Below are 71,394 nucleotides of genomic sequence, written 5' to 3'. Positions count from 1 at the left end.
GCTCCTACAACAGCTCATCCAGCCCCACTCTGAGTTTGATTTTAAGTTGAGTTTAAGTTTGTGGTAGGGGAACTCCCCCAGACCTCCATCTAAACAAACGAGGGTCCTGTCCTATTAGGACATGTTCCTGGATGCCGCTGCTGCTGCTTCATCCTTGACCTTGCCAGGAGGAAGAAGGGATGTTACAAATTAATTGAATTTTATATTTATAACTGTATTTTAGTTGTTTAAATTTTTTTGTTTTTCGCCTTGTGGACCCTGATTGGGTGAAGAGACAGCATGAAAATGTTGTAAATAAATCAAGCCGCTTTAGCCTTTCCTCTTAAGGAAGGTGCTCCAACTCCTTGATCATTCTGGTTACCCTTAGCTGCACATAACTAAGGAGGTCCAGTGCAGTCCTAAGGAGAATGCAATTCCAGAGCCCTGTCTACAGCCCCTGCCCTAGCCTTTGATTCACTAACAGACAGAGTGGATTTGGAAATAATGTAGAAAATGTTATCATATCTCATATTTCTGACTGTCTACTGTAACTGTTAGGTTCAAGTCCAGTAGTGCCTTAGAGACCAACAAGATTTTCAGGGTATAAGCCACAGCTTTGACTCTGGAAAGCTTATACCCCAAAAATTTTGTTGGTCTCTAAGGTGATACTGGACTTGAATCTAGCTGTTCTACTGCAGACCAACATGGCTCTGAAACTATGCTGTAACTGTGGATCTGGTAAGGGACATCTCTGTAGGTAGGGCCGCAGGTATTGGCTCACCTGCCTTATTAAAGGAGCGGTCACAGAGTCATCTCCATATGCTCTGCTTAAGAAAAATCTAGAATTATCAGTTCTGTTATCATTCCAGATTATGAGTCAATGGCCCTAACACCTCCATCTGTCTCACCTAGCAGAGGAAAAAGGAAGGTCTGCAAAATTGAATGTTATGGATTTGGGGTGATGGATGTTTTTAACCCCTTGCTCCATGTAAGACAGAGATGTTCCGCCAGGCATGTGGTTGAGGTGTTCCCTTGATTGACAGACTCACTCCCACCTCCTTGGTGAGTAGCTTGCTATTCTCCCAGTGTGGGACTGCACAGAAGAACGAAGATAAAAACAGAGTTGCACTTACCTGTAACTGTTGTTCATCAAATGTCTTCTATGCAGGCACACATTCCCTCCCTCCTGCCCTGTTGTGAGTCTTTTTGCACATTTGCCTTCTACACTCTGACAGCTCAGGAGAACTGAGGGAAAATGGCACCTCTCTTCTCGGCTTGCAGTGGTTTCAGCAGGAAAATATCACCTTGTTCGCCGGGGGAGGGGGGGTGCCTCTTCAGTTCCTTAAAGCTAGAAAATTCTTCTCAGCCGGCCTGCGCCAGTGCAGTCCCACTGTGTGCCTGCACAGAAGATACTCGATGAATAACAGTTACAGGTAAGTGCAACCCTGTTTTCTCAAGGCAGAGGCAAGACTATAGGGAGTACAGCACATGTGAATGTTCCACTACATAAAAAGCCTTCCTGCATATAGAAAGCTAGCTTGTCATGGGGAAGCTGGTCTAGAATCTTTCTCTCTGATAAACTAGCTTTCCATGGGCAAGGTGTTTGTGATTTTATGAAACATGCTCCCCCCAGTTCTTGTGGTGCAAGCTAGAACACACACCGCCAGATGGCTTTATGAATGGGTAGTTCATTCTCACTAAGCAGAGCCTGTTATGAGAACTAAAGTGTCATTTCAGCGAACAGTTATTGGCTTAAGCTATTTAATATAAATGCAAATTGAGATGCTCATTGACTAGTGCACAACATTTGCATTTTAATATCAGCTTGGTAAATTTTTTATTTTCCCAGCTCATCAATAGTGCCGCTGTCTGTCAATAAAAACAACAGGGTACCTTTCCCCTAATGCAGTAGCTGACACTCTCACCATGGAGATTTCACACTCAGATTCTGGTTCTCTTGCAGTGCTGACAGACTTTACAAGAAAGTGACCTCGATAATACTGTAAAAAACAGCAAAGGTACAAGCTATAAACGAATACATATGCAATTGCATGTGTGAGAAGCTTCTTATGGCAGGAATTTTACAAAATTAATGTTCGTCCACCTGAAATAATCTACATTTTCTTATGGGAGGGTTGATGATTCCAGTATTTTAATAAAGGTATGTTTTCAAGTTGTGGAACGTATACATTTTGCAAGATCCATAGAGGGTTTTTTAAAATTCCAAACTGGTTAATGGTACATATTAAGGCCTAGCTCAATGAGCCCCCAAACATGGTGCCCCCTTCCTTCCTCCTTAAAATGTCTCTTCCCCAAAGCTTGGAGCAGCAGGTGGATCAGAAGAGCCCAGGAGGGAACACCAATTCAGAAACAGCTACCTCCATCATAGGAAGACACTTGGAACCTTCCAACGTTTTATGATTGACCCCATCAACCATGGCAGCCATTTTGGGGGTTGCTGCACTCCGCACCCCCACACCGGCCTTTTTGTGATTATAACCTACCTCTGCCTGCTCTCAAAATTCTAATCACACCCGCAAGCTCAGCAATATTGGAGACTCTAGCCATTTGTTTGGTGGAGGAGATGGCTTTTATCAAGTGAAAAGTCGTTTTACTTCACGAGGGCGCATCCCTAGACAGATACTGTATTCACACAATAATTTCCTGTCAGTGGAAAACCTGCACAGCATGCAAAGGGCTGAGCTGCAATTGTATGTGCTCCGTTTTTATTTGCAGGTTTTTTTTTACGTAGGGGAAGCGCTAAACATCTGACTCTCTGACTCTCCACACCTGCAGTCTGTTCCATCACCTCAGCATTCTACCACCTCATTCTGCTGTACCTGAAGACCACGTCTGCCACTGAACACATGAAGCTGCCTTATACTGAATCAGACCCTTGGTCCATCAAAGTCAGTATTGTCTACTCTGACCGGCAGTGGCTCTCCAGGGTCTTAGACAGAGGTCTTTCACATCACCTACTTGCCTAGTCCTTTTAACTGGAGATGCCAGGGATTGAACCTGGGACCTTCTGTGTGCCAAGCAGACGCTCTACCACTGAGCCACAGCCCCTCCCCAAAGAAGGCAAGGGTGGGCTACCTGTTCTTCTAGTGGAAGGGGGGTGTCACAAGATTGGAGTGACCCTGCTCCTATTCGCTGCCAATATTGTTTCCACAAAAGATGGTACTCCACCCCAGACTAGGGCTTCATTGATAGATATGGCAGGGGTGTAGGGTTGCCATCCTCCAGGTACTAGCTGGAGATCTCTTGCTATTACAACTGATCTCCAGCCAATAGAGATCAGTTCACCTGGAGAAAATGGCTGCTTTGGCAATTGGACACTATGGCATTGAAGTCCCTCCCCTCCCCAAACCCCGCCCTCCTCAGGCTCCGCCCCAAAAACCTCCCGCCGGTGGCAAAGAGGGACCTGGCAACCCTACAGGGGTGTCACATGGGTCAAGCTGCCTTGTGAGACCTAACAGACTCCACAAATGAGCCCTGGCATTAAAGTCTGGTGGCTGTGCCCCAACCTGGCTTGAACTAACACTGAAATTCCTCATGCTTAGTGAAATGCAAGAAAGTTGAAATGCAGTTACAGAAATACCTTATTCATTATTTATTTACATTATTTATGGTCTGCCTTTCTCCCTTGGACTCAAGGCAGATTACACAGAGTGAGTTAATACAATTGAGGGATGGGACATTCAATAAACAATGCAATTGGATTAGGGTTGTAGAAGAAGAGTTGGTTTTTATATGCCGACTTTCTCTACCACTTAAGAAAGAATCAAACCGGCTTACAATCACCTTCCCTTCCCCTCCCTCCAACAGACACCCTGTGAGGTAGGTGGGGCTGAGAGAGTGTGACTAGCCCAAGGTCACCCAGCTGGAGATCGTCTGGAGGCTCAATGGGCTATGGACACTATACTTCTGTTAATGCAGCCCAAGATCACATTTGCCTTTTTAGCTTCTGCATCACGCTGCTGACTCATGTTCAGTGTTTGGTCTACTAAGACCCCGAGATCCTTTTCACACACACTACTGCTAAGACAAGTCTCCCCCATCGTATAATTATGCATTTGATTTTTCCTACCTAAATGCAGAACTTTACATTTATCTTTGTTTACATTCATCTGTTTGGCTTAGGAATCTGGTGTAATAATATGTAATAGCATAGAAAACTATCTTTCTGTTTCCCACACTGTGATAAAGTCACCTCCACAGGCTTCTCCTTTTCACATGGGTGAGGCACCAAAGTAGCAGAGCTCAGTGAGATTCCTCTTCCATTCTATGATTTCTTCACCTAACTGCTTTCCCCACTGGCACCACTATAGGCCAGTAGTGAGCTGCTGGTTACCCTTGTAGAAAGTTATTCTCCCTCAGCGCATTAAATGTGCTTCTTGCGTCATTTTCCTCTAAGGTGCTCCTAGGAGCCAATCCTGTCTCTGAAATTATAGATAGCCCAAAAGGGGTTTCCCAGCCTCCTCTTACTACCCTGGTTAGGAGACCAAATGGGAGGATGAATTTAGAAGTGCAAATCCACACCGATGATTTAAAAAAAACACAATTTTTTTTTACTTAGCACATAAAAGGTAATGATTACAAAAAAAGGTGGAAGAAAATATTTAGCAAGCAGATATCTATTAATAATGCTGAATAAAGAAAAAGAAAAAGCAGGGAATAAACATATTTCTCTTTAATTTGGAATTCAGATACACAAAGATACTTGAAGTGACTGGAATATAGGGCCCAATTTTCCTTGTGGCTTCGAGACAGACAAGTCCCTGTGCCTATGTTCCTTGTTCTAGGCCTGCTCTATTTTCTTTCCCACCCCTCGCCCAGTTGAGAAGACTCTTTGGACCCCACCAGCAATGAATTCTCCTAGTCTATCTGCTGATTCACCTTTCCCTCCTCCACTGCATTGAACCAAAGAGTTTTTTTGGGCATTAAAGGCTGTCCATAGGGTTGCCAACTGCCAGGTAGTAGAAGAAGATCTCCTGCTAATACAACTGATCTCCAGCCAATAGAGGTCAGATCACCTGGAGAAAAATGGCCGTTTTGGCAATTGAACTCGCCAGGTCCCTCTTCACCACCGGTGGGAGGTTTTTGGGGCGGAGCCTGAGGAGGGTGGGGTTTGGAGAGGGGAGGGACTTAAATGCCATAGAGTCCAATCGCCAAAGCGGCCATTTCCTCCAGGTGAACTGATCTCTATCAGCTAGAGATCAGTTGTAATAGCAGGAGATCTCCTGCTACTACCTGGAGGTTGGCGACCCTACCTATGACAGGGTTGGCTCACTAGGGTTGAATTTATTATCGTCTCTGTTCTGGGGAAACTGAGAGATCAGGCTGTTGTATTGTGTGCTTATATAAGCAATAGAATAGATTTGCCTCAGTGCTGGATGCAGAACACGTGGTTTTGAAAGACAGAGGTGACGCAAAGGGCTTCCCCCTGTGCTGAGTCACCCTTGACCCCTGACGTGTATTCTAGCTGAAGATTGCCATCTACAGTCGCTGAAATACGTAAGAGTTTCAACTGCTTCAGTAGGAGTGGGAGGGAAAAAATAACAGGCACACAATGTCCCTGATTTCATGCAACTGTTGGCCCGTTCTATATATAGGCATGGGTCAAAAGGTACTTCTCAGAATCATGAAGGTTCTTGGTCACATTTGTGAAACAGTAGCTATGTGGATATTGGCTGCCACTAGAAAAAAGGAAGCATGTAATCCTCCTTTGTCATTAATTTAATTCAGGCCCCCAGTTCAAATGTCATCTTAGTCACAAGTGCATTGGGCAGAATACTCTGCCTCAGCATTCCCTCAGCAACAGGAGGATAATACTAGCCTACCTTACAGGGTTATACACTCTGCAATGAGATAACATGTGCTAAGCACTCTGATGAAGACTGAAAACTGCACAGCAGTACTCAGCCTGCAGCTCACAGAGTCTGCCACATTTGTAATTATCATCAACCAACAGAGTCACATTTATTTCCATCCTTGGCATGAAGCCTGCGTCTCACTCTCAGAAAGACTCACAGCTTACCCATTCCTTTGGCAGCTGTTTCAAGGTGGGAAGTTGGGAACTGCCTGCCAACCACAAGTTCCACCAAGCAAGTGTCTTGCCCGCTCTAGTCTCCTGAAATATGGGGCCAATGCCACATTGGGGAACAGTGCTCAAAAGAGCCATAGGTGGCATGCCAAAGAGCCACAGATAGCTCCTGAGCAAGAGTGAGTATCAGTAGTATAAATGCAGTTATTTATAAGTGTTGATCAGCAACTTTGCAGTATTAACATGCACCAAGATATTCCTCCTGCAAATCTTAGCAGCTTTCTCTTCTTTATAAACACTTAAATTTATATGGATTTAAATGGGAGGCTGGCAGGCAAGATTTGTGCATGAGTCCTGTGTCTCATTTAAACTGAGCTGTCAGGTGTTTCAAATACAACTTTACCCTGTCAGGGAACCAAAACAAGGGCACTGGCATGCTAACATTGCATATGCAGACACATTGTGCACATAGCAGCACACTTTAAACGAGAAGTTGGGCATGTGCAAGATGACATTGGTAAGTTCTTTTTGCACACCAAGGTCGTGTTTAAATTAGGCCTAAGGCTTGGTCTATGCAGAAAATGTACTGAGGTGGTAGAATGGATTTTGCTTCTGTAGATGGTAGATATGGGTTTGACATTTTTAATGTACCCTATGTAAAACAAATGGGGAAAAACTCAACAACAAAGACTCCCTTGTAAGTAAAACACTCAACCCTTCCATATCTGGGATATTTTACCCCCACCATCTCCCTGCTGTGCTAGTTTTCTGCTTGTAGAGTCATTTACATAGAATTGCCCACCTGACATAGTACAGGTCATTCTGCTTCATGCGTGGACCAACTTGAAGACTAGACCAGTTGTACCATTAGTCACTCTAGTTTAGATCCGTAGCACCGCCCAGATTAATTTTTTTTGCACCACTTCCTGAGAAGCACTTGGTCTTGTTCTGCCCTGGCCATCCTCCTCCTCCCTTTCAAATAAAGGGCCATTCATTTTCACACTGGCTGTCTATAATCACGCCAGTCATTTCTTCTTTGGAATGATTGCATCTTAACCCTCTTGCGACTCGTTCAGCCTCCCATGCCAGAGATGCCTTGATCTGTACATACCGGCATTCAGGGCATATTCATGTCTCTGGTCTTGTGGAATGTAATTAATCAATGTGAAATTTTGCTTGCCTTGAGAGCCTTTAATTAAACTCAGATCCCAATCACCTTTAAGCAGTGACCAAGGGCTCTGCCCAAATTGTTTGTGCCTAGATGAGTAAAGGTGGAATGTTATGCATGCTCAAGACGTTGCTAAGCACTTAAGTCCCATTAATATCAATGGGAGATATTTAAATGTGTGGAAATCAATGGGACTTAAAAGCGCTTACAACTTATTTCTACTGTCAAACATACGTAACATCCACTTTCCTTAATCTGGACACAAGAATATGTCATAAGAACATAAGAAAGATCCTGCTGGATCAGACCAAGGCCCATCAAGTCCAGTAGTCTGTTCACACGGTGGCCAACCAGGTGCCTCTAGGAAGCCACAAATGGGATACAAGCAAGGAAATTGTCAGCAGGCGTACAGAATCACATGAAGTGCAGGCATAGGTTTAGAAACCCTTCAAAAGTATCTCTCTGGATGGGGTGTGTGTGTGTGGGGGGGCTTTTTGGTGATTCCCCACTCATGTTGCTTCTGAACTCCCAAGACCTCCAGGAGCAGTGGGAGGGGCATTTCAGGTTGCAAGGGGTGGGAGAGGTGGGAAAGTCACTGTTCTTTGTATAGAAATCCTTCAGAGAGAAAATTTTAGATGCGATCCAACCCATAGTCTTAGGCGCAATCCTAACAGGGGTATTTACCCTGGGCCCGGTGCAGCCACGCCTCCTCCTGAGTGGCTTACTGCCAAGCGCAGCAAGCCAAAAATGCCTCTTCCAAGAAAACCCAGTGGAACTTTCCATAGAGTTTCACGGGGCTACACCTTTTTGCAGGTATAACTTGGTACCTGCAAAAAGGGGCATTCCTGGCCCAAAAGGGCCCCCAGGAACGATCACCTTTGGTGCTAGCCCGAGTCTTGGCACCAGGAAAACGCTGCCAGCAAGGCTGCGCCAGCGCCCGACGCTCATGCTGCCGAGCGGCTTCTCAGATCCAGTGTAAGTGCCCCAACGCCAGTGTTGGTGCTACTTTAGCCAACGCAAGAGAGCCAGTGTGGTATAGTGATTAAGAGCGATGGACTCTAATCTGGAGAACTGGGTTAGTTTACCCACTCCTGCACATGAAGCTTGCTGGGTGTCCTTGGGCTAGTCACAGTTCTCTCAGCCCTACCTACCTCACAAGGTGGGAGGGAAGGTGATTGTAAGCTGATCTGAGACTCCTTAAAGGTAGAGAAAATCTGTTTAAAACCCAACTCTTCTTCTGTAACACTGGCACTGGGTTCATGCTGGCTCCAAAACCCCCCCCCCCAGTTATGATCTGGCTGCCAGTCTTTATAAAAGAAAAGACAAGGTGCATCTGAAGCAGCAAAATGATAAAATCTGTGTTTCAGGTTTCCTCCAGCATAGTAGCTGCAGAACTCCCTGGGCCAAGCACAATCCATTCCTCTTTTCCCCACTAGGGACAACATCATTGTAAATAACCTTATAGAATCAAACAGTTGCACATGTTATTTAATCACTTGGTAAATAAGACTTGTTGAGCAACCTGCATGCAAATACTTGAAGAGGTATCTCCGGTGCATGTTCACGGCTAGTCAAACATTACAGCTGTCTGTCCACATCTGAGGAGGCCTAGCCAGCTGATAAAAAGTGGAGGCCTGAGTCTCTGCACTAGCATTTTATATTGCTTTTAAACATTTACCACAAAAAATAGTCACACTCCAGCTGATATTTACAACCATTTACAAACCAGTAAAATACCATTAAGTACATGGGCTCATTTGGAAAGCTGATTGTCCGAATCATTGTGTGGAGTGGCAACCAGCATTGTACCACATTTTGGCACCTGACTTGTGATCAGTTAGTGGAGAATTCACCTTACCTACCTCACAGGCAACCAGTTTACCAAATGCCACATACAGGCTGGTACATTACCACTTGGGCTAAAGGTTGTCATAATTCTCCAATATCCCACCAGCACCTTTGTCCATTTTTTCCAGTCATCACGCTCACCTCCCTACATGAAGATTTTGGCACCGTCATTGTGAAACCTTTCACTACCCAATCAGTCTAGGTGCAGTAGCTGATTGTATTTCTGCTCTATATGTATATACAGAGGGTAGCCATGATAGAGTGGGTGGAAATGGTTTAATTTTTCAAAGCATTTTTTATACATCTCAAAGTGCATTAAACCTTAAAAAACAGCTTTGGATGAGAATGAAATAACCCAAACAGCTTTGGATGAGAACAAAATAACCCAAACATAGTAGTAACTGGGTCTAGGGAAAGAAACAGGATAAATTTCTTTTGAACTAGACAAAGGAGATATACCAGGAGATGCCAAATGGATAATAGCTTGTTTCCAAGGATGAACACAAGAGGGAAAAAGTATACAAAGTGTAGAAATAAATCTTTAACATTAGTTTTCTTGCAAAATGGAAAAAACCCAAACATATTTAATTACATACATGTAGACAGAGGCTTTGTCTTTGTTTCTATATGTAATCAAGTAGATAATACCAAGTCAAGGGAATGTTAGTCTCCATCCCCCAGTGGAGTGGATTCCGTACCAAGCTGATCCTTGCTGAATTATTAAGGTAAGCATCAATGTGCAAGCATTGAGGCAATATGTTTTAACAGAAACTGATACCACTGCTGAGAGTATAAGCCCTCCGTCCCACATTTGTCAAAGATGCATGAAGGAACTATTTTCCTATGTAAACATGATACTGTCTTGCTTTTACTGCTGTCACTGTCAAGATTATAATCTTTTTATGATGTCTGACCATCCTGGGATTTATTCTGTACATAAAAGTCATTTAGCACTAACTGCAATACTTACAGGCATGGAGCAGACAAATTAATGTTGCAGGAGAATTGCTGGCTTTTATGGTGATTAAACACTGATGTGAACATGGACTTAAAAAACCCAACAAAATGTATTTTAATAAGATTTTGTACAGTAGGCAAAGATATAAAAGATTCTCTGGATTCATTCACTAAACAATTTATAGCTGTCTGTAACAGAAGCACCTCAGAGCGCTTGAGTCTTTTGCACTTAAACATAGTTAAAATACTACTGAAAAAAAGTACTCTAAAATCATTGAATCGTCTTTCTGTAGCATCTTAATGAGCCAAATGGGAGTCAAAAGACAGTCCACATTCATGATGTGAATTTATAACACGGTAAAAAACAACAACAAAAAGAATCTTGACGTCCACTTAAATTATCACTCATGTTCTCAGGATAACCATAGTGATGAGACCTGAAAGAAAAGAATGAGAGAACATGTCAAACTCTTGTTTTAGCTTAGCTTGACAAATTATCCACATTAAGAGGCTGGGGGTCGGGTAAGAATTGCAAAATCTATTGTTCATAACCAGCATTAGTCTTTGTTTTGTGATGTTTTATATAAACATTCTTTACTTCAAGTTTGTATTGATGTACTTACACTAAACTGCCTGATAGCCAAATTTTTCTATCAAATGTCTAATATTTATGTGAAAATGGGTGCTTACCTAATACATAAGCAGCGACTAATTTTTGATTCACACTTAAATGGAGGTAGAGAGGCACCAGGGAATCCACTTCTCCCAATGTGGGAAGCATGAGAGCTGCAATGCAAACTATTCCCAGGAAGACTGTGAGTAAACTAGGCCCCGAGGAGGCAATTCTGTGCTCTAGAGGGAAAAAGGAGGAAAAACATTCAGCATCATACAAGGGCAAAGCATTTTCCTTTCAATTACACTTTCACCTTTTTAATGTGCTCTGCCCTCATGCCCACTTCTGCTATAAGAGTCTAAGAGAGAAGCATATGACTCTGTAATTACAATATCCTTTTTCACAAGAAAGAAAGAGCTACCAAAAACAAAACAAAAAACCTTTTGTATTATCCTTTTACAGTATTTGCACAGAGAAAAGGCAGGAAGATTCTTTGCTGTTATGAGATTTGACCAATATCTCACAATGCTGTTGTATCCCACTCCACAGCAAGAAATTTTCCAGTTAGGAGTTTAAAAAAAAAAGATTCAATACATTTTCATGTCTCTAATACAAAATATGAACTATGGCAAAGAACATGGCTGAGAAACTTCACTTCCTTAAAAAGCAGTAGCAGATTTCTCACATTCACAGTTCTGCAAACAGTGTCCAAGCAATTCCTCCAGAGCTGATACAAAGCTAACACACCCCACACTTCCCCCAATTCCATCCAATCCATCCAGCTCCATCAAAGTCCTATTTCTGCAAAGTCATGAACAAACCATATCACAGTAATGGGCTTGCAACCTGGCCTGGCTGCCCTAAACACTGACTGAAGCATACCTTTTCCCTCATAACCCTGCTCACATCCATGCTTAGGCCCTGCCTGGGTGGGGGGGAGTTTGAGAAAGTGTACTAGTGTCAGGCCTTTAAAGTATTTCTAGAATCCTTTCACCACCTCTCTATAGCTGTCCTCACTATGGCCAGGCAAGGTGAGGTGGTGGATTTGGGAGGGGAGCAGCCTTAGCTTTGCCAGAAGATGGGGCTCCTGATATTCCTTTGCTCCTTGCTCTCTCGGGGTGCTTTGACCACATTGCAGGAAGATACTCACAACCAACAGGTCTAAACATCTGGGAAAGAGTGTTAGGTTCTCTAGCTTCTGGGTGGCAGAGGTGGGGCAACAAACGGTACCTCTTGTTGAGCCATCACTGGTCACCCACAGTTTCCTTTCCCTGCTCTGTACCTCAGCCTATGCCAATGTGTTCTCAATTTCATTAAGCTGCATGAAGGGAGCAGAGCTGCAGTGTAATGGATATGCTCAGGAGGTGACTTTTAGTAGGGAAAACGTTTTTCCTACATGGATTGTTTTGTTGCCTTAAACAGGTATGTTTGCATGTGTTGTTCTTGTTCCCCACCCCCCTGTTCAACAATCCCACTCCTGCTGTATTATTTCCCCATAGTAGGAATTTTTCTTATTAGTTTCAAATGTGGTTACCCTATTTTGTAACTTTCTTACTGACTGATAGAAAGTTTTTTTTAAATCAGACTTGTACTCCGTCTTGATACCCAGTGGGAAAGGTGGACTATAATTGAAAATAATAATAAATTACTGAGCTAATAAAGCATATTTGCAGAACTTATTCCAAATAGAGAATCAGTATTAGCATGGAAGGGGCATGGCCCAGGTGATGGAGAGCCTTAGCTTAGCTCATTTGTGTCTAGCTCTGGCAGGTTAAAAGATCATCTTTGAAATCCCTAGGCTTTGGGGCTTCTAGGCCAGCGTGGTGTAGTGGTTAAGAGAAGTGGTTTGGAGTGGTGGACTCTGATCTGGAGAACCAGGTTTGATTCCCCACTCCTCCACATGAGCGGCGGAGGCTAATCTGGTGAGCTAGATTTGTTTCCCCACTCCTACACATGAAGCCAGCTGGGTGACCTTGGGCAAGCCTCTCTCAGCCTCACCTACCTCACAGGGTGTCTGTTGTGGGGAGGGGAAGGGAAGGTGATTGTAAGCCGGTTTGAGTTTCCCATAAGTGGTAGAGAAAGTCGGCATATAAAAACCAACTCTTCTTCTTCTGATGTAGTCTAGAAAAGACTTGTTCATAATACCCCTCTTTCTCCCTTTGGAAATAGACTGATTGGGACAAGATTCCCTGAATCTATGAAGAAGCATCAACGAGCTGCTTTTCAAAATGTCTCAAACAAACAAGCACTTGAACAATGGTTTGGCCTTTCTCTGAAGACAACCTACCAGCTTGCTTAGCATTTGTTATTTCTTTAAACCAATGTGTTCAAACTAGCAAAACATTAAACAGTGAATCCACATGACCATTTTTTACCGAATGTTTTGGACCCCATGACCTTGGGAAAAGACAGGATCGAAACCTAGATTTACTGAATAAAATAAATGTTTTTGTTTTTAGACTTTCAAAGCAACAATGTCTAGGGAAAGAGTGTTGCTTTTAGCTCTTCCTTTCATGGAAAGAAAAAACACACACAGTATGAAATCTAGAATTATTTTTGTAAAAATACAGAAAGAAAACCCATGCTAAAGAGTGCCCAGAGTGGGGTCAAGCAGATGAAGGGGCAGAGATATGCTAAAAGCCAGCTTCATTCTCACCAAAGGCAGGGAGGATGGGTTCTGCCCCACCACAATGAGGTGTAAGGGTACTCCTTTCTTACGTAAGTGAATGGCTGACACTTATTTATTGACTTCATTTACATCCTGCCTTTCACCCCAAGAGGGACCCAAAGCATCTTAACATTGTTCTCTTCTCCTCCATTTATCCTCACAACAAAGTGTGTGTGTGACTGGCCCAAGGTAACCCAGCAAGCTTCCATGGCAGAGGAGGGATGCAAACCCAGGTCTCCCAGATCTTAGTCTGACATTCTAACCACTTACATGGAGGAGAAAACCAACTGACTTGGAACATCTCCACTGACAGGAATCTGCTAAGCGGGAATCTTTCTCTTGAGAGCCACTCCACCAATAACAGCGACTGGCAGTTTTACTAATCTACCTGCGTAAAAGTAGATCTCAACATTCTCCTATACTCTTGGCATGATCAGGAGACGTAACTCAGGACAGGGTTATTATTCAAAGAGGGGCAGGTTTCTTAATGGTAGGCAATGCCGCAAGCAGGGAGCAGTTTTACTCCTTGCCTCACTGGTGTCTGAATGCACCTTCTTACTTTCCCCTATAGAAATGAATGGCAATCACTGAGTTTGTGTGTGTGTAAAACACTGCACTTGGAGACAACATTGCAGTGGAGGCAAAGCTTGCTCACTATTCCCATTGTAATGCTCGGCATTTTGTTAGTTGTTAATAAGCACTTCTAGCAGGATATTCATCTTTGATGACAGCTGCTGGGACGCTTCGGAAATCACACAACATGGAATATGTAAATAAAGGGATTGAGAGGTACACTCTGTTTTTCATAAGAGAAACATAATGATTTTTAAAGAGATGGCTATACAGAGATCAAGGGTAAAATAACAAATCCCCTGTAGCTACCTGGCTGACACAAAGTCTGCTCAAAGAAGACACTTTCAGTCAGGTGTTCCTTTATCCTTTTTTCCTCTTCTTCTTTCTGATGCTCCTTCGCAGTGGGAAGCAGCATTGCAATGACTTCTTTCCGCCCTAATGCTTTCCTCTGGCTTTGCTCAGAGACCTGGAGCCGAAATTTGTCTATCACACCATAGTGACATGGTCGAATATCTCGGTGACGAATCACACTATAAGGGAAGCAAACCTCATGGTTGTTATGCATTATCTTGGGAGAGGAAGGAAAGCATTATGTGATTACTGCCAATTAAAATGTATACTGGTGTTGTTACTCTTTATGAAGGAACGAACATGTACTTAGTTATTTTGCTCAGAGAGAATTTTTCACAGCCTGGCTTACACGACCTCTCCCTTGTAAATTTTAGAATCTGACCTACTAATACAACACAGCCAAACTCTGTTATAGTAAGTTCACATGTTAGATCTTAGGAAATTTTATACTGATATTTATCAGACATTTGTCCCACTGTTCCTCCAATGAGCTCAGGCTGCAGTATATGGTTCTCCCCTCTTCCATTTTATATTCACAACCCTGTGACATAGGTTAGACTGAGAGAGAATGATTAGCAAGTTCATCCAGTAATCTTCACAGCAGAGTTGGAATTTGAACCCGAGTCTCCCAAGTTCAAATCACTAATCCAGGGGTCCCCAACCTTTCTGAGCCTGCAGGAACATTTGGAATACTGACACAGAGGTGGCAAGTACAACCACAAAATGGCAGAGCTACACACAGAGGAAGCCTAAGTGTAGGGGAGAAGAGGGATAATTTTTTTAAAATTACACTGGGAAAGAGGAGTGAAAGAGAATAAAACCAATACTGTGGTGGCAGCTGCCATTGAAACAATGTTATTTTAATGTGCCCAGCCAATAGGATCTCCAGTGGTCAGTCATAAGTGATGCTTGACAAGTGCCCCAACTGACCCCACCCAGTTTCCAAAAACATTTGGTGGGCGGCATGGTGCCCACAAGCACCATACTGGGGACCTCTGCAGTAATCATCCCATACTGTCCCAACCTATTTCAAGAACCAATTCTATGTGGTGTAAAATTCTCTTATTAGTTATCCTGGAATAGAGATGAAACCAAAGGACCACACTGGTGTTGAGAAAGATTTGGATGAATTCATAAAGCCATCTTGCAAATCTTTCTGTTAATACTTCAGCTGTGGCATGCTGACAGGGCTCCTTCAGAAGGCGTAGTTCTTCCCCACAGTGATTGCAGGAGTTTTACTTCTCATACTGTTGCACCATCATGAAGCATTTGCCACAAATGAGCTGTAAGGCTGAGAGGCAAGAAGATACTCCCAATGAAGAGTCCCTTCCATTGGATTTTCACGTACTGTTGCACCATCATGAAGCATTTGCCACAAATGAGCTGTAAGGCTGAGAGGCAAGAAGATACTCCCAATAAAGAGTCCCTTCCATTGGATTTTCACGTTTAGCTATCTGAGGCGTAATATTGTAGCGGTCAGCCAAAATGTCCCCCCTCCACTTTTTGTGAAATAGATCTGCCCCTGTAAAAGGGGACTATGAAGGGGACAGAAATTTTAGTCTCCTTGAAAGTGGCAACTGCCAGTATAAGAACGGCCACTTTCAAGGAGGGCACCTCAACTCTACATGAATCACTAGAATTTCCTAATTCTCTGAGAGAACTACCATCTTTTGGTAAGAATCTACACCAGGGAGAACTAATTTTAAAATACAACTCAGTGGGTTAGAAGGAGAGAAGTGAAAGGATAGTAGCCCCTGAAAAATTCCAAAAATTTAAACACATCATATTCCCTGCAACAAATGCTGACTTTGCTATTTTCTCCCACTCACTGCAATTAATGCTATTACTGGACCTCTAGTGTAAAAAAAAGCCATTACAGATTTTCTGTAATTCTTTTAACTTTCCCCAAGAATTCAAAATTTCAGAAATCCTTTTAAAGTACATGTTAGTTTTCACTAATGCTATGAACTACGCAACACTATGAAAACAGGGGTTTTGTTGGGGGATCCATATTCACTTCAAATTTGTTTCAATATAATCCAACCAAAAAAATAGCTATTTTACTTACATATCAACACAACACTGAGGCTTCACTGCACCTGCAGCATCCACCACAACATATTTATTTGGAGTTGTACAAAGAACTGAAATGAAAGAGAAACGAAGTATTAGTTCATAAGTATTCACAAACCTGATGAACATACGTGTCAGTCAACATTGATTCTGCCTACAGTTTCTTTAAATTTAAATAATAAATACAAAACCACACTGAAGCAGACTTTAAAATGAAATTGCATTTGAGACTCACCTTTGAATTTTAAGGCAAATTCATAGGGATTATAGAGAGTCAACACCTGTTTGTGCGTTGACTGGTCATCAGCATAAAATATAAGTTCAGTGGGGAACACGAAGACTGGAAGATTTCCTTCCACTAACTCTGGCTGTCTTTTTTGTTGCTGCATTGGCACAGAATCCTTTGTGCTGCCCCTTCTGCTTTTAGGATTGTTTTGTCCCCACAGGCTTCTGGTCCAGATTACTTTTAGGAAAGTGAAAGCATTTTGGCAAACCTGTGGGAGGAAAGAAAACAGCAATGATAACTGCTCTTGTCTTCATAAATTTGTAGCTATTTGAATAGCAGATTAATAATGTAACATACAGAAAGAAGACATACTGTTCAGAGGTTTTTAAAATTTGAAACCAATACAATTCTACCCTTTGAAGAAGATTTCCACATGTGTGCGCCCCAGTGGCTGCCATTTGTAGGTGTTTTAAGATATAAAGGACCCAATCTGTGGTGTATTCTATAAATTAAGGGCATATAGAATAAAATATTACCCTAACTGCAACCATTTTTTACTTCAAGCGTGGTCTAAAGGATGATACTTAACATTAAGGATGATGAATAAAAGACACTGCTTGCTAATGTGAAAAGGACAACTTTTTTGGTACATTTGTCTGAATTAAATTGAAGATAAAATTTATCTTGATATCAATCAATAGCTGTCCCAAGAGAGGCCTCTTTAAGCTCTTTTCTAGCACAATCCTAAAACCTCTGAAGGACTTGGAATGGTGATTAAGCCCTGTGCAAGTGTACCTAAAAATATTACAGCATATATGGAAGAGCAGTAGTGGAAAGTGACAGTGGCAGAGGATCTATCATAGACAACAGCAGTGACACTTCAGCTAACCCTGGTTAGTACTGTGCAGAAGAAGGCAATGGTAAACCACTTCTGATCATCTCATACCTTGAAAACCCTGTGATGAGTGCTAATACAAACATCAAATAGATTACATAACCAGAAGTAGAAAATGGAGATCTATTCTCTCTGCTAAAACAAGACCAGCAGCTGATTGTGGTACAGACCATGAATTGTTAATATCAAAAATCACTAAAAAGCTGCAGAAAAACACCAAAACATTCATAATGCCAGAATACAATCTAAACAACATTCCTGAAGAGTTTAAAGACTACATAAAGAACAGATTTGTATCACGAAGTTCAAGTGAATGGGAATTGAAAGAACTATGGGATGAAACCAGAGTTGTAATCAAGGAAGAATGTGCAAAGACTATTCCTGTAGCCAAAATAAATGAAAAGCCTAGATGGATGACAGATGAAACGCTTAAAATGACTAAAGACAGACGAGAAGCAAAAGTAAAAAGTGGCAGAAACAAAACCAGAAGTCTAAATGCAGCATTGCAGCAGCTGGCATGTAGGGACAAAGAGAACTATTATAATAACCAGTTCAAAGAAATAGGAGATCACCAAAAAAGACAGAACGAGTTCTATTCCACCAGATCCAAGAAATCAAAGGAAAATCTAAAGCACGATTAGAGATGCTGAAAGATTAACATGGAAATACATTAACTGAACAGGATGAAATGAAGAAAAGATAGGAACAATACACTAAAGAACTATATAAAAAAAGATGAGAGGATGCCAGATGCCTTCCTTGAAGAAGAACCTGCAATTTTAGAAAGAGAAATGAAAGCTGCACTGAGAGACACAAATCACCAGAAAGTAGATGGGATATCAATAAAGCTATTTCAAGCCATGGCAATGGTGTCCATCAAAATCTTACCAAGAATATGCCAACAAAAATGGAAAACAAAACAATGGCCCACTGACTGTAAACATTCAATCTACATTCCAATTCCAAAAAAGGGAGACTTCAAAGACTTCATCAACTATCAGACCATCGCATTAACTTCTCATGTGAGTAAAGTGATGCTCAAAATCTTACAACAAAGACAGTTACCATATGTGGAATGATAAATGCCACATGTTCAAGCTGGATTCAGAAAAGAGGCACTAGAGATTATATTGCTACTAGACCATATGAGAAAATTTCAGAAATAAAACCATCTTGTGATTTATAGATTACAACAAAACTTTTGATTGTGTAGATCATGAAAAGCTATGGTTGGTTCTAAAAGAAATGGGTGTGCCACATCTGATGGTTTTGATGCACAACCTATACTCTGGACAAGACTCTCAGGGGGAGGGCAATCACATCTCCTGGCTCACACAGTGGCCAGCCAGTTCCTCTGGAGGTCCAACAACAGGGCATGGAAGCTGAGGCCTTCCCTTCTCCCCAACGCCAAGCCTGGTGTGGCTCCAGTCACCTTGGAGCTAGAAAAGATCCTTAAGTGTAAGGATGTGTCACTGGCAACCAAGATAATTCATACTATGGTATAATCCATTACTAGATATGGGTGTGAAAGTTGGACAATAAAGAAAGCTGACAAGAAGAAAGTTGATTTGTTTGAAACTCCAGGCTTTCCTGGAAGACACATCGGCTCTGGACCCATTTCAGTCTGGCTTCCACCTTGGCCATGGGATGGAGAAGGCCTTGGTTGCCCTTAAAGACTATTTCTGTCAGCAGCTGGATCAAGGTGGGTTGGTGCTGCTGATTTTATTAGACCTTATGGCTATGTTCAACATGGCCAATTACAATCTATTAGACCACAGCCTCTCTGACACTGGAATTTGGGGGACAGTCCTTCAGTGGCTGCGTTCCTTTCTCCATGGTCAGGGACAGAGGGTAGTGCTAGGGGAGACGGTATCGCCAAGATACCCCTCATGGAGCGATCCTTTCTACTGCAGGTACAAGGAGCAAACAAAAGGGGGGGAAAACACTCGTGTTTGTAACTGTTACATCATGATCTATCACTGGTTTTCAATTTATATTCTACAAGGAATTGTTTCAGGAGCAATTTTGTAATGAGGACAGTTTCTGTATTCAATGTAATAGTTATTTCAGAATCTATATTCTTGGCCAAGAGACAGGCAATAGCAAACCACCTCTGAACATCTCTTGCCTTGAAAACCCTACAGAGTTGCCATAAGTCAGTTGTGACTTGACGGCACACACACACACATATTCTTGGCCAAGTCAGAATTCTGGAGATGGAACATCAGTGGTCACTTTTTCTGTCTTAGAGGAGATGTCTAATTGTTAGGACTCAACTCTTCATATACTACTTGTAATTCATATTCACTGCCTCCTTTAAACACACAAGCAGTCCAAACTGGCATTGTGCCAGCTCATAAGGACAAAAAAGATCAATTTGAAAATAGTTCTAGCTCGGTATAAACAAAAATTCTAGGAAAAGCTAATAACTAGTGTGCAATGCCCAGTTTACAAATTAAAACTGTCTAGAATACCAGTAATTTGTGTGTGTGTGTGTGGGGGGGGGTTTCTCATTAAACATACTTCAGGGGAGTCAGAGTAGCTAATTAATTAAACATCTAACAGGTCAGGTGGCTGAGAAAGTCATAATACCCATTCATATAAATTTCTCCAACAGACCATATTCATACATGATTTGGTGATACTCTAACATTCAGAACCAAATGATTATGGGCCATTCAGTAACAAGTCTATTACAATCCTGTCAGTGATGTGTCCAGTTTTCAGCATTGCCACCACAATGGGTTACATTGTAGTAGTTTCTCTGCTGACATAAGGGGGAAGAAGGACCCTTAGACCTTTGAAAAAGTTGTGCTGGGAGGGACTGTGGAGAAAGGCTGCGCTGGGGACAGGAATCAATTAAGACCATCCCTTGTTGCTCCTATGCCAGAGGCAAACACTGTTAGGATTCAGTCTACCCACTATCTTAGAACATTTTATTTGACATTGACAATCAGACTTAATGGTTTCAAGAAAGCAATTAAACTGAGCTTAAAGTTATAACAGCAATAATAGCAAATTGACCAATATTTATGTTAATTCATTTGTCAGGTCTCTAGTTTCCATTTGCAAAGTATCCTAAAGTATTAATAGCTACATCAATATATAGTAGCTGCTGCGTGCAGATCAGTATAGTTCCTAATACAGAGTAGCTTCCCATTAACACACTTCAACCAGTTAGGTCTGGGAAGGCTGCTAAGAAGATGGATTTATTTCCCCCACTCATTCATTGCTTAGTTAAAGGTGGGGAAGAGTTCCTAATTTGCATTAGTGATTATGAATTCTGAAATGGAGAGAGGTTGGCAGTCAGTCTATCAAAAATACTAGGGTGTGATTTTATATGCAAACTTGAGTATATCTGGAAATCAGAATGGATGGGTAAAACAATTACTGGCTCTGATACCAACTTGGTGTGTGGCAGTTAGCACAGACAGGCTATCATTATTTATGGTCCAATTCAGGAGTACATGCAAGTCTACCTTCCACTCTTCATAGGATCATTCAGCTCTCCAAAAGGGAAACATTCCAAAGCTACTTTTTTACTTCACCCTAAACAATAAAAGATTGACATGGTGCTGGTTTGTCTTCTGGGAATGGTTGGAAGTCTTATTATGTCCATCTCCCTAGCGATTCTATGTCCTTTCTTTTGCAGAGTGCAAGTTTAAAATCTAAAAACTAAATAAAAAGGTCTCAGAACACATGGGGTAATACAAAATCGATGTTTGGAATCACCACTGTGAGAGCACACAGAAGTTACTCACAAGCCTTATTCTCCCCATTCCCAGGGCTCTTATAAAGCACACCCCTTCCTCAATATTTCAAGCACATCTGGCAAGGCACAAGGGATCCAAGGAACGAGTGGGTGATTAAAGTGAATTGCAGGCAAAGAGAGGCAATATTATTCTGGCACTCTCCAGGCCGGCACCCCGACAAATATTCAGCCGGGCCACGTGATGTTTACAGCAGGGGATGTTGTCCAGGCCTGACAAGGCAGCAGCCAATAGGAAAGGGGGGACGGGCAAAGAAGAGAAGCTACAGCACAAGATGTATAGACCAGACTTTATTGGCTTCCTCTGCTGGCCACTAGCCCCTCTCAGTGATGTTGTAGAGCTGTTGCTGCAGCTAGTGCTGGACTTTATTTTTAACAAGGGTGCCAGACATCTTGCACTTGTTAAGGGTCATCCCTTATGCAACTCTTCAAACTCCACAGTACAGAACTCGCCACTCAGGCAATGCTATATGGATCCTTGCCAAGTATCCTTTTCCTACAACCCCCAAATAACCCTAAAATTATACACACACATACATTCCTCCTAAAAGTAAAAAAAAAAAAAAAAGTACCATTGATATATAAGTTGTTGATATTTTGTTGGTCTGCAAGAACTATTAATGATAATGCCCCTCCAGCACTTGTTGGGGGGGGGGGGAGACACAACCCCACAATGACAATGAATTCTTTTCTATTCTGGCTCCAACTTAAGGTGATGGGCTAACTCTGACCTTCCAGGAAACACAAGCTTCCTCCAAATGGCCCGGGGCGGGGGGCGTTCACACCCCAAACACATGCTCCTGTACCCCCCTCCCTGGCCTCCCCCAATGACAACTACCTCCTTCCGCCCAAAGAGATGCCGGAACAGCCTTTTTGTCGAAATTTTCCCTGATTTCGAGGGCAAGAGGTGTAGCGGAGATTTAACGTTCCTTTCACCTCATGAATAACATGGGGGAAGGGAGGCTGGTCACCTCACTGGGAGTCTCCAATATTTATTTTACCCCTCCCCCCCCCGTGACAACACCCACTCATCGCTTCACTCACCCGACCGGCCAGACCCGCCGACTCCGGGCTCTTTTGTCAGCAGCGAGAATAAAAAAGCAGCCGCAGAAGCACCGCCTCTCTGGGGCTCCGCTCGCTCCTATCCCCGCCCCTACCGCAGCCTGTCGGGCCGGCTGCTCTCGTCACTGGTCGCTGTGACTGCCGGGAACGTGGCGGACCCCTTGCTTCACCGGCGAGAGGGAGGGAGCAGGGACGCGTCGCTTATCCTTGACGTCATCATTTTCTTTCGGGGCTCGTAGGAATCTCTGTCTGCGCCTGCGTAGTGTGGAAACACTTCGAAGCGAGCGCGTGCTGACGGACGGTTTACTGGCGCGGCTCGCAGAGATGGTGGCGGCCGTTGTATGAATGGGCGCATGCGCTCTTCCTTCATCGGGTCGAGCTGTCGGAACAACTGCAGTTAAGCTGATTGCTGGTCGCAGGCCTCTGAGACCCTGAAGCAAAAACACACACAAAAAGTCAAACAAACAGAAAAAAGGGGTGGTTCTTGTAGGTTATCCGGGCTGTGTGGCCGTGGTCTTGGTATTTTCTTTCCTGACGTTTCGCCAGCAGCTGTGGCCGGCATCTTCAGAGGAGTAACACTGAAGGACAGCGTCTCTCAGTGTCAAGTGTGTAGGAAGAGTAATATATAGTCAGAAAGGGGTGGGTTTGAGCTGAATCATTGTCCTGCAAAAAGTATCAAAGGTAATGTGCTAATCATTGTCCTGTAAGTATTTGAAAAAGGGGTATTTGTGTACATATATAAACCTATACATTGACAGCTGTGCTCCTTTTATTGCTTCCTGCAGTAGTCGTTGACAAAATTTGCTTCCAAAATCTGCAGCAGCTTGAGGCGATCGCTTTGCACTGCTCTGGAAGCCTTGCTACCAACAGCAGTAACAGAAAACCAGGCGTCTCTCCCTCGGTGCCACTGAGGTAGAGGGATGAATTAAGACAACATTTTGGACAGCATTCGTCACAGGTACCTTTACAGTTCAACTCGACACTCAGCTGCCTGGCAATGGCTAGGGTTGCCAACCTGCAAGTACTAGCTGGAGATCTGCTATTATAACTGATCTCCAAACGATAGAGATCAGTTCACCTGGAGAAAATGGCCGCTTTGGCAATTGGACTCTATGGCATTGAAGTCGCTCCCCAAACCCCGCCCTCCTCAGGCTCCGTCCCCAAAAATCTGCCGGTGGTGAAGAGGGACCTGGCAACCCAAGCAATGGCAGCCTACTTTAAATAAGTGTCTATGAGGGATGCAGCTGCAGGGGTTTTTCTCATATGTCCTGCATCATGTTTATAAATCAGGCTACAGCAGAGTTGCCAGCTTCCCAGTGGGGCTTGGAGTTCCTCTGTGATTTCAATTTATCTCCACACTACAGAGATCAACTACCCTGGAGGAAATTGAGGTTTTGGAGGGCAAACGATGGTATTGCTTTCCTGCTGAGCTCTCTCCCATTCCTAAACTTTACCTTTCAGGAACTGTCCCCAAATCTTCAGGTTTCCTGAAGGGCTGGCTCCTCTTGTCACTGGTTGCTATGACTGCCGGGAACGTAGTGGACCCTTGCTTCACCTGCACATAACAATATCCCCCTATCAGAATCTGTTATCTTAACCAGTGTCATAATCTTCTTTCCCGGGACAGCAAATCTGGACAATGAGATTTGTAGTGTCTGTATAAAAGCTGTTCCTATTGCTGTGTAAAATCTTTGGTCCTTGGCTTACTATAACTATGATTTAGCACCCCATATGTGAGTCTTGTCTCAGCAAGAAAAAAACCCTGCATTTCTATGGCTGCTGTCTGGTCCCTAATACGAATCTCCATTGTCCTATTTTGCAAGCCACTGAGATAAGCTGAAAAATGGGCACGGCCATCTCTAAGGATGCACGCACAACAACCTCAAAAATAAGTTACAGCTATTATGTTAGACCTCTAATGACATCTGTTTCACTTCCCTTCCTAACATGTTCACTTTTATTCTGATGTAGTGTTTATGGTATCTTGCATACATGTTGCTATTTGTGAAATTTATAGTGGATATAAAATGTTATGCTATCTGCATACAGATGAATGCAAGGAGTCATACAGAATTTCTTTCTGTTAGTAACAGATGAAAGAAACTAAAAAAGATCTAACATTTACCTTTGGGAAACACCTGCAGAGACTGAATTACCACCACAGCGCCTCCAGAGTATTATGTTTTCTTTTTCTGAAATGGAGGAAAAGGAAGGGCAAGTGAACAAGTAAAAGCAGCCACATTTAAGGGGCAACATTTTAAAGCTCAAATTAGACACACACGCACCTTGCGTCATTTTGAAGCCTTTGTCCAGCACTGTCCTCAAAGCAGTACACCCATCACTTTGATGGGATAGGAACGGCCTGTAGATTATAAATAGCTGCTAGTCCCTCCTTAAGCAGACTTGTAATATTCCTTGTGGCTTTTTTATACTTTTGCTTTTATGGAGAATTGTTTTATACAATTTTTTAAAAATTTTATCCAGGACTTTCACTTGCTAAGGAAAATAAAATGTTCCTAGTGTTCTTCCCATCATCATGGTGTCTAGATCATTGTCATAATGCAGCCCAAGTTCTTTCCCTTGACAAAATCACCTTATTGCTTCTTCGTGTAGGGTTGCCAACCTCCAGGTGAGCCAAACAAATAACACCTTTGCTGTAAATCGTGTAGGATTGGAGAGCAAATGAACAGCACACAGGCTCAAATATTAACATACAATATCATATATTCATCAAAATGCATGCTATTGTTTGAGTTAATGCTATTGCTGCATTTTGATGAATATATGATATTGTATGTTAATATTTAAGCCTGTGTGCTGTTCATTTGCTCTCCAAACCTCCAGGTGAGGGCTGGACATCCCCTGGAATTACAATGGATCTCCAGACTACCTAGATAGCTTATTTAGTTATTATTAATTTATTTTAAACATTTATTCCACTTCTGGAGAAATGGCTGCTTTGGAAGGTGGACTGTACGGCATTATATCCTAGTAAAGTTCCTCCTCTCCCTAAAGCCCACTTTCCCATGATATACTCTCAAATTTCCAGGTATTTCAGAACCCAGAGTTGGCAAGCCTTTTTTAGTGACAGATACTGGTGTAATTATTGTTTGGAGAACTGCATTCCTAATTTCTGCTTAGTTAATGAGATCTGTAGACCTTCATCCATAATGGATCAGTTCTCTTTGCAATAATTTGTCTTTACTAGTGGTAAGAGAGCACATCCCTTGGATGTGAGATAATTTGGAGCCAGAGTTCATAACTGGGGAGTGCATTCCTAAGGGCTGCCTGTGCTGTGGCATCCAGCTACCAGTGTAGCTGTGGCACTGCTAGTCTGCTCCCTGGAGGGTTTGGTTAGTGAGCAGCTGGCAGGAAAAAGAGTTCGTAGCTGGGTTTTTGAGGCCGCAACAGCGTCAATGTTCCCAGCAACTGTGCTGTAGCATCCCATCCAGGTTTTGTGTTTTGATGGCTGGGCTTTGATGGACAGGGAAGGCAGAACCAATCAGGGCCCAGCAGGCCCGGGCGGGGGGCATAGCCCAGTGCTCTCGTCACAGCCTAGGGGTGGGAAGGTGCATAGCCAGAGATGCTGGCTCCATGTCTACGGTACACACACCATTAAATGGACTGAATCCTGTCACAAATCCCTGGGCAGCTGACATAGTTAGCAAGTGACCCAGCAATCCCCCTCCCGTGGAGACCCCAAGGAGGACTTTGGTTCACGCACTGCAAAGGGTGCCCTCACCTCAAAAGGGGCATAGGGAGATGTTGAGGAGGGTTTGTGCAGTCGCGGGTATCCTTGGCTCATTGGTGGTCATGCCTCCTAGGAGGCCGCCCATGCAGCTGAGGGCCAACCTCTGGGCCACCCCTACTGGTGGTGGAGCAGGAGGGGAGGCCAGGGGTGTCGTGCAGGTGCCCACTGCACCGCTGACAGGTCCCCAGCAGCCTCTCAATTCGCACCTGTCCATCCCTGATGTCCCTCACAACAGCAAGCACCCCTCCAGGTGCCTGGCAGTTGTGATCACAGATGCTGCCATCCCTTCCATGCACTGATGACCTCTGAAGAAAACATCCCGCCACTCACAGTGAGTCTCCAGCTCGATTGCCGCCCATATGGAAGAGAGGGCGGGGGACTGGCTGAGCTGGCCACTGGCCCCATGCCTGTGGCCCAGACAAGGGCCAGAGTCCCCTGCATCACTAGGGGTACCAGCAGCCACACCACCCAGCTCCAGAGGCTGCTGCCTACCTCTTCCACCTCCACTCTGCCACCTTCCGAAGATGTCAAGTGAACCCACTGCCTGGCGTAACCCTCAGCTGTTGGGACTCTGTGATGCTCAGTGTCCACAGGATGACTGACCCAGCTGCTTCTTGTCTCATGGGGGTCAGGGCACGGAGATGGTCCATGATATCAGCTGTGAACGCCAGGGAGAAGGTGGGAGGACAGAGAGTGGAGCCTCAACCCATGTGGGCAGTCGTATAAGCCTGCTCTGGGGCCATCATCCAGGCTCACAGTCACCTCACCTCTCTCTCCCTGTGTGAGGAACTTGGGCCAGCTCTCCAGGGCCAAGCTCCTGCCTCTGCACCAACCCTGTCCTACACAAGGTCATGCACTCAGATTCCTGGCCGCTGGATTCTTCAAGGGGCCATGGTCAGGGGGTCATGTGCAAGGTCCTTGGCGAGCAACTGCCTGCACAGCTTCCTGGATGCCATGTTGGGCCATCTCCAGGAGCATGTGCTCTTTCCCACGGAAGAGATGGAGCTGCCATCCATCCAGGCAGGGTTCATGGCAGTCACATGGCAGTCACAGGATGTAGTGGTTGCTGTGGACTGCTCCCACATTGCCATCATTACCCCCCAGGAGGAACCACAGGTGTACCAAAACTGCCATCGTTTCTTCAGCCTCAACATCCAGGGGACCTGTTATCACCAGGGCGTTTTCACAGACCTTGTGGCCATGTTTCCAGGCAGCATCCATGAGGTGCAGATCTTTGTGGCATCAGGCCTCAACCACCTGTTGACCTGGCCAGAGGACAAACGATGGGTTTGGGGTAAGTAGTCTGCATAGGGGGGTGGGACACCAGCATTCGCACAGTCTCACCTGAATGTGTAAACTGATATAGTTGAAAAGTCTGGGATGATGCAAGGTGATATGAAAGCTCTGTGGTGCAGTATGATTTATAATCATAATTTTACAAATTAGGCAAGGTGGGTTCTCTGGTCAAGCCACCTGAACAACTGGGGTGGCACAGAGAGGAGGGTACTGCTGTACTGCAGGGGCTTAGCTCCCTCCTACGCATCAGTGGTATGTAGGTTGCCAGCAACCTGGAGAAAAAATATTGCACCCAGAGACTTAAAGGGATATTATTTACCATGTTAAGTTATTTACCTCTGTGCCGTGAAAAGCTTCAACTGTCCATTTCCATACACTAAGCCTCTGTTAAGACATTTTTCTTCCAGGTTGTTGGCAACCTTAGTGGTGTGGGTGGTGATGGACGCTGCATGTTGGGCGTTTGCTACCTGGTGAGTTCCAGGCAGGTGCAGAGATTTGGCTTGGACCCAAGAAGCAGTGGCACAAGAGGCAATGGATAGGGTCGCCAACTCTGGGCTGAGAAATTCCTGGAGATTTAGGTGTGGAACCTGGGGAAGGCATGGTTTGGAGAGGGGAGGGGACCTCAGCAGGGTATAATGTCATAGAGCCCACCCTTCAAACCAGCCATTTTTTCCAGGGGAACTGATCTCTGTTGTCTGGAGTTAAGTTGTAATCCTAGGAGATCTCCAGCTCCAACCTGGAGGTTGGCAACCCTAGCAATGGATGTACTTTCCTTGGGATGCCAAATACTTTAAATGACCCTGGCATTAGAATAAGGAGATGCTTGCCATGAAATGTGCACCTTAATAGTCTTCCAGCTTTTAAATCTATTAGGGGTTTAATCTATTAGGGGCTTAATCTGATGCTCAATAACACTCAATAATCCATAGCTTTTGGAGGCAAAAAGCATGTACAGACATGTTCTTAAAGTCACAAAATAAGATTTTTCTGTATACCAGTGTGGAACCCTCTTATCTTTTTTATAGGTGGCCCTGTTTCAGTACCGTACTGATAGACATTGGACTACCAGATCTGCTGTTAAGAGGACTGATTGTTCTCAGGAAGGTGCCCTCCAAAACCGGAGTACTGATTAAAATCTGTTTTCCTTTCCTTTCCATCTAAAGTCCAGGGTAGCAAGCAAAATATCAAAACTAGATTAAAAACAGGTTATCAAGAGACGACAAAACTAATAATAAGTTTATGAGACCACATTTTCATATCTTTGGGAAGGACCTCAACCCCTCACCTCTTGTCTTCCATTGAAGTAATTTTTCTTATAAAGAGCTACTAGACAGCTTGTAGAATTGCCTCTGAGCTTGCTTCCATTCTTCTTGATTTAGGTGTCTCCCTTCCCCTCTCTCTTCATATTGTTTCCATTACCCAGACATGTGGTATGCAATATTATTAGCATTATCTGAATGGAATGATTGGTATCTCAACAAGACTCTTCCCTTATTAAGCCTCTGATTTCTGTATGCATGTCTCCTGATAAGACCTGGGAGGTTCTGATGAAGGAAGCATTAATGCGCCTGATTGTGTGAGATGGGTGTATGCATACTGGGTTGTGTGATGGAATTATGGCTTTCTCTATGTCAGTACGCATTGACTAGAGGTTCCTAACCATACCTAATGTGTTGTTGGCAAGCGCTACTGTTATTAATGTCAGTAGAGTTTCCTTGCTCTCCCCTTTGGGTGTTGGTTACCCAGTGATCTTCCACGGCATGAGTGGACATTCTGGATTAGATATGCAGGCAACTGTGTGGCACTATTACACTGGGTGGGGCAAATTCTCACAATTATTTATCTCACCTTCACAGACCCCCCAATACAGTGGTGATGATACTGGCTTTAATTTATTTTTTAAACATTATTTTATTTATACCTGGCCTTTCTCCCCAATGGGGACCCAAAGTGGCTTATGTTCTCCTCAACAACCCATTTTATCCTCAACAACCCTGTGAGGTAGTTGTGACTGGCCCAAGCTTCCAGGGCAGAGTGGGGATTTGAACCTTTGTCTCCCAGCCCAAGAGGGTTGTAGAAAGATAATGTATAGGAAGCACTTTGAACACTCTAAAAGTGCTATAGAAATGCTAATAATACCTTTTGTTATTACTGACTACCACTACAGAGAAGTGGGAGGGGGGAGTCCCAGCCAAATGACACTCTCATTATGTTGTTCAAACCATCTGTGACCTCACCATAGGATAGGATTGCCAACCTCCATGTGGGGTCTTGAGACTTCTGGAATTACAATCTCCAGACTACAGAGATCAGCTGCCATGGCAAAAATGGCTGCTTTGAAGGGTGGATTCTATAGCATTATACCCTGCTTGAGTCCCTCTCTTTCCCAAACCCTGCCCTCTCCAGTATTTACTCCTCAAGTTTCCAGGAATTACCTAACCTTAAGTTGGCAACCCTACTGCAGGTACATATACAGTGCAGAGCTGGCCACCTCTGTGCCCTTACTTAGCTACTGGATTCTAATTGAAGTTAGTGTAGAGTAGTAGGCTTGGATTAGGGAAACTGACGTTTAAATCCTTGCTCAGCTCCCAGTCTTGGGGACCTGGGCACTTCCAGATAATCCTACCTTTCAGGGTTGTTGTAAAACCACTCAGACCTCCTTTGAAGGAAGAATAGAATGAAAAAATATATAGCTAATACATAATATACATTAATGACTATAGCTGCCGCAGCAGGAACCAGTAGCTCCTTTTGGATAATAAACACAGTACAAGGTTCTGATGCTGCAGGTGTGCATGGTGCAAAAAGGAATGGCGAGTGCTAAACAGCCGGCCAGCTAGGCTGGTACTGGTGTTGCCCCTGCTGCAGACAACACGGGTTAATTTTAGATACATTATTCTGACCAACAACAGGTTGTGCCATGTGAGGTCCCTTTATGCAAGGCCTGTTCCTAAATGGCTCTAGATGCCCTACCTCTCTGTTGCTTCTTCTTTGGCAGATGGGGGGGGGGGGAGGTAAATGGCCTGTACTCTCCAGTTGTTCAGACTTAATGTATAGCTACTGGCAGGTATATCCCAAACCTCTGGCATAATGACCAGGTTATTAAATATGTGATTTGAAAATGTTTTTCGTGTTGGGCGGTTCTGAGTTCCCTGTAGACTCTTCCTCCCCACCCTCTCCATGTTTGTGTCCTAACTAAGCTCTTCCATGTTGCTCTGAATGTGCAATGGTAAAAAGTGTTCCATGACAAGTGATGGAATAGCTCAGCAGTTCCAGGGAATATACTGTCCCTTCCTAAACTGCTAGAAAATTATAGGTGGCAAGTGAGGCTGTGGGAACAAACTGGGGTAACAGTTTAGCATCTGGAACTTGGAAAACTTGCCTGGCCTGTGGTTTCTGGCCACCTTCTGACTCACATCTATGAAAAAGGCACGGTCGGGCAGTCAGCCTCACCTTCACTTAGCAGCCTGAGCCTGTTTGTTTACTTGGAAGTAAGACCTACTTGAATGCAGTAGGAAGTTGTGCATCAGGGTTCAAGCTGTGCGGTAGGCCGGAATAGTAATGGGAGGGGGGGAAGTAAATTTCTCCCAGCTACGCATAGGATCAGGCCACAATGCTCCACCAGTTCAATGGCGGTTACTCCCAGGTAACCAAACGCACTTAAAAGTATGCTCAACTCTGCCTTCATTGTGTGTGTTAAGCGCCGTTGAATCACTTCTGACTCATGGCGACCCTATGAATTGAAGTCCTCCAAAACGTCCTATTTTTGATAGCCTTGCTCAGATCTTGCAAACTGAGGGCTGTGGCTTCGTTAGCAAAGCATATTTACTCGAACGTAGGCTTGAGGCCAATGTGGGCTTACTGCCGAGTAACGCAAGCTTCCAAAGGTGCTGTCATGTAACCCTAACCTATTTGAACAGGCTGCAGGAAGTCCGAGGCTCTTCACTGTAAACGCGCAAAGGACCACGAACGATCTCGTTCTTTCCCCCTCCTCTTCTTTCTCCCACCCCCCCAAAAAACTGTTGCACTACGGATGTGCCCTTAACACCCTGTCCTCCTCCCTGTCAATCATCCCCAGAAAGGAAAAGAAGCCACGGACCGCCTCTTCCCCCCTCCCCACCCCGCTCCCTTTCCTCCCCGCCTCCTCCCAGCTCCGCCCTCCTGCATATGCAAATCGAAGTTATAATCGGCAGCCAATGGCGGGCGCGTTCTGGTCACATGGTGCCTCCGCTGGCGGAGGAGGCTCAGGGAAGAGAAGTTGAGAGTCTCTCAGTGAATACGGGCAGTTCGAGCAAAAGAGTCGCACACGCACGCAGCGGCGGCGGCGGGCGGGCGGCACTGGTGGGAGCTGGGGGAACGGACGAGCCCGCCCCACCCCACCCACCCACCCACCTTGACGGCCGGCCAGGCGGGAGGGGAGAGCGGGGAGGCGGGCGGGGAGAGCGAGCGGGCGGCCGGCCCGGCCGGGGCAGCACGTACCCTGTGGGGGAAAAGCGGGGCGAGAGGAGGAGGAGGAGGAGGGAGGCGAGACCGAGGCGAGGCAGGCTGTGCCGCCGCCGCCGCTCCCTGCCGCAGGGCTCGCCCGGACCATGCCGATCCTCCTTTTCCTCATAGACACGTCCGCTTCCATGAACCAGCGGGCGTATCTGGGCACCAGCTACTTGGATATCGCCAAGGGCGCCGTCGAGCTCTTCATGAAGGTGGGGCCCGCTGCTGAGGGCGCTCCCCCCCACCCCCTTCCCCGAGACTGACGTGTCCCTTTCGCTTAACCCCCCCCACCCCCCAAAAAATAACGTTTTTATTTCAAACTCTGCAGCTGCGGGCCAGGGACCCGGCCAGCCGCGGGGACAGGTACATGCTGGTCACCTTCGACGAGGCACCTTATTGCATTAAGGTAAGGGGTGGGGGTGGGGTGGGGGGAGAACGGCGCCCTCCCGCGCTCCATTTCCGTGGCCCCCCCCTTTTCTCTCCCCCTCCCTTTTCTCTCCCCCCGTTGGTGCCTCCCTCCCTCCCTCCTCCTCGTCCTCCCCCCCTTCTTTATTTCCTTCTACTCCGGCCAGGCTTCGGCCTGGCCAGGCGCAGCCCCGGGGGCGCAGGCTGCGAAGATGGCGGACATTTTGCTTTTGTATGGAGGCGAGCGAGAGGCTGAGGGCGCTGCTGAGATGGAGGAGGGAGGGGGGGAGGGAAGAGGGGAGGGGAGAGGACGGCCGCCCCGCCCGCCCGCCGCGCGCGCGGCGCCTCCCTTCACGCCCGAGCCCGCCCCGTGACGGCGGCGTGGGGAGGGGCGGGGCTGGGGAGCGGGCCGGCCCGGTCTCCCTTGGCGTTCTGCTGAGCTGAGGCTGGCTGGGCTTCTCCCTCCTCCTCCTCCTCCTCCTCCTCGGGGAAGGTGGTGCAGGGAGAGGCAGCGCGGCGTAGTGGTTAAGAGCGGTGGACTCTGATCTGGAGAACCGGGGTTTGGTTCCCCCGCTCCTCCTCCGCATGAGTGTGGAGCCCCGTGGCACAGAGCGGTAAGCTGCAGTCCCAAGCTCTGCTCACGACCCGAGTTCGATCCCGACGGAAGTCGGTTTCAGGCAGCCGGCTCGAGGTTGACTCAGCCTTCCATCCTTCCGAGGTCGGTGAAATGAGGACCCGGCTTGCTGGGGGTAAAGGGGAGATGGCTGGGGAAGGCACTGGCAAACCACCCCGTAAAAACAAAGTCTGCCTAGGAAACATCGGGATGTGACATCACCCCACGGGTCAGGAATGACCCGGTGCTTGCACAGGGGACCTTTACCTTTTTACCACATGAGTGGCGGACGCTAATCTGGTGAGCTGGGTTTGTTTTCCCCCCCACTCCTACACACACACACACACACACACACGAAGCCAGCTGGGTGACCTTGGGCTAGTCACAGCTCTCTCAGCCCCCCACCCACCTCACAGGTTGTCTGCTGTGGGGAGGGGAAGGGAAGGTGGTTGTAAGCCGGTTTGAGTCTCCCTGAAGTGGTAGAGAAAGTCGGCATATAAAAACCAACTCTTCTTCTTCTTCCCCTGGGTTTAAAATAAACACACAAACGTACATGTACTCGCCTGTCACATTTTCGTCCAGATCTTCCCCTGAGGGAGGCAGTAAATCACCCACATTATTAAACAGAACTTCAGCAACGCCTTGAAGATGAATGAAATTTAATTGAGTGTAAGCTTTCGTGAGCAAAAGCTTACTTCGGCAGGTGTAGTGTGTGCTCATGAGAGAGAGAGATGTAGGGCAGGACTGGAGACATACTACAAGCAGAGGCAAGTTTTAGACAGTGACCAGTTAGTGAGAAATCAAGTCCGCTCAGAGTGGATGAGGACTGCCCCTAACTGCTCCCTGTAGTAGCTTCACAGCATCCCTGCAATGTAGGCTAGACCAATCACCTATTTCTTGTCTTAAGGTAACAGATCATTCTAGATGGGCAGCCCATTCCTCAAGGGGGGGTAGTTAGTCAGTGGCTAGGGATGGCACAGCCACGCCACCTCCAGGGAGGCTTCCTGGCCCAAAAATAAAAAATGAATTTTTAGAAAAAAACAAACTCCCCCATTGAGATTCATGGGGCTGTGCAAGCTATTTTGCAGTTGTCATTTGATGCCTGCAAAATGATAGGTTGCTAGGGTGAAAGGGCTTTGGAAGCTGCCTAAAGGCAGCTCTGCCCCTGGGAACGCCCTACTGGACACCAATGCAAACGCTCACACTGGAAAAATGCTGCTAGAGTGGCAGCACTAGCGACTTGCGCTGCTGCGTTGCTCCCTGGAGCCAGCGTAATTTGCCCTGTGCCAGTGTCCGTGCCAATTTGGATGGCACAAGTGACATGGGCACTGGAGCTGGGGTCTCACAGGCTCCTTAGTGGCTGTGCCCCTCTTTCAGGATTGCACGGTTAGTTCAGCACTCTTAATAGCAATTAAGTATAACTTCCACACACAAATTGTGAATATAGGCCAGCACGTGGCTAAATGGAGAGAGGTGATTTTAGTCTTTCCCCCACCCCAGCCCCAAGCACATTGTTTTTCCAGTGTCATATCAGGGTGGGGCTTCCTTGCTACTATGGTAGTCAAAGGAGGCAATTCTTTTGTCCTGTATTTTGCACACATTTTGCTTTGTCTCTTTTTTCCTTTTGAGCAGGATAATCTCTCAACCATCACTTCTGCATCCCATTTTCGTGCCTGCCCCCCCATCCCAGAACCACCATCAAAAGGAATTGTTAGGATCATTCTGTCTTCTTGTGTTTCCACTTCCCTGGTTTCCTTTTCAGTCAGATTCTGGAAGAGTAGTTGCAAAGGGTTAAAACTAAACACGAAGGAACCACCATGTCAGTCTTGTGTTGGGCTATCATTTTTCTTCCAGTAGTACATGCTGATAGAAATATGTGATATCACATAGGGATAAGAAAGGAAGCATTCTGTCAAATGCTGTGATTAGTACATTATGAGGAAGAGGAGGCGGGACCTGACAGGGCTTGTCACTTCTGGCAGCAGCCCTATGTTTATTTGTTTAATCTAGTTCTGCCCCAAGTAGCATAGATTACGGGGGGAATGGTTATCATGTTGCCTTTCCCCATCCTTTATTCCTGTTGGGCTCCAGACATTTCTCTTTATTTCTAAGGGGGTAAGTTTCTCTTCCTTCATCTTTTCTTTTTGATTGGCTTGTTCCCTCTACCTGCAAAAGCAAGACAGATTTCCCTAGATAATTTGCAATCCTGTGCCCACCTGTCAGTGGAGGTTCTTTCTCTAGTGTTCCTTCCCCCCCCCCCCAAGATTTTCAGTGGATTGGCTGTAAAGAAGCTGTGCTTTCCAAAGAATGGCACACTGCCATGGTAGATTTGGGCATGCCACTGCTTCAGACATGTGCTTAAAATTGCCCTGTGTTGAGGTTGAAGTTAAGGTTCACAATTTTTTCCCTTATTTGGGATGTTCTTAAACACAGCTAGATGAAAAAGTGTGTTCCTCTAGCTTTTTCCGTCCCAGGATGTGGTAGTGTAGTATAACTGGATGGTGACAAAAAGGACTGTTTGTCTTTAGCAGCGATAATAGCAATGAGTGAGGCAGCATTCCAGAATCTACTTGTCTTTCCCATTTGATGGCTTTGAATTGAGCAGAAAATAGGCCAGTGATAGCTGGTATCATGCCTCCATTTTGCAACCCTTAACAACACTGTTGCTGTCCTGTTCTGCCCTTCTTTCTCACAGTTGAAAATAACATTTTCTGTGTCCTTGTCAGTCACACTTGCTCAAACTAGTTACAGATTTCTGCTGTCACTGCTTGACTTACAGTGTGCTGTGTACCTTGGCTGTCATTGTTAAGCCAAGCATACCGGAAATGAGTCCATGGAGCCCAGAAATGTTTAAATGGCTTGTTTCACATATAGAGCTGAACTCTTCTTCAGCATTTCAAATACCTTTTTGGTGAATTGGATAGCAGTAGCATGCCTGTATTTCACATTTTTTTTAAAGTTGTTCCTGTAGCTTAGGTTGATAGAGATCCAGAATGGACTTTAGTGTAGTTTGAGGAACTGTATGGGGAAAGCCTGACAAACTACCTGTTGGCTGCTCTGCAAACAGTCCTAAAATTAAAATTGATGGTTGCTGCTGAGTTAGCAATGTTCCCCCCTCCCCCAATTTGTGTGTCATGCTTCAGTTTTCAAAGTGTTTCACAATCCTTTGCTTTGTTGTTTTTACAGCAACCTCTATTTCCAGAAGAACTGGGTATCAAATAGTGGCTCGCTGAAGGCCACCCAGTGAGTCCATGGTTGAATTTGAACGTGGGTCTAAACACAAGACCATAGTTCTCTTCTTGTTCTGATTGAAGCCCAGGAGCGTGATGCTGGATTTCCCAACAACCAGTTACAAAGTTGAAATGTACAATCAGCTCTTTTATAACAGTGAAAACACTTAGAACATTAGTGCCCTTCCATCCGTATCCCCAAGTGGTCATCTTCAAGTTCCTTTTTCATATTGATCCTTCTGATTAAATGAAATTGACTTGAGATTGTTAAGGGCCTTGCAGTTCATCAGTACTTGACAGCGCACTACCAAAGACATTTCAATGCCTTTTTTGCCAGTTCAGTAATGAAATATTCCACTCCTCAAAACTGTCATGGAACTAAGAACAAATTTGCCCATAATCCACTAAAAGCCTTTCCAAAGGCAAGGATACCAGTATCTTGAGAGAAAGAAATCAAAGCTTAGCTGATTTCAGATATAAACACAGAATGCATATAAGTTAGATCGTAGTAAGTAAGGCCATTCATAAAGCCAAATAGCAAAATACTGACTTCAGTCCTCTGTATGCTTACTTTGCTGAGCGACTTGAGCAAATGTGGGGGAGGCCACATCCATTGTTGGAGGAGATGCTTACGGGATGACGGCAAAACACAAGATACAGCTACTCCCTCTCAGGAGATACCTGCAAGTTTTCTGCATGACTTACCTCTGCCATCCGCATTTTATTGTGAGCCTTGCAGTTAACTGATAAAGCGGGCTAATCTTTGCAAAGATAGCTGAAGTTATCTCTTGGACAGCTCTGCAGAAGGAATTCAATACACATCCCTTATCCTATGTGTGGGGTTTGCATATGTTTAACATAACATGGAAGCTTAGTTAATAGATCTTGGTTTCCAAATGAAGAATAGTTAATTGGAATGGACAGTCTTTTGATCTTCTTTGCCATAGTTCTATGTGTTGGTTGTAAACAGAAAAGTCTTGGGAGGAAAAGCTACTTCCTTAATCTCAAGCAGCTTCTTAACAGATTATGGTGCCAAAGCAAAGGTAGCAGTGTTGGAATCACACTGGCAGTGCAAGCCTTTGATTTCTGCTGCTATTCATAATTTATGCAGAAGGAGAGTAGTGGGTGATAGGAGTTGTTTGTAGGATTCCTTTAGAGTCTGAGGTTCAATGTGGGTACTTCAAAGGAGAGATAAATTGACATACAGACAGCTCCGAGTGGTTTGCTACCAGGACTATTTCTTCTGTAAAGAAGGCTTATTGGGCATAAACACAAAAACAGGGTCATATTGTACACGACAAACTGGTCAACTGCATGTCTCTGGGAAAATCACAGTAGAGTGTGACAGACACGGCCATCTCAGGATTTGCCTGATTGTGTCATCTAGTAATCAGGTGTGTGCATGTTAGGTCTTTTTCTCATATCCTACCTCCAAGGAGTGCAGATACATAGCTTCCTCCTGTTCACAGCTTTGAATGTGAGACTGCAGTCCTAGTCTGACACTTATTGCTGTATTATATTGCCTCTTGTCTTGAGGAGGTTTGAAAGACTCATCCTTTATGGGTTTGTCTAATACTTTCTAAAACTGTTCATCTAGTGGTCATCATGGCATTTTGTAAATCTACAAGTTAGTCAGACATTGCGTGAAGGAATGTTTTTCTTGAATCTGCAGCCCTTCAGTTTAATTGAATGTAGGCAATTTCCACTCACAACATGATCAGTTCTATTAAATAATGTATTTTCTCACTTTCACTCTTTTCCCCCTCTCAAAAAATCTGGAAAATATACCACCAACCTCTTACAAAGAGGATGTTTCAATACCCTGAACTTCATGGTTTCTCTGTGCTTATCATCTGTACTGCAGCCTTTTAAAAGCATCATCACTTTCAGTAAATCTAGTTCCTTATAATGAAGAAGATTCTTGGAGTCAAGTATTTTAGAATTCAGCTGGGTATCAACATGTGACATTTGTGAGATCCCTGGTCTGTTCTGGGTTCAACGGACCCATCCTTTTTGTTAATTTTTGCTGTTTGCGTTTGAAAGATACAACAAACTACAGAATCTTCAGTTCAAGTCTGTTTTTCAATTCACTCTACGTTGTCCTTCCTGAAGTGGCCATCTGTGCTCTTGTTTATGTGGAAGTTTCAAATGTCCCACAGGCATTTGGGTAAATTGTGAGTAACCAGGGAGACCAGATTTTGAAACTAAGTAAATACGAGCCTGGTCAGTCCTGGGAGACTAATGAGACCCCCAAGTAAGAGTGAGATAGAAGTTGAATATGCATTTGAGGTGTGTGTGTGTGCACATGCCCTGCCAAGTGACAGCTGACTTCTGGTGACCGTATGGTTTTCAAGGCAAGAGACCTTCAGAGGTGGTTGCTATTGCCTGCCTGCATGTCACAACCCTAATATTCCTTGGAGGGTTCCCATCCAAATTCTAACCATGGCCGACCCTGCTTAGCTTCTGAGAGCTGATGTGATTGGGCTATCCTGGGGCTATCCAGGTCAGCTATATTTGAGGTACTACATCTGAAATGCCTCTTTACTTACTGCCCAAAGAAGATACCCATATGTAATTTCCTTTCCTGCATCTGTAAAGTGTTCCTTTTGCCTATTTTAGGTTCCCATTGGGGAGAAAAGTAGGGTATAAATGAAGTAAGTAAACAATTTACAGTGCCACTTCTTTACAGGATTAATCCCCAATCCATTTGATGATAATTGATGCTCTTGAGGTTCTCACAACAGGCATTTGTAAATGTAAGCATGTCATTTTATAGTTACTCTAGGAGGACATTCTACGGAAGGCCTTCCAAATCCAGATGGACATGATCTGGTTCTTATAGTTGATGCGTAGTAGATGTAGATGCTGCAACACAGAGACTGTCCGTGTCTCTTTCAGACCCTTCTCTCTGAAAACTCAGCTACTTTGAATTTTCCAAGGCTCAGAATACCTCAAGACTCTTGACGTTCTGTTGTGTTCTGTAGTGTACAATAATGCAAAAGTACTTGGTGCAAACTGAGGCAATCTGCATTTCTTGTAGGGAGCATCTGCATTTTGGGCCTCTCCATTAGCTGTTCACTACACATTAAGAATGGAGGGAAGCATGGGAAGAAATTTAAAAACAGAAGGCACTAAGACTGATGTGCTAAAGAATGTAGGGAAAGGACTATGCTGGGCCTGTGAAGCTTGGATTTCAGGCTTCTGTGTTTATAGCAACTACACCCTGGTGTAAACTTGTGTGTCTGCAGCTCCAAGATAGTTTTTGTTTCCACTGTCTTGTCTTTGCTGAATTATTCACTGCTTTAGTCTTTGAAAAGTGGCTGGCTTGCTGGCAAGCAATGCTTGTTCTGACAGTTCCTCTGGAGCTGTCACTGGAAAGTCCCCCCCCCTTAATCTCTGGTCAGAATGACTTCCTGTTTTCAAAACTGCATTTTCTTCCTGGAAGTGAAGTAGACACTCCTTATGTAAGTGCCTGATGAATGTGGAAATTGATTCTTTAACTCTTTTGGGGTTAACCGACCTTCTACAGCCACCTAGTTATGGCATAGGTGGCTGGCCAAGGACGCATCTCCCGACCTATGTGTTAAGAAAGTACCTGTTGTGTTCTGGCTGTGCTGTTAAAGCCCTGTGAGCCTGGTAATTCATTTTGCTGTTAAAAATAGAGCTTCGTATATGTATTGAATGGCCCCAAATGTTCAGAACGCATGCTTGCAAGTTACTGTTTAAAAGATTTTTATTCCTTTCAATAAATTCCTTTGAAGCAAGGAAAGGACTATTGCAGTATTCGCACAGGACAGACCTTCACCTCATAATGCAACCAGCTGCCCATTCCTTTCCTTTTATCCCTTAGAAGCTCCTTGATCAATTGATCTTGAGCAGCATATATCTAGTGTTAGAGGGATATAAGGATTGAAACAAATCTTGCCACTGACAATGTAGCCTTGGGGTCCCTATCGCTTAGTAAAAAAGGCATGTCAGTCACAGAGGCATTGGATTTGTATATTAAAAGGGGGGAAATATAGTGTGATCGAAGTTCCTCGTAAAAGCGGCATTCCAAAAGGGCATGGGCTAATTAGTCAATAGAGCCAGAAGAGCAAGGGCAGATCCTTTCTGAGTATGGTATATTCAGAATTCTGCCCTGCATTACCATGGAAGGGTTAGCATTCAATCTAGCCAAGCAAAAAGCTCTACAGAGATGAGTTGTCAGATAATCAGCTGCTCATTCAGAGAATGAACTTACTGAAGTGATTATAAGTTTGTTTCAAGCGCTTCTGTCTTGATGCTGTATATTCAGTTTTGGTTTGTATGCATTATATGTTATGTGCAGTTCCTTTCCTATATTCAGAAGCAGTGGAAATTTGGATTTTAATTTGGAATGGGTGTAACCCTGTGATACTTGTGGTATGGGCATTGATCTATTCTGTTGTCGTGCTGGTCATCTAAGGAACACAGCCAGGCACATTTGTTTATTTATTTAATGTTTATTTATAGTCTGTCTTTCTCATTGAAACTCCAGGCGGATTACATAGTATAAGTCAAATACAGTGAACAGGATGAGGCATCCAGTAAACAGTGCAATGCTGCAGGTTGTGCCCTAGATACTTTATTAAAAGCCCACGTATTTCCATTTGGCAAGTTCTTCTTAACCCATGAAGTTAATCCCCAGAAAATGATGCTATTATTAATGGTTTATGTGTGCAGTAGGAAAAAAACAAGACTTGCTGTTCTGTGTAGCTTCCCGCTGTGTTTTAAGGCGAGGGGAATTGCAGTGAAGCCTGTGGAATTCTGTGCAAAGCCAAAGGGCTATAATGGCTAACTCTCTAGTTTTATGGGCTCAGGAATCCCTCTCAATAATTTAGACCCAATCTTTGGTGTCGATTCAGGAGTAATGCTAGAATAATTAATCCTGGGCAAGGAAGTTTGAGAAGCATTAATCAGTCCATTGCTTGCAAGTGCAAGGGTCTTGTGGATCTATGGACTTTTGGATATACTTGCACATGAAGCTATCAGAAGGAATATTAGGAAGCATGATCATCTCCAACATTCCTTAGTTAATTGCCAATAGGTGAGATATTCAGACTGACAAATGGATGTATACTAACATCAGACAGATTGCAAACAGATTCTTGCAAATTCACATTTTAAAAGTTGATACCTAATATATATACCTAAATGGCACCCCTGTAGACTCTTAAACAGAATCTTCCTAGTCTGATCCATACTGCCTGTTGTTATTTGTTTCAGATTGGCAAAATAGTTACAGTATTTTAGTCACTTGGCTGTTGGCTGATGAGCCTCGGTAATACCCAGCTTTCCTGTTCTTTGTTTTGGCTGCTCTGATTTTGTGAATCTGTTGAGGAAAATAATTTCCTCCTCAACTGGTCTTTCCACTCTGGTTTTAATTTGTCTCCCACACTCATTTCCAAGCCCACGATAATTTCCAGGATGGTGAAGGTTGACTTGGAGGTCCTCTTTATTACAAGACAGTTCTTGGGTGAGACCCTTAATAACTGCCTGGGGGAAAAAACCAGGCATGGCAGTTAGCTCTCAAGGAGTCTCTTTTGCAATTGTGTGTAAATTTCATGGGTGAAGTTTAATGAGGGGCTTGTAGCAAAGTGGCATGTTGTTAACTTGCCAGTGCAGAGCTTTTCGAATAATTAATGCAGGAACTTCAGAAAGGCATAAAAATACTGGCAAGTCTGAATTGGATTCATAAGAGAAAACATGCAAGCCTGACTCTGGTAATCTGCCTATGTATAATCACTGCCCCTCCTTGTTTGTTCTTCTGGATCTCAATCCGTAGTCACGCCTCTGTGGTTATTTTTCTCTGCTGGTTAGGAGCGTGATTGTTTCACTGTTGTCTCATGCAGTGTCAGTTTAGCGGCGCTAACATCAAGCAACTTGAAATTGGCAATCTTTTTTTTCCTGCTTTTTCTTGTCTGGCACTAGTGATGGGCAAGGCTGGGTTTGTTTCCATTAATAAAACTCCGGGTGCAAGGTATTTCTGCAGACCTTCCCTGTGGAAGTTTGTTATAACCCAAAGGCAGTCTACAAGAGTTGAAACCAAAATAACTTGATGGGGTGGTCTGTGGCCTCTCTTAGTAGATTCTTAATACCTGTCCGGTGACTAGGCCTCTTCTTTGCCTGGGAAAATGCTGGGTGCGTCATTAGATTAGTGTTTAATGTTGCTCCTCCGACCTTTATCTGGACACCTGAGGTCAAGGGAATTTAGCCATCTAATAAGCGAATCTCCTTTTGTTTATAGTTATCTTGAGATTGGTGGACATCTCGTTACCCACTGGTATGATGTATGGTGCCTTTTGACAAATAGATAGAGAATGGGATACCTGTGACTATTTGGGATTCTGCCTGGTGGGTTGGATGGAGTCCAGAGTTGTATCAAGACTATCACAGACTGGCCTTGTCAAGCTGTGCCAAGATGCTTGGTCTTGGACCCATTCCCCAAAAGGGAATGTTGAGGCTGTTTTAAGTACGGGATTAGTTAGCAAGACAAATTTCCATATTTTCTTGTTAGTATTCTGCCTAAAAACTATATTTCTACTGATTGTTCCCGGTTATCTTTGCTTTTTAGGATTTCTGTGAAGTTATTAAAGATTTTTCTTATTTTTATTCATAATTTTTGGGTGTGACCTGACTGTTTAGAAAACCCTGTCCCTGGCATTGGAAACTGCTTGGTTGCACTGACTAACTCTATTAGTACTAGGAGGGGGGAGGGAGCAGAATCCCAGAATCCCCCAGCTGACCATCATGAATACTCGCTCCCCCAAAATAAACTTCTGGTGTGCAAGAGAGCCAGGATGAACCGTGGGACATCAGTCTCTCACTGCCTGTCTTATTTCCTGACACAAGGAAGTGCTACACAAAAAAGAACTAGGGGGAAGAGTTGGGAGAACTCAGTCCTCTGCTGTGACTGGGCGGATCCAACCTTCCTCCAACTTAAGTGGCTCTCCCTCCAGTGGAATACCTGTTATTTTGATAAGTGATGTGGTAGGATGGGGTAGGATTAACTCCATTGCCTAAATCTTCATAGGAGGTTCTTCCGTGCACGTTTTAGCCATGTCCCCATAAAGTTCTTGGGGGAATCTGTCTCATCTCATCAAAGTTTCCATGTAGCTACAGTACTGTTTTTATTAAGCTCTGTGAAAGGTTGGGAGAAATCATGGGGTAACAGTGCATGGCGTGGACCACACATGGTCTGTTGCGCAATTCCTCTGCGACTCCCTCTTTATACCTTTCTGCACTTCTGGTTATGGCTAAAGCATTGACTTGAAAACTTGAGAAAATTTATGTGAACCAGTTCTCTGAGAATTATAGGACAGCACAGACCAGATTACCAACAAGAAAATTAACTGCCTAGAGAAGAGCTGATTTTTTTCTTAATCTGGTTGCCAGCATTGAGATATTTTCTGCTTGTACTGTGAAACTTCTCAAATCTCTATGCTCTCTCATGTCAATTAAATTACTGCCGAATCACTGATACCAACTGGTGATATTTTTTCAGGATTAACAAAATAATTCCCTCCAAAGTTGCATTCATTGTGTTGAGTCATACTTGGACACTTCCCACCAGATTTTCTTTTGGTCCCCTGTTGTATGGTGGAAGAATTAAGTGTATGTAGTGGATGGCCCAGGCTAGCCCAATCTGATCAGATCTCAGAAGCTAAGCAGGGTTAGCCCTGGTTAGTATTTGGAAGGGAGACCACCAAGGAATTCCAGGGTTGCTATGCAGAGGAAGGCAATGACAAACCACCTCTGTTAGTCTCTTGCCTTGAAAGCCCTACTGGGTCATCATGAGTTAGCTGTGACGTGACGGTACTTCACATACGCAGAGTGATTTTAATGGCTGTCTGTGTCAGTTGGCTGTTCTTGCCAGGCAGCTAACAAGTCTTTTACCAGGAGCTTGACTTACAAATAACCCCCCCACCCCCACAGTTTTGCAGCCCAGGTGATAAAACTTGGTATGATCAGTACAATGAAACTAAAGCAGTCATGTCTGTAGGATAAATTGTAACCTAAGGCAATGCTATCCATATTTGGTCCTAATTAGAATTAGGGTGGTGATTTTTGGGATTCTGGCAGGCACGGGAGTTGGTGATGGATTCTGTGAAGTGGGGCAGAAATGTGTGACTTCATGGTGGTCATTAGAAGCTCCTCCAAGACCACTTCCTACCTCTCTGCCTTTAAGCAAATACTGGTTTTGGTTTTTAAAACTTCTCTGTAGCTTCACTTACAAAACCTGAAAATGATACATTATATGAAGATGAGACAAAAAGCTCAACTAGTCTACCGCCTATTTCCTGCATTGACTAGCTGGATACTTCCAGGATGTTTCTCCTTCAGGGCACCAGGACATGTACGCAACAACCTTTCTCTGCCTCTCCCGAGAGCTGGTCATCTGTGCTGTACTAGACTCTTTTTAAAGCCATCCAAGTGGCAACTGCCATGCCCGTGCCAGGGAATTCCCTAAATGCGTGAAGATGCACTGCCTTTTGACTTTCCTTAAACTCCTGTACATCGTCCTCAGTGGGTGACCCCTGAGCTGTAGTGTCACATCAGAATTCTCTCCCCTTTTTCTATCTCATACATAATTTTATAAACCTCTGTTCTCTCCCCATAATTGTATTTTTTCTAAAATCCCTAGTTCTTTATTGTTTCTGCATGTTTGAACCCCTTGATTGTTTTGGGCGCCTTGTACCTTTTTCAGCTTTTTAAAATGTGGGACAAACAGACTGCATAGCATTCTGTCTGCATTTGTATTCATATAATGGCATTGCGGTGCTTTTATCCCTATTTTCAGTGGCTAATATTCCTTAGTACAGAACCGGCTTTTTTTAGAACGGCTGCTGTTTACAGTGTAGATGTTTTCCTTGAGCTGCCTGTTACAACAGCACATTATTTCCTGGTTTATCACTGTCAGTTCAGAACTCATCAGTATCTATGTGATGTTTAGGACAAAAAACAACACACACACACACCTAGGAGTATTATTTACGTAGAATTGTGTGTGCTATTTTGTTGCCATTTGGCCAAGATGACAAGATCTTGTTAGAGCTCTTCACAGTCTATGTGGGTTTTCAACCATCCTGAGAAACTCACAGATTTGTCTACATTACTTTTCATACCTGACTCCAAACAATTTAAATAGCAGGCATCCTGATGCTGATCCACAGGGAACCCCCTGCTTGTTTCCCTCCGTTCTCGGAACTATCCATTCACTGCGATCATCAGTTTCCTGTTTAACCAGCTACTGATCCTCATATTCCATGACTGCTAGGGAGTTTTTCAAAAAGTCCATCACAAGTTTTTTTGAAAGTACCAGGTATAATTTTTACTAGTGTGTATTTTGCTGTGTAGTGGAGTGTTCCTAGCAATAAAGAAACTACTCGCAGTCCAGTGGTAACTGGCTCTGAGTGGGCAGAAGAGCTTTCCTGTCATCAGCTGAAAGCCTGGGAATCAGAATTGACCGTATGCAGTAAAACAACTGGGGGCAGGGGAGAGAAATATCTAACTTCGTAGAAGTGTTGGAAAATTGCTATGTGTTGGATCATATACAGGATAAAGTACATGGCGAAGGGTGTAAGTGCAGATTCTGCACATACGTACAGCAGTTTTGTTTTGCAACCTGGCACAGAGAGCGTGGAGACATTGCATTATTTAGGACACGAATTTCTAGTGCTGGGACTTGGTTTACTTCAAGTAGTGTGGGTTATTTGGCAGGTATTTTACCCAACGAAGGCAGCTACCATTACTAGCACTGAAGGATTAGTAGCAATTCAAAGGTCCTTTGTAACTGTTAATTTAGGTTTAACACATTGGAATGGACTCTAAAAATGTCATCAGTTGGATGCAAGTGAGAAACGAGGGAGATATTCAAGAGGACGGTCTCCTTCTGATTGGTGGTAGTTCTGTTTGGCTGTGTAAGCTCCCCCCGCCCCCAGCATTTCCCTGAATGGATCAGGGATGCAAATGGAAATCTCCTTGAACAAAAGAGTAGTAACATTCCCTTTGAGCACAGACTGTAGTAAAAGTAATGTTAGACTTCTTGTTTGGGGACTTCCTAGAGGCACCTGGTTGGCCACTATGTGAACAGACTACTGGACTTGATGGACCTTGGTCTGATCCAGCATGGCCTTTCTTATTTTCTTATGCCCTTCTACAGGCTGGATGGAAGGAAAACCATGCCACTTTCATGAATGAACTGAAGAATCTGCAAGCCTCTGGATTGACGACACTTGGCCAGGCTCTTCGATCATCGTTTGATCTGTTAAACCTCAACAGGCTAGTGTCTGGAATAGACAACTATGGACAGGTAATGAAGGCTGGCATGTCATTTCTTTGCTTTTTGTGAAAACGTCTTTACAGCTGTCTTACAAATGGCGGGAGAATACTTCCTGACATTCTTTTTTTAAACAATCAAATCAGTTGAGTAAGGAACCCCCTCATCAGTCGGGACTGGAAATGTTTCCCAGCCTCAAGCTATGCTTTGAGTTCTTCCTCAGGGTGGGGGGATGCAGCTGCCTCAGGGCCAGCTGTCAGTTAAGATGCTGGGGGGAAAGACAGGAGAGTAGAGCTCAGCAATACCAGCATGTAAATTTGTGTGCCCCAGGCTTTGTTTTTGCAGCACACCATAACCCTGGCCTGCCCTCTCCCGTACTGACCATTCTGCACCCCAAGGTCAGCTTCTGTTGCTCCTCTGTTTTCTTACAAGATGATTTGATTTTTTTAATGCATAGGAGCAGAACGAATCTCTGTGCCTTATATCACGTTTGCATAGTTTTATGTTGCCTGCACAGATCACCCTTTCTTCCACATTTAAATGTTGGATGTATTTTTCTTTTCTCTCTAGGGGAGGAACCCTTTCTTTTTAGAGCCATCTATTTTGATTACCATCACAGATGGAAACAAACTGACCAATACAGCAGGTGTTCAAGAGGAGGTAAGATATCAACAATAAATTTTTAAGGTGCAAAATAACCCTGGTGAACATGAAACACACCCTCATGGGGAGTTTAACAGTTTCAAACGTGAAAAGCAACGCTAAAAGCAATCCTAACATTGGTGGCTGGGGGAGAGAGAGACACACACTATCACCCCGTGAGCTGTGTAACTGAATGGGAATCCTGAGACATCTATGTCCCATATAACTACTTAAGCTCTCCTTGCCACAGAACTCACTATATGAAATTAAGGTCTGTACATGCTATTATCAGTGTAGTTTTTTTAGCACCACAGACTATTGGATAGTATATGCATCTTAAGAATTTAGCAGCTTATTGGACCTACTTTGTTTTTGTTTTTTTTGGTCCTGTCAGTTATGGTTAAACTTGTCTACTATTTTAGTGAAGTTCTCAGAAGAATTTTCTTTCTTTAGCTTCATCTTCCTTTGAATTCCCCCCTACCTGGGAGTGAGCTGACCAAAGAGCCATTTCGATGGGATCAAAGGCTGTTTGCCCTTGTGCTGCGCTTGCCTGGAGCTTCTTTGGTGGAACCAGAACAGCTAGGAAGTGTCCCTACAGATGAATCTGCCATCACGCAGATGTGTGAAGTCACAGGAGGTAGCTTTTTGCATACGTTTTTATTTTGCAAATCTGAGTCTTCTCTGCTATCTTGGAAATAATAGATCAATCAGTGTGCTCAAATGTATGGGTCTGACTTGGATTCTTATTCTGATATGACGATTGGTATATCCATGCCTATCTCACCATTTTATTAGTACTTCTATACAGTGTCTCCCTTTAATCAGTACTAATTTGCTTAGGACTTTAGAGCAAATTTAAAGTGGAAACTGCTGCTGAATCTGCAGAGGAAGGAGTGTTTGTTCCTTTCCCTTTGTGTCCATAGCTGCCTGTTCTAGGTCTTAAAACACAGTAGAAGCAGACATGGGCCTGGATCCAAATTAACACAGTCTTTGAGAGGAGGTGGCAAAAGAACGGTTGAGTGGGGTGGTCCCAGATCCATCTTAAATCACGAAGTTCCTCCTATGCAAAGTTGCTCTGCTGCTGCTTCTCAAGATTGCAAAATTTAGGCTGTTCTGTTTCTCAAAACAATAATGTGTATATTTCCAAGCTAAAACTAGCAAAGGTTCAAGTCCATCTCCTTTTCACAGAAAGCTTTACATTTCCTTCCACCAGCTTTGAAATAGTTTCCCCTCCCAGTATTATTAAAGAATACCACGATGTCATGATCTTTGTGCATTGAAGCTCAAAGATCACATGACATGGTGGTGCTGTTTAATGTGGCTGTTTTATCCTAGAAGTAGGGCTGGATTAAATTTAGTGCCTTGTTTAATTTAATTATTAGTTTAAAACTAAGTATTCTCCATTTAAGTTGAAGCAAGAATATATCTCCAAGTATAAATGGTATGGGGGTAGCATACATCCTATACTGTGGTATTTATACCTTGTAGCATGCTCTTTCCTTGAATTGACAGGATGGAAAAGCTTTCTCAACTTTAATCCGTTGCAGTACTTGCAACTGCTGGTACATCAATGAGCATCTCTTTTATTTCACTGTATAGTCCTTACCTTTGATTCTAGTACAGTTTTTAATCTTTACAGTCTGTTTCTCTTAAATGAAAATGGCAGTTGCTGAAACTTGCCTTCATATCCTTTCTGTTTCTCTGGCATTTACAACAGGTCGCTCATACTGTGTTCGGACGCAAAGGATGCTGAATCAGTGTTTAGAATCGCTAGCTCAGAAAGTTCAGAGTGGTGTTGTGATCAACTTTGAAAAATCTGGACCAGACCCACCTCCCATTGGAGAAGGTACTGTAAATTCTTTATTCCAATTTATTAATGTTTTGGTCACAGACCTTAATGTTCAGATTAAAACCATACACAATGTAAAACCATACACAATGTAAAACCCACAACACCCAGAGTTACATGAATAAAATTTTTAAAAACTAACTCAGCCTTCAACTGTGTCTAAAACATCTGGGATGTGCTGGGTTAATTTAAAACGAATAGAGTTATAAAATGAGCAACTAAACAAAATGTGAGGGAGATCCTCTATTAAATCTGAGGAGCAGGGGCATAGTCTTAGGTTATGAGGAATTTTTTTATATCTACCATGGGTGAATGCTGAAGGCATCGTTTGGAATCGTGCCCTAGTAAATGCTCTTCTTAACCCTGGGTCCGAAAGTTCCGTTAGGTAGTTTGAAAAGAACTTATTCGATTTGAGTAACGGATACCATGGAGAGAACTTGGACTTTTGTATTAGGCACAAATCTTTATCAGCAATCCATTTTTTGATTTCTTTTGGGTCCCATGTGTTTAAGATTTCTAGCAAAGGCAAATTATAACATTGTAGGATGGGTATAAGGATCTTGTCCCAATGGTTTTCCTTTGAATAGTACATATAGCTGTAATACACCAATTTTGAGTTGGTCGGTTTTCTCAGTTTTAGGTAGGAAAGTAAAATTCTTAAATGGGCTCTCATGGCAACTGACGACAAGCCTGCCTCCACTCTAAGGTATGCTGCAGGTACCGCTTGGGGCAAACTCAAGATCTTCCTGATCTATTTTGGATTTTCTCCAATTCATGCAACATTTTTGGTTTTTGCCCCCAGATCTCAATTCCATATAGCAACTGCAGTATTACTTTTCCCCACAAAAGCTTTAATTGCTGGGGCAACCATACAGTCTCCTCTGGAATAGTAGAATTTTAAAATGGCACTCGTAGTTCGACATGCTGCCAGGATAGCAGATTTACATAGCATTTGCCAAGACAATGTGGGTTGGAAAATTATGCCTAAATATTTAAAAAACTGGTCCTGTTCTACTTTTTGGTTTGCTATTGTGAGCAATCCTGTGGTTGCCGAAAACAACTATTTTAGTTTTGTTGTAGTCAGTCTTTAGGGATTCCCTGTTGCAGTGTTCAACCAGTGTTTTCAGCCTTTCCTTTAGCCCAGTTTTCGTGAGGGCCAAAATAGCCATATCGTTGGCATATAATAAAGTTGTTATTTTCCTTCCAGCCAAAATGGGAGAAATGCGTTGGCGCATTCATCTTTTGTACTATATCATTAATATAAAAATTGAAGAAGAGAGGGGCTAGCAGGCAGCCCTGTTTCACTCCTTTCGTTAGGGGGATCGGTTCTGTTAAACTTCCAGTTCCTTCCACTCTGACTCTAGCTGTGAAGTCTATATGCAATTCCCTTACCAATCTAAAAAGCCTCTGGTCAATAGAGGTATCCACCAACTTCTGCCAAAGCCTATGTCGGTCGATTGAATCGAAAGCTGAGGACAGGTCAACAAAGTTTACAAAAAGTTGGCATTTTAATTTGACTGAGCATTTCTCAATCAGGGCTTTAAGAACTAGACAATGATTAATTGTGCTATGTTCCTTACGGAAACCGGCTTGTTCCTGGTTAAGGAGGTTTACCTGGTCTGCCCAATCTACCAACTTATTTAACAGGTGGCGAGTATATAGCTTAGAGGCAACATCTAAGAGGCTGATAAGTTGATAATGGCAGGGTCTGAGTTTTCCCCCTTCTTGAAGATAGGGACGATGATGCTTTGTTTCCATCTGGCTGGTATCACGCATAGGTTGTTAATTGTTGTAAATAGAGCTGCTAACACTGGAAACCACCAATGGATGTTTGATTTAAATAATTCTGGAGGGATGTAATCTTCTCCCGGAGCTTTTCCCCCAACTAGCCCCTTGATCAGCTGGGCACATTCCTCTGGTGACACTGGGTCCCATGTGGGCAATGAATTTTGTTCTTTAATCATAACATCCACGGGAGAAATATCCCTGGGGGTGCCATAAAGGGAGAGGAAGTGATTATGCCACCTATCCTGTGTAATATTTGCCATCACATAGTTACTAGGTCTTGTGCCACGGGCAATCAGCTCCCAATTTTTTTTATCATTTTTGTTAGCGATGGATAGGGCTAGTTCTTCCCACTGTGTGCTCTATTATACTGTAATTTCTTTTGCTTCAAAACGTTTTTATATTTATAGCGAAATTGTGCCAGCCTTTCAATGTAATAGGGGGATTTGTCCATTCTGACTACCTTGCAAGTGTCTGAGGGATTTCCTCATTTCCCTGCATTCGTGGTCGAACCAGGTGTTTTTTGTTATGCCTATCTTCACTGGCCTTTGAGTTCTTAGCCATGGTGTCAGCCAGTCAACAATGTCATTAAAAGTATCAATAGCATGTGCGTCTCCTGTCATTAGTTGGGATCTTAACAGCGTTAGGTCGTCTGAAAATAGGCAGTGTTTAACATTGAAATCTACTTGTTCACTCCATTTGACCCTTTTCATAATTAGTTTTGGGGTATTATGTTTAGAGAGTGGGGGGCACCCATTTCCAGCCAAGGGGGAAATAGATATCGATAAAGGGAGATGATCACTTTCTACCCTATTGAGGATATCAAAACCCACTGATTGTACATATATAAAGAGTTGGTAACCATAATATGATCTATTACACTTGCCCCTCGAGCCCCAGTAAAGGAATAAAACCCTTTTGATCGATCTTTAAAGGTACCATGTAAGTTATATAGCCCAAATCTGAAAATCAAATCCAACCGCCGCGCACCAAAGTTCTTTAGGACTTTATCCAGTGAAGACCAGGGGACAAACCAGGACTCATCTGGTGCAACTTGTGTTTTAGCTACATAGGCATTTATGTCCTGGCCAATCCTGGCATTCAGGTCCCCTACAAGCAAGATTTCTACTCTAGGGAGGATTGATTCTGCCTTTTCCAGAACTTAAGAAACGTCCATCCATATCTGGTTTGCACTGATATTATTTTTAGATGAGGGAATGTACACAGTAAATTTTTTATGCTTATTACAAGCTACTCTGTTAATGAAAACAGATGTACCACATTACTTATTATTCTGTTTTTTTTCTTTCCTCCCTTTTTTGTTTGGAATTTAGATGGGCTTGTTGATACCACAAGGCCTGTCAGTTCTTTTGGTTCTCAGCCATGGCACAGCTGTCATAAGCTTATCTACGTGCGGCCTAATCCTAAAACAGGAGTTCCTGTTGGGCACTGGCCAATTCCAGAATCTTTTTGGCCTGATCAGAATTCACCAACATTGGTACGTAACTTTTAAACTATTACATTCTTCTGATGCAGCTTTCCTTCCAGCTCACTCACTCTTAGCTATGCTACATCAGCTTTTTGTTGATGTAACATAGTTAAGAATGTACGAGGTGGAATTCTCTGGTTCAGAGCTCATCCTAGTAATGAGATAACTTGGAGGCCCTGCGCACACCACCATACTTCAGCCTTCCATTTTTAATATGGCAATAAAGCTTGCAGACCTACATGGGCATTAGGATGCATATAAAGTGTTTAAAAGGCTTTATAGACATTATTTCAGTAACTCCTAAGTCACTGAACTTAGAACTTCTTGTGCCTGTTAGTGGACTTGTGTTCTCTTGAGAATAACACGCATGGCTTGTTGGCATCCTAAATTAATTTTTTCACGGTAACCTGGAGGTTGATGCCAAAGAGGTTATGGTGCCTTTTCCAGTCTAAATGTGTTTGACCTTTTCCTCCTTTCTTCCTCACTTTCAAGCCTCCCCGCACAGCCCATCCTGTGGTGAGGTTCTCCTGTGTGGATTGCGAGCCCATGGTTATTGATAAGCTTCCTTTTGACAAGTACGAGCTTGAGCCATCACCCCTTACACAGTACATCTTGGAACGAAAATCGCCTCATGCGTGCTGGCAGGTATTTGCTAGATACCCATTCCAGGGATCCCAAGCCTATGTTGTGTTAAAATGTAAACTCGAAGGAGATAACAGCGAAGGAGCAGTAGATGTTGGCTTGGATGTGGGAAATCCACATCTTCATCCACCTCAGGCTTCTCCCTGGAAAGATTTCGACAACTTGAGACTTCCTGTTTGCATAGCAGTTGTTCTGTCACTTAGCCACAGCCCTCTGTCTAACCGATCTCAGAGTTTTTATGATAAAGAATGTTATCCATTAATAATGATGTAGAGTTCTTCTCAAAGAGATGGCTGTAAGTTTGTAGGGGAAGTTAGGGGGTCAAAGAGGGAAGCCCCACCGATAACATTTATAGAAACACTTTAATATTTGTAGGATACATGATCAGTGATTATATTATTAAATATGTCAACATGCTTTGCTTCCTCATTGTATTTCAGTATCACTTTGCTTAAGCTTAAATGATCTCTCAGTAGCATTCTTTAAAATCAGGGGCAAAAGATGGTTCTGATAAAATGAGCAAATGTCTTGCTTATTAACTTGAGTGTGAGGTAGATTTGACCCAGAGTAGATTGCATAATCTCTTTAAAGGCTACTAAGAAAACAGACAACATAGTCTTTATGTGCTTTGACTCTCTTGCCTGTGACACGCATTCCTGTGAGCTAAGTGGTGAATTTTAGCTTCTGAATCACCCAAGGGGGTCAGGACTCACAGGGGACTACTTGACTTCACAAACCTCTAGTTTGTTGAATCTGTGTTTTGGTAGTAACTAATGCTCTTTTGGACCTCTTAATTTTATATCTCAAATCTGCATCTTGCTTGGTCACTACAATGGTGCCACCTCAATTTGGAAATTTTCCATCTTTCTCCAGAAACCATAAATGAGCTCTCAAGGGGTTTATCAAAAAGTTAAAAACCCTCAATATAACAGGTGCAAAAGCTACATTCAACAATAAAGACCAGTATTTAGCAGCACCAATTCCAGAATCTGCCGAGGCCATAACCATCTGCCTGGGTATTTATATTTGTTGTGCTAGATTTACAAACTTTTTGACAGAATGGGTCTTGACGCAACTTGGGGCTCTGTTTACTGCCACTGATTTAGATGGTGAGATTGGATGGGCTGTTTAATTTGGAGCCACTATGTACTTAATCTGTAATACGGAAGGATGATCTTTCTCACTGGTTATGCGAGTAATAGCGATTGACTGGTTTATAGTGGCCACATGCATAATACTACTTGGGCACATTCAGCATCTTGGATAATTCGAGCTCCTGAATATTAATACCTTGCAGAAAAGCTTTGCCATTTTGGCAAATATGAATCTTGACTGGCTGGAATTTTTAGACTGTGCTTCACCTAACAGTGGATTAGTTGCTGTTATGGTGTCAACATTCCTTCTTCCCCTTGTTTTTTTTTCTAGGTATTCGTCAGCAACAGTGCAAAATACAGTGAACTTGGCCATCCATTTGGATACTTAAAGGCCAGCACCACTCTAACATGTGTCAATCTTTTTGTGATGCCTTACAACTATCCTGTTCTCCTTCCTCTGTTAGGTAAGTCAAGTGTAGACTTAACGGCACAACTTAGAAGGTAGCCTGTCTGTCTATGTTGTCCGTGATGTTTATCGGCCAGCCTTTTTAAAAAAACGGGATGAGAGACTCGAGACTCTAGACTTTTGCAACCTGCTAAGTTGGGAGAAGAGGATTTTTACACCCCCTCTCCCTTTTTTTCTCTGCAGCAGAGGAGGAGAGCCACCTGCAGCCAGTGCATGTTTGATGCTGCTCACCTCCTAGACTCGTAGCTTCTTCCTTAATTGGAGTAAGGTTCAACCTCCATTCTTTTCCCTCTTTCAGGATGTGGTGTCTGCGTATTCTTGCAGCAGCCCCTGTTGGTTTTGGGATTTTTTTGCTTTGAGAACTTGGGATAAGTTCCAAGAGATGTGCAGGGGAGAAGGAAGTCCATAGACCAGAGCCATGGCATAGCTGGGAGGGGGGTCCACCTTCTTCCCCCCTCCTCCTTTTGTAGGAAATAAGAACCTTAAATATGGTGGATGTGGTTCCCTTATTTTTTTGCCCTGCTTTTTGATCCAGGAGAATCCCTAAGATGCCACATTTAAAGTGTTCTGGTTCCAGAGAAGACTAGTTCTCTGATCAAAAAGCCAGTGCTGTCCAAGGTATAGACAGGACAAGCCTGAGTTAAAATTCCTACTTAATTATAGTGTCACTAGATGTCCTTGGGCAAGTTGTACACTGTTTGGCTCCAGTTCCCTGTCTCTGATACAAATTGCTTGCACTACAGGGAAGCTCTGTTGAAGTTAGATGCAGTTTGCTATAAAAGTTAGATGCAGTGAAGTTATTTAAAAAACTCCACTTTGCCTACTAAAAGTACTGTATAAGTAGTTTGGCAAGCATAGTTCCTCAGACAGTAGCTGATTTTGTATTAAAGTGTACCTGTTAAGCATCATGCTGAAAGTGGATTGCCACCAGGTCTTGTGGTTGTCATGGAATGAAACAAATCAGCTTGGCGGGGGTGTCTTGTTCAAACACAGTGCTCTTGGCATCTTGTGTTTGGTGTTCTCTGATTATACTTACCTGTGTCCACCTCAAATTCATAGTTATGGCTCTGTCATAAAATCCATTCTATGATTATCATGTACCTTGTCAGACATTCACTGTTTCCTACAATTTTTGGCACTCATGGCTTGTAGTTCAAAAGTGCAAGTGTTCCTGTTTTGTAGGTAATTTTTAAAGTTCTGATTAGGATCTGTTGATTGTGTTGTATAGGCTCCTTTCCTGCCATCTCGTCCTTTCATGAAACAAAATGTGAGGTGGATTCCTCATCCGTGTCTTGAGCTCTCCTTCATATGTGTTTTGCAGGCATTCATTTTTCAGTCCAGCTGACTAATGGTGTTTAAAGTAGCAGGGTGGAGATTCCAGACTGCATGAGTCACATACAAGAAGTTGGCTGTATAGTTACGTTGCTTTGTGAACATGGAGATGAGAAATAGAAGCACATGTCTTGAGCTGTTTCTCCTCTCAGGGAGGAATGTATCCAGCCCCGCAGAGGGACACATTTGCTTTTGAGGCATCTTCTTGAAATGTTAATCCTTCTCAACTCACTTGCTTCCTTGAGGAGAACTTAGTCTGAGGATTTTTTAAAGGTGCTCTGTACACAAAGAAGCCTTGCCTAGCTTGCCATCTTTCTTCTGCCTCCACCTAAAGTATTGTGCCATACAATGGCTCTTTAATTGCTGGTTTTAATCGCAGGAGAGGAATCTGAGGACTCCTCTTTCTCTCTCTCTCTCTCTCTCTCTCTCTCTCTCTCTCTCTCTGCAGTGTTGCTTCAGACTTCCTGCTTTCTTAGTGTCGCTCCTGATGTACTGAAGAGAACTTATCATGTTTTTGTGGGTCAATTATTATAGGCCATTGGGATTTCCTTTACTAACAGACGGAAAGCTGCCTTGCACCAAAAAGAGGGGTTAAAAACCCCTTTGTAAATTAACATAAAACAAATCCTTGCATTACCGGAAGTTCTGGGTTTATCTGTGCAGGCCTTCCTTATGTACCGGATCCTGTTTTGTCAGCATGTTGCAACTCTTCACATGCTTCTTGTAGTTTATTTCTGCACTCAACACATTATTTTTGCCTTTTACATGTAGGCGTTGCTATATTATGAAAAAGTAGCATGCATTATGCAGTAATGAGCATGAGCTTGCTGCCCAGAGGTGATAGTTAATAACAGCTGGTTGTACTGTTACTTAGACCAGTGCAGTCCACTGAATCCTCATCCAGGTAGCCCATTGCTATTATAGTGTGAAAATCCATGAAGTGTTTGTGGTATAGTTCGGCCCCTTACAGAGAGCCTTGGCTATCTGGTATCTCTGAATTCTTTTTACAGCAGATCATATAGCATTGCTTGTCTGCCTGGTTTGATTCCAACCTCTATGGGTGATCATTTGGAAGCTTTTATACTGTTACAAGTCTTTTAAGGCATTCTGCATCTCAAATAACCCTTAAAATTAATTTACTTCTAAACAGTCTTGCAGCAAATTGTGGTCACCTTTTCTCAGTCCCTCACGCTGCATTTTCCAGATGCTTTGGGCCCTCATTGGGGAGAATGGTGGGATATAAATGAAGTAGGAGTAAAAATCTTCTTGGGACTGTTAAGCTCCTTAATGAAGGAGCTGATATGTAAGATGAAGAGAGCCCCAGTTACTCAGGGCTTTCTAAGTTGTGAGAAAAAGTAATGCTGCTTCCCTTCATTACAGTTTATCACTGTTGTGGTAAAGATCTTGGTCTGTTCTGATTTGGGGTCCATAGATGGCTGCTGCAGTCTTGAAAAGTTGCCTCTGTAAGAAACCAAGGAAGTCCAAAGGGACGGCTGCCCTTGGAAACTAAGTCCTCTTTGGATCTCATTTTGTAAGAAGTAATTCTGTGGAGAAAGATGTAGGTGGGGGTATTGAACAGAAAAAAGGTGCCTCTTTTGTGATTTTACTTGTGTTCCCTTTTTGCAGATGACTTGTTTAAGGTTCACAAACTTAAGCCAAATCTGAAGTGGCGTCAGGCTTTGGACAACTACTTAAAAACAATGCCTCCTTACTTCTTACTGGTATGTACCTCTTCTTTTTCAATCAGCCTAAACGGATTGGTGATTGATAGTCTTTGGCATAACGATTTTTGTGTGCTATCTGTTCTGAACAAAATAATTCACGTGCCAGGATTCAGAAGTCCTTAATGCTTGCAGCTTGGAATGACTTTGCTGGATCCTCCTTAACAGTTCTTTGGAGTTGCTGTCTAGCACGAGTCTGGTGCTTCCCTCCCTCCTTCTGGTTGGGCTAAGTAACTGCATATCTCTGTGCTAACTGTTAGTAATATGGGCAACTGCCTAGCACTCCTGGATGACAGCCCTGGGGGGAGGTGCTTTGGGTGGGAGCAAGTATACATTACCTGCGTCACTTGGGCAAGATGCCACAGTATGGACTTGCATCATCCCGGCAATAAGGGTCTCTAGCCTTTGTGCAGAAACAGCTGCCGGTGCCACGTTGCGTGGTGCCATGCTGGTTATGTGGTCCAGTGCCATCTACCAACTGTCTAAACCACTAGATGTACTACATGAATCCTTGTTTCCAAAAGTGGAAAGCTGGAGCATCAACTCTGCTATTGCCCTAGCTTCTTGTACACTAATCTGTGAGACCCTTCTTTTATTTAAAAAACAACAACAACAACTCTTTTTGAACAAACAAAAACAAAAGATTATCTTCTTACTGTTGTGTATTTTGTTTTCCTTATAGCCATTAAAGAAAGCCCTAAGGATGATGGGAGCTCCAAATCTGATATCAGATAATTTAGATTGTGGACTTAGTTACAGTGTTATCTCTTACCTTAAAAAACTCAGCCAACAGGTAGTATCGACAAAACCTTTGCCATTAGAAGTACATTGATGATTTTTAGTGTGTGTTGCTCTGGTTTTATAACTCAAATGGCGTAAGGAATGTCATCTTTTTCTCTCTCTCTCTCTCTCTTTTATTTTGTGAGACAGATAACAACTTGACTGCATTTCTGTTTCAACAAGTGGGGTTGGGGGCCCTAGATCAGTTAATGGTGGAGGGCAAAGATCCAGCTACCTGTTGCTTGTTTGCTGGGTTTTTAGTTTAGCACAACTGGTTTTATCAGAGGTTCGAATTCTGTGGTCTACAAAGTCATAGTCAGTTTTGGCAGTGACTGATTTAGTACTAGCTATTAAATTATGGCACTGGTAGTTGAAGGGAATAGTTCTACCTGAAATAGTGTTATAAAGGATTTATATGAATTGTCATTCCAGGGAGAGATTGTACTTTTCCCTGAGCCAGTTTTCCATCCTCCCTTATATGTTATATGAATACTTGTGTTCTAGCTTTATTGAGCTGCAGATTAAGCCTGTATGGAAATATTAAAATTTCACGGCTTTTAATGGTGTTTATATTATATGTATTTATTAACTTACACCCCCCCTTCACCCCTAATGGGGGGACCGGAAATGGCATACATTGTTCTCTTTTCTTCCATTTTATTCTTACAACAACCCTGTGAGGTAGGTTAGGCTGAGAGAATGTGACTGGCCCAAGTTCACCCAGCAGGCTAAGGTAGAGTGAGGATTTGAACCTGGAGTCTCCCAGATCCTTGTCCTACACTCTAGCTACTACACCACTCTGGCTTTAAAGAATACCAGGTCATTATCCATGGTGTGGCTGAACAAACTGGCCTCTGGCTATTTACTGTCAGTTTTCTAAGCCTTTGTCCCCTTGCAGTAACACCTCTACCAAGGCCAAGGAGGGGAGAAACACAAAAGTAGTGTACCTGTTCTGCTATCTTTCAAAGACGCAGTATCCCTCTTATTTTGCTGACTCTGGATGATATTGGAATTTTAGAGCACTAAAGCTTTCCCCCGCAGATAAAATCCTTGAAATTTTCAAGCAGTGTACTGATGTCTAAAGAACAAGTAGCAGAATGGCAGGAATATTAAAGCAAGGCACACAGTCGGTAGAAAAATATGTATCTGTAAGTCCTGTTGAAATGTTTGGGGCTTCAGCGCTTGAGTCTCATTGATTACAGTGGACCTTTAGCTCCTTAACTTTCTCTGGGCAATGTCCTTACATGTTTTGTTATACTTGGAATCAAGCTGTCAGAGTGTCTTCTGTTATGCCTAATAATGGCCAGTGTTAACAATGTTAATGCTGCTTGTGTTGCAGTGGTTGACATGCCTCTTGTGGAATTGGCTTATGAAAAATACCAAGTTCCACGTCAAAATTCTCGGTTGATACAGGATACAGAAGTTTTAGTCTACTTTTCCATAGTAAACAAGTGCCATATTCTTAGTTTTCATTCTAGACATTCCAAGTAGAGTCATATATTGTTAGATACCAGTAATACAAGCATTCTGAATTGCGCCATGTATTAAGGAAGCAACCTGGAATTTGTTCGAGTAGGTGTTAGTTTAAAGCTGAGTTGCAAAACACTAGAACTACATGAGTGGAGTCTAGTGGAATCCTTGACCCTTTCGTAGCTCTAGGCAGTAGGGTCCTATGCCACGTCATAGTCTGTTTTTGAAACTCTGATAGTCTTCAAAAATGCTAGCGTTGCACCATTCTTTGAGGCCTGGCTGTAGTTGTGAAGCTCAAATCCACTTATACCACAGTAGTCCAATTCCAGTTCATTGCAAATACAGTATGCAAGCGTCTGAGTTACACAAATCTTTCTCAGAACAGCATGCAAATACAGCTAAAGGCAGTAAGATGGGGCTCCATTGCATTATCTTTTGATGTTGAGGTTTTCGTTACTTGATTAACTTTGCCCCGTTCTAGATGAACGCTGACTATCTTTTTCATGAAGAGATCTGTGGCCATTTCCAGAAATGCTAGATCTCTGCTTTGTATTTCTGGTGTCTTTAAACAACATGGATTAGCTTGCTAAATTAACAGTGTTTGGTTGTGACTCATTTTAGACTTTCAAGGTCACGCGTGAAACCAACCTGTGTAACTTGAAAGCCTGTGCAGTCCTATCTGTGTAATATGATATTGCTCTACCTCTTTGCCTTGACCCTTTAGCAAGGCTTGTAACAAGCCTTGCCTGATCTAGATCAGCTTGTAGAGGAGGCAGGCCATGGTTGCCTTTGGATGTGGTGGGAATTGTTGTATATTAGAACCATCTACAGTGAAATTTGCTTCTCTTAATGTGCTCTGTGATTTTTTTGTAGACAAAAATAGAATCGGAACGGATAATAGGGTCAGTGGGTAAGAAAGCACCCCAAGAGATGGGCATTAAAGTGAAAAATCACTCCAGTGGCCTCTCCTTGATTCAAAGCCGGGATTTCAAACAGCTGCTTCAAGGTATCTCGGGTGAATCGCCGCTGAGGCTACCTGAAATGAATGTTAAGGAATTTGCTGGCTTCCATATAGGACTCTTAAACAAGGTATGTTTGTGGTGGCTTTATTTAATTTTTCTTAATTGGATTTTGCAGAACTGCAGATAGAAATGAAAGGATTTCTCTGTAGTTCTACCATAAGGCACGGTTAGTATGTAATGACAAACCATGGGTTGTTATGTGAATGAACTTGGAGACTCACTGGGCGTGGACTCTTTCTTCTCCCCCCCCCCCTACCCCCACGATGATGTAAAGAATTTTGCTGTTTGCAGTAAACCATACTTTGTCAGGGCCACAGACTATGGTTGTTCTCATCCCCACCCAGAATTCCAAGCCATATCAGAGTTTATAATCCTGGTCTGCAGGGAGAAAACGAAACCATCGCTTGTAGTTCAGATGCCTTGATAAACTGATTTGCCAAAAGAATGGAAGTTCCTTAGTTAGATCAACACACGTGAGAAAGAAGGAACAAAGTACGCGAGCTTGTGGGTCCCCATTTTGCTTACATAATAAAAAAACCCATGGTTTGTTGCATTTGAACTGTGCCAGGCTATGGAGTGCCAGACCTGACTTATCTCTGAGTTAACAAAGGGAATAGAGAAAAACATAAGATGTTTGACAGGCAAGGTGAGGTCCAACTTGTTGTTCCTCTTTTTGCAAAGACCAGCTTGGAACTAGATGCTCCTCTCGTTTTCCAAGGTTATCCTCTAACACCCAGCACTATGTTCATTTTTTTGGCCACCTTGCCAGCTGAGCTTTATTCTGTGGTGCCAAGACTTGAGCTTCATTGGATTTTTTTGGGTAGATCTTCAGTTACTTACGGCTTTCAAGGGGCACTATAGAATTCACAATTACTTTTATTTATTTATGAAATGGACAAAATGAGTCCACAAATCTCAGCAGAAAAATTGTTTGCAGCAATCAGTACTGATTAGCCATGTGAAGCTGGCAAACAAAAAATGTATGGCCCATAAACAAAGTGAGATTGTTAAGGAGCAGTAAAATCTAGGGATGCCTTAGGTGGTGGCTGGAAGGGCTGTTAATCAAAATCCTGCTCTGTTTACTAAAAAACAGGATCTGAAGCCTCAGGCATATCGGAATGCTTATGATATTCCTCGCTACAATCTTTTAGACCAGTTGACCAGAATGAGGACAAACTTGCTGAAAACACACAAACTTATTCTGGGCCAGGATGAAGGTTAGTGTTTACCTATTTTATTAATGTTGGAATGACTGAAATGAGATATGAGTTTGGGTCTCTTTGGGTGGAATCGGAAGAATCTTGAAAAGGGCTATCTTGTCCTGAATCCTGTGATGAAGTAACGTGTACTATGCCTAAACTATCCCAGATGTTCTAAGCTGCACATTTAAAAAGGTAAAGGTCCCCTGTGCAAGCACCGGGTCATTGCTGACCCATGGGGTGACGTCACATCTCGACGTTTACTCGGCAGACTTTGTTTACGGGGTGGTTTGCCAGTGCCTTCCCAGTCATCTTCCCTTTACCCCCAGCAAGCTGGGTACTCATTTTACCGACCTCAAAGGATTGAAGACAGTCAACCTTGAGCCGGCTACCTGAAACCGACTTCCGTCAGGATCGAACTCAGGTCGTGAGCAGAGCTTGGACTGCAGTACTGCAGCTTACCACTCTGCGCCACGGGGCTCTTTGAAGCTGCACATTTACTCTTCCTTAAATCTCCCAGAAAGGGTACCTGGACACATTTAGAGAGATTTGTCCATTCAGGGCATTTAAAGCTCTTTTGTTATTACATTTATTGGAGATTAGCCAGCGTGCTGTTGTGTTTTGCAGAGGTCTTTAGGATAGGCAGTTTGTAGCCAATGTTGGCCACATAGGCTTCAGGCTTTTCTGTCTGAATCTTTGAAAAATCTTCTAAACATGCTAGCACCTAGACTGCCAAAATAGTTGGCTCTGCAGCTACCTCTGATTCTGGCAAGGCCTCTTGTACCTCCTAAAATGGGTGGGGTCTGCATCAAAGTCAACAGTTCCCAGCAGCATTTGCATTACAGCAGTGGGTGAGGCTTGAAAGCCTCTCTCAGTGTTGATCAGAACAGTAAAAGGAGATGCGCCTTCCTGCCACTAGGGGTAAAGTCTATCCTGAAAGGACTAATGCTTTATACAGAGTCTTGAATTATAAAGTGTTGAACAAGGAAGAGGACTTAATTTCTGTTCTGAAAACCGAGTACATCGCCCCTTTTTTTTGTCTTCATTGCAGACTGCCTTCACAGTGTTCCTGTGGCCCAGATGGGGAACTACCAGGAGTACCTGAAGATGATGCCTTCTCCACTTCGGGAAATTGACCCAGACCAACCCAAAAGGCTTCATACTTTCGGTAACCCTTTCAAGCAGGATAAGAAGGTAGGCACAGTTGAATTTATTTTCTCCTGTGATTGATAGAGTTCAATGGCAATTTCTGGTGATTGCTCAGCAAGTGGAATTGCTTTTTTTCAATGGGGTAGGGGGTGTCAAGAAAATAATTAAAATGTGATGTGTAGTCTTATGAGAGTGCTGTTGATTTTTTCCCCAGGGAATGATGATCGATGAAGCAGATGAATTTGTAGCTGGGCCTCAGAACAAAATCAAGCGTCCAGGAGAGCCCAACACTCCCGCTTCTTTGAAAAGGCGGCGCAGCATGTCCCCACTATTGAGACGACCCCAGTCACCACCGGTGATAGCCAATCATGTGGGTGGAAAGGGGCCTCCATTGGCTGCAGGATCCCCAACCACCCCCAGCCTCAAAGCTGTGCCAGCCTACAAAGGTACTTCAGAACTGCAGCCCATCTGTATCTCTGTCTGGTTGACTCCTTCATGCCTTTGTGCCTTCTCTCCCTGAACTGTTGGCTGCAAACTCATGTTTGCCACTGCATTCACATGTGGCAGGGAGCTGCAGCCTGTTCCAGCCCCCGAAGCATGCATTTGTATGATAAATGCCTTTTTGTCATGTGTGTGCATGATGTTTTAAGGTGCCCACACACATGTTTTAGTTGTATGTGAAGTAGCTCTTGTGTGCTTTATAGGAGCAATCCATCTTCAAAGTGAAATAGACATATGATTGTAGATCAGAAAACTTCAGAATATTCCTCTTTTACCAGAAGATGGCTCCCTAAATTTATGCCTTGTTTTTGGGTTGTTTTCCCCCACCCCATAACTGTGTTGGGAATGGCATTAATTCCTCAGACTTGGATACTCCCAAGTTCCCTGTAAGGCAGAAAGTAGTGCACCTTGAATCACTAAAAAGATTCTCAGTTGCTGTATATTCTGAGTTTTGTCTTCACTGTTGGGTTTCCCTGGGCCATAAATAAACATCTGCTCTTTAGAAACCATTACACATTCTGTACCTTTTTAGGCACTGGGTGACTGTCTATTTTCTTTCTCTTTTTGTGATAGCCAACCTACATCATACTTGGTGGGATGATGATCTGTGGCTACTTTTATTTCTGTCCCTGGGAAGATATTCCTTCCTCCTTTTTATGGCTGCCTTCTGGATTCTGAAGGCTGTCAGTTACATTCTGCCTACAATGTGTTTTGAGTCTGCTCCCTTGCCTTCAACTTTTCTTTTAGACAGATATTCTAAGTTTTAATCTCTGCCTTTCTTTTGAATACCGCACCATAAAAATGGGAGAATGTTATTCTGGTGAAGGCTGGTAGCAAGTAGTGCAGCTATTTTCTGTATTTATAGGGTGCGCTTGTGAATGCCAAGCTCTGGCAACTTAAAAAGGCAACAACGTTAGAGAGTCATTCAGCTTGTGAGTTCTCTGTAAACTGAAGAGCAGCTCTTAGTACTGCTTATTCTGTGCGGTCCAATTTGTATACTTCTTGGAAATGAACTTGGGAGGCCTGTGTTTAAATCTCAGCTCCACTGTAAAACTTTTGGAAGACCTCAGGGAAATGTCTAGCTGTTTCAGTCTCCCCTCCCCATATGTCAAACACACATTGGGTTGCCGTGAAGTTGAATTAACTAACAAAGTAAACTCCACTTTAGAGGGACTACACAAGTAGAGCCTAGCCAGTTTTGGACATAGACATTTTGAGGCTCTCCACTGAAAGAAGATATGGGACATATTTCAGTGACCTTTCACTTTGGTTTCAGCTAAAATGTTCGTTTCCTGAGGGTGGTTTTGAGCCCCTTTGGTGGTGACTGATGGCTTGCTTTTGTATTTTTTTAAAAAATATATGTGTTAGAGCCTAAGTGCAAAACTTTGTTTTCTTGCAGATGCCAACAGTAATATGGTCCAAGATATCACCGATGAGAAGAAAGTGGAAAACTTCCAGTTGCTGGACAAGCAGGTGGACGGGCTGCTGACACACCAGGTTCCACCATCTTCTGTTGCTCTAGTGGATGATGATCTTCCAAATGATGTGGATTCTCTGCCCAATGAACTCAATTGCATCGGAGAGGACGGCTTGGACCATAGGCCTGTTACCAACTCCCTTGTTCGGGGACCCTTAAACTATGGCATGTGTGCAGAGGACCAAAAATTAACGGCAGAGTCTTCATCCGAAACTGTGCCAAATTCAGTGAAAATCACACCCAGTATGTTTGAAGGGAACAATGAAGTTATCAAAATCAAAGTAATGAAGGAAGTTCGCAAGCCTGGAAGAAGTAAGTATTAAAAGGGGACCAAAGTGTTGACTAGCTTTGGTCCCCTTGAAAAGAGGGGAAATCTATAAACCCCACCCCAAGTTACTTTCAACAAGTGCAAAACAGGATGCTACACTTTATTAATCATTGCTTCAACCCTGAAGGAACTCTTGGTTTTATTCCTGCAAGAGCCATTCATTTAATAAAAAGTATTGTCATGTCCATGACTTGGGATCCAGCTAAGTGTTTCCAAGGGGTGAAAGGATTTCAACCCATAGAGCATGACTTTCTTACCCCCCCAGCAGTATTTCAGGGAATATTTTGTGCTCTGAGCAGAAATCCTTCTGCCTCCAGTAATGTTTGACGGGATCCCAGCCACAGTCTTAATATCTCTTACATTCAAACCATTAATTTGATGGGTACTTTCTGGATAAGGGCAGGAATGATGGCACATAAATTGTAGGATGGTGTGTGAATTTTTTTTGAAAAGTATATGCAATTATGGGTGCATGTTGTAGTGGATGCAAAACTTAGCAACCTGTGAAGTAGTGCCATGAGAGAATATTAGAACTCTTGGTAAAGGTACTAGGTAAGTGTTTCAGAAGGTAGCCGTGTTGGTCTGCAGTAGAACTGCTAGATACAAGTCCAGTAACATAGAGACTTTACAACCCACCATCAACCTGACCATGAACCAATCCACACAAGAAGTACATTTTCTAGACACCACTGTACAAATATTAATGGTAGCATAAAAACCACCTTATACTAGAAACCTGCTGATCACCAAACATATCTACATCTACATGCTTCCAGTCACCATCCTAAACACACCAAATGATCCATTGTCTACAGCCAAGCTCTACGCTACAGCTGCATCTGTTCTGAGGCGATCCCTCAGACAGATTCTCACCTGCAGGATCTACATTATTGGAATTACAATTCCCACCTGGTGTAGTAGGGAAACTGATCAATACAGCCAGAATGATACCAAGGGATAACCTGCTACAAAATAGGCCCAAACGAAGCAACAAGGGAACACCACTGGTGGTCACATACAGCTCTCAGCTCATCATTAACGACCTGCTGCTGGACAAAGATAATCCCCTCGCACTGGGAGGCAAACTTTTTATTGCCCACAGGCAGCCTCCTAACTTTAAACAACTGCTCACGCACAACAGTGCTCTTCCAGTCATGGACATGGGACCAGGGCCTGCAGCAAAACAAGATGCCAACTCTGTCCCCATGTTCACTCTGACAACACAATCACCAGACCTAACCACTAGCCCTACCATCTCCGGTTCATTCACTTGTTCATCTTGCTACATTATATATGCCATCAAATGTCAGCAGAGCCCTTCCATGGAAAAATAAATAAATGGACATAAATCTGACATTGAAAACCACAAGACTCAAATACTTGTGGGAGAACATTTTAATCTTCCGGGCCATTCCACTGCTGATGTAAGCTTGAGTTTATTCAGAAGTTCAGAACAGTGGAGCCCCCATGGCTGAATAGGGACATAGGATTCTTATCTCACTACAGATACTAATGTTCTGCCCCCAAGCATTTCCCCTCTGCTCCAATCAAGCTAATTACAATGCACATTGTACCTCGGCACTGAGTTTCTCTTTTGCAACACTCCTCCCACCTCCTGACTGGGATGTTAAGGGACTCAGATCTCCATTCCAACTCATATCTGATGAAGGGAGATTTGACTCTTGGAAAACTTGTACCTCGAAATTGTTGGTCTCTAAGGTGCTACTAGACTCATATCTAGATGAGTGTTATTTGTGAATGCAGTTACAAAAGGGGAGGTGGGGAAAGGCACTGGTAGAAGGAGATAGGCCTCTCTGCTACAAGAGTAAATGAGGCAGCCAGCTGGCTCCTCATTGCCAAACAAATCCCAGTTATGTGCTGCCAGCCCTTAAAGTGGGAGAGGAGAAGAAGAGTTAGTTTTTATATGCCGACTTTCTCTGCCACTTAAGGGAGAATCAAACTGGCTTACAATCGCCTTCCCCTCCCCACAACAGACACCCTGTGAGGTAGGTGAGGCTGAGAGAGTGTGACTTGCCCAAGGTCACCCAGCTGGCTTCATGGGTAGGAGTGGGGAAACAATCCAGTGGGAGTGGAGTAGGAGTGGGGAAACAATCCAGCTCATGAGGAGTGGGGAATCAAACCCGGTTCTCCAGATCAGAGCCCACTGCTCTTAACCACTACACCACGCTGGCAAACATGGAGAAAGTCTACAAAAGGGCACAGTCTCCACTAGTGCTAGCTGGAACTGTGTTAGAGAGCCAGCGTGGTGTAGTGGTTAAGAGCAGTGGTTTGGAGCGGTGGGCTCTAATCTGGAGAACCATGTTTGATTCCCCACTCCTCCACATGAAGCCAGCTGGGTGACCTTGGGCATGTCACGCTCTCTCAGCCCCACCTACCTCACAGGGTGTCTGTTGTAGGGAGGGGAAGGGAAGGTGATTGTAAGCCTGTTTGATTCTGCCTTGTGATAGAGAAAGTCAGCATATAAAAACCAACTCTTCTTCTTATGGTTGAGGAGGGGAGAAAGGGCAGTATTTAATCAGACAAGGAGAGCTTGGGAAGTGGGGCTCACCAGTTCAAATTTCTTCTGACTCATGGTTTTTGTTTTTGTCATAGATTATGAAAAAATCTTCTCTCTCCTTGAAGAAGTACAAGGTCCTGTGGAAATTCAAAAATATTTCATCGAATTTGCTATCAAGGAAGCCGCAAGGTTTGTATCAAGACGATGTGCCACGAGTTGCTTTACAGAGTGTGCCTGCACTTCTTTTGTACGTTGCAAACGTGGTTTTTCAAAATTGCCCCCTTACATACGTTGATCAGATGACAGATTCCTGCATTTGAACAAAATGTTAAAGTAGACATTCCCTATAGACCGATCTTGAGAATTTGCTTGTGGCCTAGAATCTTTAACCGAAATCTAGGCCTCTGTCTCGTTGATTGTTGTCTTAACACTGCTGAATTGTTCAACAAGGTTGATTTTGGAGAAAAGCCAGAGACGGGTCTGTTGACCTCCATTGTTTGCAGACTCTGTAGTAATGCAAAAGTTCACAGTGTTTCGAAGGGAAATTTTTAAGACTCTGTGCAACTTGAACATTAAATTGCTCCTCCCCCCCTTTCTTTCTTAGGTTTAAAAAACGGGTCTTAATACAGCACTTAGAGAGAATACTAGAGGAAATAGAGTTCAGCAACCTGCCCAACAGAGTTAATCATGTCAACAGTAGATAATAGTGAGTCGGCCAGACGAATGCACGGACCAGGGAGAACGAGTTTGCTGTGTCGCAGAGGAGTGGAAGAGGACGTGGCAGCCGCTGCCCCTGTCACCTTGGCAGCCAGGTGGTTTTTCTGTTGGAATCCGAGAAGAAGGGGTGGAGTTTTTACAATTGAGAGCCTGTCTCATCAAAACTGGGCTGTGACCCTGATGGATTTGCTGCGGAAGGTGTGGCTTCCCCCGTCCTCCCCCTTTGGAGGGCCCAATCTGCTCAGTGGGCTGAAGAAAATACCCAGTGCTGCCCTCTCCTGCAGGTGATCAGAATTTACTCATTTGAACCTTTGTTCTAAGACATTGTGACACCGCTTTAGACAGCAGGCCGGTGGCCTTTAAAAAAGATGGCGTATGCTTTTATCTTCATGGGTGTTGGAGAGACCCTTTGTCCTTTAAAAAAAAAGGAAAGAAAAGCAGAGGGGAGAGATTCCCTCCGTTGTGGTAGTGCATGTTATCACTACAGACCCTGAAGGCAAAATGCCCTGAGAATCGCTAGCCAAGCCAGGCATTGAGTTTTCAGGGTAGACTTTGAGAGTAAAAGCAGCTGCTAGACTGGGTTGAGGAAAGCTAACAGGAGCCCTGTGACTACTATCTCTGGTAGCCACTAAGCAACCTACCTCAGCCTCTCTTCTCTTTTGTCTGCAGACATTATGAAAGCGCACCCGAGGCTCCCCAGGTCCAGACTTCAGTTCTCTTTCATCTTGTGAGGAGGACGGAGACTCTTCACGTGGACTTGGCTTTGGAAGCGCTTAAAGGAAACTCTGGGGTTTTTTGTGTTTTGGGTTTTTTAAAGAAAAACACAACCCTTTCTCTCCCCCAAAATCTATATATATATGTATTTTACTTTTTAAAGATTCATATAAAATTATTTTGGACAGTGTTCATCAGATCCTTAATTTGATATATCAGATGGTGTGTGTGTACATGTACATATACATATATATATGAGAGATTTTTTTGAGCACTTGTATATAATAAAAATCATTTTATGATTTTCTAAAAAGTGCCTAAACTCACTGGGGTGCTGATGAGTGTCTGGTCATCCAGTCAGTGGTCTGCGAACGGCCAAAATAAAAAAATCAGAGAGGGAATTCACACGAACCACTAATATTCTCTTGCCTCCTCTCTCCCACTCCTAAGGAACAGGACAGAACTAACTTGTGCGTTTTGTCAGCCAGCCTTCTCACATTCCTGCAGTCCGTACTTCTTCCTTAATGATCTCCTTTTTCTTTGCTGCTGAGAACTGGGTTGCCTGATTTTGGTTTTACTCAGGGGCAATTGCAGTGTTGGCTGTCACTGGTGCACAATTGCTTGAAGATACAGCTGATCGGTGATACAGGCACTCCGAAGAGACATGGAGCTGCTCGCTTTTGGGGTGATCTATTTTTGTGCGTTTATACTTTGCTCCTCCCCCCATAGAATCATTGCTTGCCACAAAAGATGGCTGTGCCATCAATTTTTTCCCGTTGTGGCAGAGCTTAATGCAAAGGGAGAACAGCTCTGAAGCTGCGCTTAGTGTCTTGGGATCGCTGGTCTGTTTGACAATGCTCAGTTGTTAGTCAGGGGAAATCCTCAGGTGGAAGGAATGCCCTTGAGGCCAAAGGGTGTGATTCCACTGTAGCTGTACACCAGCCTGTATGCGTTTCACTTGTCATGTTTTTTTCATTTGCCCTACGGAAGTAGCAAGGACTCGGAATCCATAATTACTAAAACACTACTGTTAGTGTGTGAATGTCTGAAGTAACAGTTGCACTGAGTACCAGGAATACAAATGCGACAAAAGTCTCAATGGCTTGTAGAAAACAGCCTTTCCCCAAGACCTGCGCCCTGAGATCCTTTAACTGGAGATACCTTGGAATTAACTCAGGACCTTTTGCATGCAGAATAGGTGTTCCACCATTGAGCCACGACCCCTCCCAATAAATGTGTGTATGCTTCCAGTTTTAGTCATCCAAGGTCACTCTCACCATAAGCATACACTTCACATGACAATGAAATGATAGGACCAGGTTTTCCTAAGGCAACTGTGACCAAAGCAAAAAGCGCTGAAAATAAGCTTTCTGTTCCTTAGCCCAGTGGCGGACCTACATTTTTGGGACCCTGAAGCTTGAACTGTTATGGGGGCCACTTAGCCAGCAGCAACAATAGGGCAAGGTCCAAAGAGCCTTCCTGCCCTTGCAAGGACCTGGAGGCCCAAATGGCAGAGAACGGAGGTGGGGATGAGTCTTTGAAAATGGACCATACAGTGAGCCCCTACCCACCAGCAATGAGGTATGGGTAACGGCTGTTATTGTCTTCAATGGGGTTGTTCTATGGCAGATGTATTGGTTCATTCTCTAATAGAAAGGTAGAAGGTCATCAGAGGGGGCTCGTTAGGATAAAGAGGTGAAAATCTGATTTTTGGTGTTAAAACGTACAAGCAAGACAAGTGCAGCCTGAATTGAGAAGTCTTTTTATGATTCCGATTAGCTGTAGCCTAAGGGCTGAGCTATAGAACTCGTGCACCAATGAAGGATTCGAGGATCCAGCTGCCAAAATGTAGGCTATGAATAGATTCTGGCGAGCGCAACGAGTTTGGTCAAATTTTGAAATATGACTAATTACAGGGACACTTTGAGGCCATATGAAATGGGTATTGGAGCATATCCTAAGGTCAATATTAAGTATTTCAACCCATTGGCTTATGATTCTATCACTAAAATAGCCTTATTTTAATAAACAACTCCATGAATGTTGAAAAATTGACTCATTTAAAAAAAGTTGTTTCAGGCGCCCTGAAGCTTCATTAGTTTAATTGTAGATCCGCTACTGCCTGAGCCCCCATAAGAACAGACAATATTGAGTTACACTGACCAATATAGCCTGGCTGATGAAGCAAGAG

General features: G+C 43.6%; 2 protein-coding genes across 3 annotated transcripts; one reads left to right on the top strand and one right to left on the bottom strand.

Moving 5' to 3' along the window:
• Positions 1 to 10,103: 10,103 nt before the first annotated feature.
• Positions 10,104 to 22,356, bottom strand: MOSPD1 (motile sperm domain containing 1). Its single transcript, XM_056859512.1, has 6 exons — positions 22,211 to 22,356; positions 16,512 to 16,770; positions 16,272 to 16,347; positions 14,162 to 14,382; positions 10,689 to 10,850; positions 10,104 to 10,435 (listed from the first exon to the last, which is right to left on the bottom strand). The coding sequence occupies exons 2-6, from the start codon at positions 16,663 to 16,665 to the stop codon at positions 10,404 to 10,406; spliced, it is 645 nt and encodes a 214-aa protein (XP_056715490.1). The 5' UTR covers positions 16,666 to 16,770; positions 22,211 to 22,356; the 3' UTR covers positions 10,104 to 10,403.
• Positions 22,357 to 31,833: 9,477 nt separating this feature from the next.
• Positions 31,834 to 69,516, top strand: LOC130486265 (integrator complex subunit 6-like). Of its 2 annotated transcripts, XM_056859506.1 has the most exons (19): positions 31,834 to 31,975; positions 32,092 to 32,169; positions 46,192 to 46,341; positions 46,879 to 46,968; positions 47,404 to 47,587; positions 48,668 to 48,796; positions 51,919 to 52,082; positions 52,566 to 52,718; positions 54,141 to 54,273; positions 57,234 to 57,328; positions 58,011 to 58,121; positions 60,452 to 60,667; positions 61,694 to 61,817; positions 62,851 to 62,993; positions 63,163 to 63,394; positions 64,849 to 65,238; positions 67,868 to 67,961; positions 68,377 to 68,773; positions 69,159 to 69,516. In XM_056859506.1, the coding sequence occupies exons 1-18, from the start codon at positions 31,865 to 31,867 to the stop codon at positions 68,474 to 68,476; spliced, it is 2,697 nt and encodes an 898-aa protein (XP_056715484.1). In that variant the 5' UTR covers positions 31,834 to 31,864; the 3' UTR covers positions 68,477 to 68,773; positions 69,159 to 69,516. The 2 variants fall into 2 exon arrangements, with proteins under 2 accessions (XP_056715484.1, XP_056715485.1); XM_056859507.1 differs by lacking the exon at positions 58,011 to 58,121.
• The last annotated feature ends 1,878 nt before the right edge of the window (positions 69,517 to 71,394 follow it).

This window comes from Euleptes europaea, chromosome 13, assembly GCF_029931775.1.
Source record: "Euleptes europaea isolate rEulEur1 chromosome 13, rEulEur1.hap1, whole genome shotgun sequence".
NCBI lineage: Eukaryota > Metazoa > Chordata > Lepidosauria > Squamata > Sphaerodactylidae > Euleptes > Euleptes europaea.
The sequence above is the reverse complement of the archived record's forward strand: the minus strand, read 5'-3'. Positions and strand labels throughout refer to the sequence as shown.

Bases quoted from the DNA above. Each gene is read 5' to 3' on its own strand.
- MOSPD1 (XM_056859512.1), bottom strand. From the start codon at position 16,665: ATGCAGCAACAAAAAAGACAGCCAGAGTTAGTGGAAGGAAATCTTCCA. The intron at 10,851-14,161 runs GTAGCTACAGGG...TTTTCCCTCTAG, and splicing joins GCAGACTTTGTGTCAGCCAG to AGCACAGAATTGCCTCCTCG. The intron at 10,436-10,688 runs GTAAGCACCCAT...CTTTTCTTTCAG, and splicing joins AGTCGCTGCTTATGTATTAG to GTCTCATCACTATGGTTATC.
- LOC130486265 (XM_056859506.1), top strand. From the start codon at position 31,865: ATGCCGATCCTCCTTTTCCTCATAGACACGTCCGCTTCCATGAACCAG. The intron at 62,994-63,162 runs GTAGGCACAGTT...TTTTTTCCCCAG, and splicing joins CTTTCAAGCAGGATAAGAAG to GGAATGATGATCGATGAAGC. The intron at 65,239-67,867 runs GTAAGTATTAAA...TTTTTGTCATAG, and splicing joins AGTTCGCAAGCCTGGAAGAA to ATTATGAAAAAATCTTCTCT.